We start from the raw sequence: 72,089 nt of genomic DNA, 5'->3' as shown, positions 1-72,089 counted from the left end.
CTTACCACTGAGACCATCAGATAAAATAAAAGTGTAAACCCCAAAAGTTGGCCATCAGAATAATGTTACACGACCCCTTTCGATGAGTCTTCCCTGATCCCCTCCAAATAACGACTTCTAAACACTGAGAACTCTTCATGCATTCTCTAGCAGCTCCAAATTAACCACAATCCTTAACACCCTCTCTCACTCCTGTTATCATAATTTAATATTGACATCCTTCTAGCACTTGAAAAAAGCACATACCTAATCACATACATTCACACACATACACAAACACACAGGCCACAGAGAAAATGAGAGAGAGAGAGAAAGAATGAGGGGCTACCTGGGAGAATGGAAAGAAACAACAGTAAGTAACTGTCGCTACGTCTCAAGCGCATAAACAAGTAACAAAATAGAATCAAGTGAACAACCAGTTACTATAGAAGTCGCTTACAGTTCACATAAGAAAAATATGCTGTCTTTTCTACTTCAATGGTGTTATTCCATAGCAGTTAGGTTACGAAATATGAAAGCTCAAAAAGAAAAAGATCGTGAAGTTAATGTGTTGATGTTTCACAAACCAGGTTACTGTACGAAGTACACTCCTGGAAATGGAAAAAAGAACACATTGACACCGGTGTGTCAGACCCACCATACTTGCTCCGGACACTGCGAGAGGGCTGTACAAGCAATGATCACACGCACGGCACAGCGGACACACCAGGAACCGCGGTGTTGGCCGTCGAATGGCGCTAGCGGCGCAGGATTTGTGCACCGCCGCCGTCAGTGTCAGCCAGTTTGCCGTGGCATACGGAGCTCCATCGCAGTCTTTAACACTAGTAGCATGCCGCGACAGCGTGGACGTGAACCGTATGTGCAGTTGACGGACTTTGAGCGAGGGCGTATAGTGGGCATGCGGGAGGCCGGGTGGACGTACCGCCGAATTGCTCAACACGTGGGGCGTGAGGTCTCCACAGTACATCAATGTTGTCGCCAGTGGTCGGCGGAAGGTGCACGTGCCCGTCGACCTGGGACCGGACCGCAGCGACGCACGGATGCACGCCAAGACCGTAGGATCCTACGCAGTGCCGTAGGGGACCGCACCGCCACTTCCCAGCAAATTAGGGACACTGTTGCTCCTGGGGTATCGGCGAGGACCATTCGCAACCGTCTCCATGAAGCTGGGCTACGGTCCCGCACACCGTTAGGCCGTCTTCCGCTCACGCCCCAACATCGTGCAGCCCGCCTCCAGTGGTGTCGCGACAGGCGTGAATGGAGGGACGAATGGAGACGTGTCGTCTTCAGCGATGAGAGTCGCTTTTGCCTTGGTGCCAATGATGGTCGTATGCGTGTTTGGCGCCGTGCAGGTGAGCGCCACAATCAGGACTGCATACGACCGAGGCACACAGGGCCAACACCCGGCATCATGGTGTGGGGAGCGATCTCCTACACTGGCCGTACACCACTGGTGATCGTCGAGGGGACACTGAATAGTGCACGGTACATCCAAACCGTCATCGAACCCATCGTTCTACCATTCCTAGACCGGCAAGGGAACTTGCTGTTCCAACAGGACAATGCACGTCCGCATGTATCCCGTGCCACCCAACGTGCTCTAGAAGGTGTAAGTCAACTACCCTGGCCAGCAAGATCTCCGGATCTGTCCCCCATTGAGCATGTTTGGGACTGGATGAAGCGTCGTCTCACGCGGTCTGCACGTCCAGCATGATCGCTGGTCCAACTGAGGCGCCAGGTGGAAATGGCATGGCAAGCCGTTCCACAGGACTACATCCAGCATCTCTACGATCGTCTCCATGGGCGAATAGCAGCCTGCATTGCTGCGAAAGGTGGATATACACTGTACTAGTGCCGACATTGTGCATGCTCTGTTGCCTGTGTCTATGTGCCTGTGGTTCTGTCAGTGTGATCATGTGATGTATCTGACCCCAGGAATGTGTCAATAAAGTTTCCCCTTCCTGGGACAATGAATTCACGGTGTTCTTATTTCAATTTCCACGAGTGTATTAATCTATGACGAAATAAGAGGGAAGGCATATTGTGACCACACAAATGAATTTCCGTAAGTAATGGTTTGTGACTGCAAAAGGAATGTCGTGTCCCGTTTTCTAATGAGTAAATGTTGTTCCGTATAAAAACAGAAATTTATTATTGCCGATTACATTCACGGAAGACATCTTAATATAAAGCTGAAACGCGGATGATATAGTAACAGCCTTGGACAACAGTCTGAGACAATCGTTGGAGCACTTAACACTTCACGTTAACGACTTGTACTGCTCTCGTAGAAGCATTGCCCATTTGCTCTCCCGCACTTTTATTCATGAAATGAATGTAGATCTCGGTTGTTAGTTGTCCGAAAACGTGATTGCGGTGTATTGCTCGCGTACCTGTCAGAAGTTGTTGTTTGGTGGAAACAACCACGTTGCAGCGAAGGCCTACATTCCAGCTGTTACACAGCTCAGAGGATCTTGGCTAATGAGGTTTTTCAGAAGTTAGGGAGGTGTGTCGTAGCTTGGAACTCTTCCCAGACCTTTGCCTCCAGTGAGCCTCTCTCAGAGAGAGAGAGAGAGAGAGAGAGAGCGAGAGAGAGAGAGAGAGGAGAGAGAGAGAGACAGAGAGAGACCGCCACGAAGAAATTAACTGAATAGGACTGATATTGGTAGATGTGATGTACATGAGCAGACAAAAAATGACTATAGTTTCAGAAAAATTAAATTATTTGCTGAAAAGAGTGAGCTTCACAAATTGACAAGTCAGTAACGTGTCGGTCCATGTCTGGCCTTTATGGTAACAGTTAATTGACTAGGCACTGATTGATAGAATGATCTCCTGAGGAATATCATGCCAAATTCTGTCCAATTAGGGCCCCAGATCGTCAAAATCCTGAGCTGGTTGGAGAGCCCTGCCCATAATGCTCCAAAAATTCTCAATTGGGGGGACTTGCTGGACAAGGTGGAGAAACTCTTGTCTTGTTCGAGCGGGCGTTACCTTGCTGAAATGTGGGCCCACAACGACTTGTCATTAAGGACAACAAAATGGGGCGTAAATATCTTCTACGTACTGTTGTGCTGTAAGGGTGCAGCGAATGACAACCAAAGGGGTCCTAGTATGAAAGGAAATGGTATCCAAGATCATCATGTGGACATTATCTTACTGAAATGTACGCCGGAGATGGCTTGCCACGGCAGGCAAGGAAACGGGGCGTGGAACGTCGTTGACGAACCGCTGTTCTGCAAGGTACGGCGGATGACAAGCAAAGGGGTCCTGATATGAAAAGAGATGGCACCGGAGATGATCACTTCTGTTTGTCAGCCGTATGGCAGACAACAGTCAGATAGAGCTCTCATCGCTGTCCAGGGCGTGTCCATAACGATGTTCCACGCCCCTTTGCCTTGCTTGCCATGGCTAGCCACCTTCGGCTTGCACCTCAACAAGATAATATCCGCATGCACACAGCGAGAGATTTACTGCTTGTCTTCGTGCTTGTCAAACCATGCATTGAAAAGCAAGGTAGCCGGATCTCTAGGCAATTGAGAACGTTTGGAGAGTTATGGGAAGGACCCTCCAATCAGTCCGGCATTTTGAAGATATGGCGCACCAGTTACACAGAATCTGGGACGATATTCCACAGAATGACATCCAATAACTCTATCAATCAATGTAAATCCGAATAACTGCTTGCATAAGGGCCAGATCTAGACCAATGGATTACTGACTTGGATCATTTATTAAGCTTTTTCTCTTGAATAAATCACCCAGTTTTTCTGAATCTGTAATCACTTGTTTGTCTGTACATGTACATTACAACATTTTTTATTTTTTTATTGAGATCTTCCTCTACATCTACATCTACCTCTATCTTCGTCACGCTTACATGCAATGTATGTTGGCGGTAGTACAATCTTTCGGCAGTCAGATTCAAATACTGGTTCTCTAAATTCTCAGTACCGTTCTTCCAGAAGAACGTCATCTTTCCTCCAGGGATTCTCATTTGTGTTCCCGAAGCATCTCTGTTAACACTTACGTGTTGTTCGATCCTATCGGTAACAAATCTAGAAACCCGCCTGCGGATTTTCCTCGGTGTCTTCCTTCAATCCGATCTGGTACGGATCCCAATCACTTGAGAAGTGCTCAAGAATGGGTCGCAGCAGCGTCCTACATGCGGTTACCCATACAGATGAACAACTCTTTCCTCAAATTCTCTCAATAAACCGAAGCCGATCTTTCACCTTCCCCACAGTTCTCACATGTTCGTTCCACCTGATATCGCTTTGTAACTTGATGTATAGATATTTAAACGACATGACAATCAAGGAGAACGCTAGTAATACTGTATCTGAACATTACAGGTTTGATATTCCTACTCATCAGCATTAACTTACATTTTTCCACATTTAGGGCTATCTGCCATTCATCACAGAAGTTGTAAATTTTGTCTAAGTCGTCTTGTATCTCCCTACAGTCATTCAACTTCATCACCTTACCGTACACCACGGCATCATCAGCAAACAACCGCACATTGCTGTCCACCCTGTCCGCCAAATCATTTGTTATGTGGAGAATAATAGCAGTTGTATCACATTTGCCGGTCGCGGTGGTCTCGCGGTTCTAGGCGCGCAGCCCGGAACCGCGCGACTGCTACGGTCGCAGGTTCGAATCCTCCCTCGGGCATGGATGTGTGTGATGTCCTTAGGTTAGTTAGGTTTAAGTAGTTCTAAGTTCTAGGGGACTGATGACCACAGCTGTTAAGTCCCATAGTGCTCAGAGCCATTTGAACCTTTTTTTGTATCACATTTCCGTGGGGCACAGCCAATTTAGCACTTCCGTTTCACATTTCAGTAGCGTCTGCTCTCAGAGTATGCATAAATCCAAACAGCATCTTTTAAAGTATCTGTACCGCACCAGTGGACCAATTCAGATACTATTGTTCATCGTACTTACTGCAGCTGGGTAATGCGGTCTGTGCTTGATGGAGATGTTGATCCCTAAACGTTGTTTTTATCTCATGAAACCCATCTGCCTTAATCTTGGCTTATAAACATGTAGAACTACGCTTTAGAGACCGCCATAGATAGTGTAGCGTCTGTAAATGTTCTTCCCGAAGCCGCTCCGTCCTACCTTAATTTCTTCTCGGCTGAAATCGGTGCGCTATCGGCCACACTGTCCGAGTAACAACTCGCAATACCGAACCGTGACTTTAGCCAATCTCCAGTAGCTGTGCTGCCTTATTGTGTGTTTCTGTTGCCGCAACGAGGGCCTTCAGTATTTCAAAGACCCTGTAACGATATAGCCCTGGGAAGCCTATTTTAGCATTTTTCTTTATAACATTAGTTGTCAGTTTGACTCGATAAGACGAGACTGTATTTATGAGAGAATGAGAACATGATCCATGTAGGCTGCATTGTGTTTATTATCTATACAATTGGTCAATTATGCTTCACGCTTCATTTCACATTCTAACACATCAGTGGTACACATTGACAGGTATACAGACCGAAGAATCAGTAGGAAACCTTTGTTATAAGAGGTTATGGAAGAGCCGACAATGAATAATGGGTGTTGTCAGTAGGCCACGAGTTCATGGTGAAATCTTGGGATGCTGGTGCTTTACGAATGTCACATGTTGTTGAAAAGGTGAAAACAAATTGTGATCTGGATTATTGTCATTGGCGGGAACATAATGATTAACGCTGAAATAAACTGTGCGCTCTGATATTCAGCTGAATGGTCAAAGACGTTTTTTGCGGGGACTGTGAACTGTGGTCACATACTCGCAATTGGAGCAATGTGTGAGTTACATTTTAACATGAAAAGCACAATGACTGTGTGTAACTCAATAAACTGTTACGTAACTCAGTGGACCCTAGGGTTCCGTGAGTGCTACGGAGCGGAAAAGTGAATGTGCAATTTTTCTCTGTGGCCAACTAATTAATTACTGTATGTTGCGCGTGTACATATACGCCTCCTCAAACGAAGATATTATAAAACTGAACTTTCGATAGTGAAACAAAGATAAAAAGAGTCGGAAAATTGTCTTAAATGGAGGGGTAAATAAACTGGAGGGTTCATTTTCAATGTAAAAGATCGTCAAATGCTTCAGCGCTAGTATTTGTCGATCATTGTCGACAGTTTATTCAGTTTTAATCATAGTCCTCCTGCTATCCGTCATAAGGTAGACACCGGGTAAAATGCATCCAAAAGACTTTTTGTCCAAATTTAGGAAAAGCAAGCTTTTGAACATGCAAGTTGTTTATTTTAAAGTGAAGGTTTTTACTTTTCTAATCAGTCAAAGTTGTGTATCTGAACATTATTGATTTTGCAGTGAACATACTTTCTTCTGTGTATACCTTTACTCAGAAATGGTCGCTATTGAAACTTACTGTAGTCATATTTGAGGAACAAGAGGTGATAATTTAGTCTATCTCATTGGATAGAAAATAGTTTTATTTTTCGTAAAACGCTGACGAATGTATTCATAATTCCGCCAGTTTACCAAATGCTTGTCATTAATATCAATCTATGTCTAAACATTATTTACAATGACTTAGTGTTGGCATTATGACGTAACTGATATTGATAAATTACATCACTCTATTTAAGCGTCCTAATTAGTGCGAGCAGTGAACAACGTCGACCACAAAGTTATATATTTTCTTTAGTTTACTTCTTACAGATTCTCTGGTAATTTCTGTAGAAGTACAGCCATGAAATAATATTCATTGCAGTTTAAAACATCATTATGTTGTAATTGTTTACGTAGTAAGTATATCTTAATCTGGCTACTGTCCATGTGGTAAACATTCGTGAATATGAAACAAATAAACAGGTTGTCCGCAGTTATACGGCAAGCACGTCAACCTAACATTAACTTATGACTTGATATTACTGCCTGACGACTGCAGCAGGCGATGTTATAAAGTTTAGTAGCTGATGAACATGTGTTTTCTTGTTTTTGTTCAATTCTTTAGCGAGCTATTTATGTTTACACACTCAATATTTTCCTATAAGTTACTGTTCCAATTGTGGACCAAAAACAATTCACATTATCCACCAGTACTCGTCCTGTATGTCTCGTAAGTAACTAAATTCTTAAATTTGCAATATAGGGTCAGTATATGAGTTGGTCAATTAATTTATTTAATTTTTTTCGTTACGTCACACGTGGGACTACAACAGTTTGATCACCATATTCAAAGAGAAACAGCTTATACAAAACTAGCTTCGGTCACCGCTTGGATACTCACTGACTTCTGCTATTAAAAGTAGGTCTGATATCCCCGTTTTGTTACAAACCGATAGGAGAGATGTCGAATATCAGAATTAGAGGTACTGCTCTACGCTATCTCCACATGCTGTCAAATCTGCTTAACAGATTGTGGTGTCACCGCCAGACACCACACTTGCTAGGTGGTAGCCTTTAAATCGGCCGCGGTCCGTTAGTATACGTCGGACCCGCGTGTCGCCACTATCAGTGATTGCACACCGAGCGCCGCCACACGGCAGGTCTAGAGAGACTTCCTAGCACTCGCCCAGTTGTACAGCCGACTTTGATAGCGATGGTTCACTGACAAATTACGCTCTCATTTGCCGAGACGATAGTTAGCACAGCCTTCAGCTACGTCATTTGCTACGACCTAGCAAGGCGCCATTACCAGTTACTATTGATGCTGTAAAACATGTACTGTCAAGAGCGATGTTCACCAATTATGGATTAAAGTTAAGTATTCCATCAGCTACGTGCTTTATTTGCTAGTCTCAATTACTTGACCTGTTCCAGACCTCACGCCAACCTACGTGAGCTTAACGCGTGCCTTTCGGCTTCCTCCTAGTGGATTGGCTGTCTTGCCAAGTCACAACACAGATGTTTCCTGTAACTCTGACTGGGACATGTGGCATGATCTGTGAGGCACGAATTTGGTGATCGTGGTATTGAGAAAGGATTACCAACATTGTGAGTCCGTTGGTTAACGATAGGAGTGTGTGCTTGGACACTGTCCTGCTGTAAGAGTGCATCTCCCTTTCCGTTTAGAAAAGACAACGGAATAGAATGAAAGTAACCAACTCCCTACAGTGCCTTCTCAACGCACGGGCACAGTATACAGTCATCAGGCTGCACACTTCGTTCTACTAGTAGCTGCTCTAATGGTTGACACCGCAGGTGCAAGCACAGACATTGTAGTTCAGGCCAAAGAGAATCAGCTCCGTTAAATTCAGGACTCTTTTCCATTCAGCCTCTCAACCTTTGTTTTTTTTTTCTTGCTACGCCTTTGGAGGCATTATATGAATGCGTAGTGTATGTTCTTTCGGACGCGATCGAAAGAGCAGACACCACGCTTTCATATAATAAAATCGCCTAGCTGGGCAATGGATACCCGTTATCCTCTGTGGACGCACAAATACGTCCAACCTCCTGTGGGAATCTCAGAGCAGCGAGCTTGGAGGAAATGGACACGGAATACTGATAGTTTGCACTCTATGGAACTGTGTGTGGGCGTTGAGGCGTGTCGAGATCGTCTGCGCTGCTGCAGTAACGCTGTGTCCCGGATGGCGCATCTGCCTAGTAACCAAGAGATCCCGTGTTTGAATCTCGGTGAGGTACACAATTTGATTCATCGCCGCTGATTCCGCGTAATGTCCGATGCAGATGACTGCAGTGATCCCCTCCCTTCCCTCTCCACCTTCAATTTACTTATAACCTTCGGACTTGCTGGACTTGCTCTAGACTCGAAGCCTGGCGAGTTATAGTTTCTTTTGAAGCCGAACTTTACGAAATCCAGACACAGCATTTACCCTAATGCGCACTGGAATCTCAATGGTTTCAGCTCAGCTGTTCGTGTGATGGCGGTGATACATACGTCAATCTGAATGACAGTACTGTCCGGATCCAGAATCACGAGCATGTTTATCGTGCTGCCAGTATACAGGGTGACCCAGAAAAGTTACGACAAATTCGAGCTGATTTAAGGGTGTCTTGAGAAACAAATCGAGGACAGGATCCCATGTTCAGAAACGTCATCCAACGATACTACAGAGCGTCGGAACTATAGCCGCCGGCGAATGCCCGCAGGCCACCTCTTCGACAGAAAACGTGACTTTGTACGTCGACTGATCGTAGGGGCAACGTCCGCAACGTTGTCTCTTATTCAATGATCGCAACTGATTGGCATGATCACCAGTTGAGGAGATGGAGCTAGCTGTTGCGTAGAAATTCCTTGTCTCCTATGAATGCATTGTTTTTGAAAGTCTCTTCGGGTTTGCTGCTGGTTCCTAAAATCCACTTGACTCTATGTTTCTGCTATCCCGCTGGCCACCATCTTCATGGAGAATGCTGCTTCTGCTGATGAGTCCCGCTGAGAACTGACGCCAGGTTGCAAATCGGCGTCCAATATAGGCCACCGTTCAGAACACGGCGCATGCGCCGCCAATCACGGTTGCTGCCCTCCAAGACAAGGAGGTGGCGCCGCCCTTTGTAGAACACTGGCGGCTACGATATATCGCACTCAGGGCTGCACCGAAGAGCGTTCAATTTTTATGCGAGATAGCACAGGTTTCCACGTCCTGCTAAGAGGAAACCCATTGTCACTCTTGATTAAATTATCCGTCAACCTAATTTCAGTCACCTCATTATAAACACTGTTCCAAAAACCACAAATGTTGGTATCTACCACAGTTTCATAAAATTTCATACCGTGTCACTCATTCAAGCCGTGTTCTGCTACTGCCGATTTTTCCGGCTGTTGTAGCCTCTTATGACGACGATGTTCCACACACCTGTCATGAACTGTACGAATCCTGTCCTATCTCGCATCAAAATTGAACGCTCTTCGGTGAGGCCCTGAGTGCGATATACCGTTCCCGCCAGTGTTCTACCAAGAGCGGCGCCACCTCCGTGTCTTGGAGGGCGGCATCCGTGTACTGAACGGTGGCCTATATTTGACGCCGATTTGTAGCCTGGCGTCAGTTCTCAGCGGGACTCTCCATGAAGATGGCGACTAGTTGGATCGCCGAATTATCGAGTCAACATGATTTTACGATCCGGCAGCAAATCCGAAAAGACTTTCAAGACTTAATATGCCTGGAAAGCCTACGAAGTCACAATGCATTGCTCTGTTGCTTCAGTGATGATGGTTTCAGTCAAGAGCATCAATCCACAGTCTATTTTTCTCACGGATCCGTCTAAAATATCCAGCGCATTTCGGAATAGAGGAGAAAATAAACAAGAGGGGAAACCTTTGTCTGAAACCGTCAGCCACAAAGGGAATAGAGCTTCATATTCATACGAGACAAGGGCTGTCTATGCAGAAGATAGCTCCATCTTCTTCACTGGCTATCGTGGCAACAAGCGGTAATCATTGAATAACAATCAACACTGCAAGGTTTCCGCCTACGGTCGGTCAGTTTACAAAGTCAGGCTTGCTTCCAAAACTTCGCCAGAACCTATAGATTCTACACCCTTTAGAGTCATTGGATGACGTGCCGCACACGGTTTCCTATGCTCAATTTATTCCTCAATCCACCCTATAGAACCTGCCGAAGTATGTCGTAACATTTTTTGGACGCTCAAATGGTTCAAATGGCTCTGAGCACTATGGGACTTAACTTTTGAGGTCATCAGTCCCCTAGAACTTAGAACTGCTTAAACCTAACTAACCTAAGGACATCACCCACATCCATGCCCGAGGCAGGATTCGAACCTGCGACCGTAGCGGTCGCGCGTTTCCAGACTGTAGTGCCTAGAACCGCTCGGCCACCACTTTTGGACGCCCTGTACAGATATTAATAATATTCGAGCAGTTATCACTAAGACTGAATGTAGCTTGAGTAGACGTGACGAGTGCAGGCTTCTTGGTTCATTGCTTCCCGCCATGTAACAAGAATCCTACCAGCCACGGCGTGCGAGGAACAACAAAACATTTCAAAGCACTTTGATTGTGGCGTGTACATGCTGTACAGAAATAATTACCACAATATATACCTTGAACTGGGAACTGGTTAAAAAACAGTTAAACATAATGAAGAACATATATGATCAGTGACTGAAAATAATTGTAGTAAAAGTGCCACTATAGTCGCTGGCTCTCAATATGACGTTATCTTCGTCTTTGAAACTATAACGAAGCATCGCAGCCGGCATAACAAATATAATATTTTGATATCCTCTCTCTCTTTCCACACCTGTAGCTAGCCGGCCGGTGTGGCCGTGCGGTTCTAGGCGCTTCAGCCTGGAACCGCGTGACCGCTACAGAAATAATTCCCACAATATATACCTTGAACTGGGAACTGGTTAAAAAACAGTTAAACATAATGAAGAACGTATATGATCAGTGACTGAAAATAATTGTAGTAAAAGTGCCACTATAGTCGCTGGCTCTCAATATGACGTTATGTTCGTCTTTGAAACTATAACGAAGCATCGCAGCCGGCATAACAAATATAATATTTTGATATCCTCTCTCTCTTTCCACACCTGTAGCTAGCCGGCCGGTGTGGCGGTGCGGTTCTAGGCGCTTCAGCCTGGAACCGCGTGACCGCTACAGAAATAATTCCCACAATATATACCTTGAACTGGGAACTGGTTAAAAAACAGTTAAACATAATGAAGAACGTATATGATCAGTGACTGAAAATAATTGTAGTAAAAGTGCCACTATAGTCGCTGGCTCTCAATATGACGTTATGTTCGTCTTTGAAACTATAACGAAGCATCGCAGCCGGCATAACAAATATAATATTTTGATATCCTCTCTCTCTTTCCACACCTGTAGCTAGCCGGCCGGTGTGGCGGTGCGGTTCTAGGCGCTTCAGCCTGGAACCGCGTGACCGCTACGGTCGCAGGTTCGAATCCTGCCTTGGGCATGGATGTGTGTGATGTCCTTAGGGTAGTTAGGTTTAAGTAGTTCTAAGTTCTAGGGGACTGATGACCACAAATGTTGTCCCATAGTGCTCAGATCCATTCGAACCATTTGAACTTGTAGCTAAACTTATCCATAGACGATGGCACGGCAATGGTAGTCTGAAGAATTTTACACAGCTAACTATACTGCATCGAAAAAAATGCAGGAAAACACCTTCTACATCTACATATACATGATTACTCTGCTATTCACGATAAAGTGCCTGGCAGAGGGTACAACGAACCACCTTCAAGGTGTCTCTCTACCGCTCCACTCTCGAACGGCACGAGGGAAAAACGAGCACTTAAATTTTTCTGTGCGAGCCCTCATTTTTCATATTTTACCGTGATGATAATTTCTCCCAGTGTAGGTGGATGCCAACAGAATGTTTTCGCAATCGGAGGAGAAGACTGGTGATTGACATTTCATGAGAAGATCCCGTCGCAACGAAAAACGACTTTATTTTAATGACTGCCACTCCCATTCTTATGTATCATGTCTGTGGCACTATCTCCCCTATTTCGCGATAATACAAAATGAGCTGCCCTTCTTTGTAGTTTTTTGATGTCATCCCTCAGTTCCACCTGATTCGAAACCCACACCGCACAGCAATACTCCAGAATAGGCCGTACAAGCGTTGTGTAAGCGGTCTCTTTAAGTAGACCTGTTGCTCCTTCTAAGTATTCTGCGAATAAATCACAGTCTTTGGTTTGCTCTAACCACAACATTATCTATGTGATCGTTCCAATTTAGGTTACTTGTAATTGTAATCACTAAGTATTTACATGAATTTACAACCTTCAGATTTGTGTGACTCATCGCGTAATCGTCTTCAGGGTTTTTAAAAGCTATTTTAGTTGTAATGCAGTTATTTTTATCACTGCTTCATTCTTACAGCCATAATGGTCCATTTACCGTTTCACGTAAATTTGCAGGATGAAACTTAGATGTAAATTTCCGTTACTGTAAGAGATTATAATGAATGTTGTTATAGTAGCAACAAATTCAAACATTCATCTTTCGTTTTCTTAAGAAAAAAACTACATTTAGTCGCGCACATACAAGCACAGAAAGTCGTAAAATGGCTTCACAAGTTTCGGTAGGTAACGAGGCTTAAGCATGAAACGAAGGTTTTGCGCTAGGGTTGCTCGAATCCCTGTGATTTACTGTGATTTACTCCGTGGTAAGTGTCAAACGCTGTGTCTGAAAAGGTTTAAACGAATAACGTCGTTGCTGACGTGACTACTCTTTTACAACAACGCATAAATATCATCCTAGAGACTAAGAAATTAATCATACCGCACAGATGCTACCACACCAATTCCTTCTAGGTAAACTTCCTGGTTGTTACACCCTGCCGCAAACCCTAGCAAAACCTGGAAGGAACATTTCGTGGCTTATTACTAACCACTTCCTTTTAGCCGTCAAGATGTCACTGCCAATTCTGCTTAAATAGCGGAGAGAACAAAGCTTTCCGTTGCGCAACGTGACCTTACCGTAGCACCTCAGGCGTTGCGGTAGAGCCAGACATGGCGCTTGGAGCAATTAAATTTTTTCGGGAGACAGCAAAGGACACAAAACCGTGTGAATCGAGCCGCAAGATTCGTACATATAGGAACGCTGTTACGAGATTCGCCACCAGTTGCGATTACAATGATGGCCGTGTTGTACAAGGTAGCAGTTCTTCTTGCCACAGCGTCCGTTTCAATCGGACACCAACACAAGCATCACATGTGTCCGCCGCCGTTTGGGATGAAGTCCTTTGATGCCGACAGGGTGAGGCGTTAGCTGCTATTAGCTAGAGATTCCAAGGTCATAATGTCTATAAGGCGGTGCTAATTTATTCTCTTTTAAGCTTCTACATTAAGCTGACCAATGTGCTATAATTATAGCAACCACTGCGTTTTTCAATGAACTAGCATTCGCAACTGACATAGCACAAATCACTTCCTGGCCATCTAGGATTAGCTTTATCACTGTTTCCCTAGATCATTCCTTCGGACCGCATGAAGCCCGAATCAAGTATTTGTGCGACCCGCGGTACTCTGCCGTATTTTATAATAATATCCATCTAGCAACTACAACGAAAACGGAACACTTCAGTCAACATTTAAAGCTTCTGAAGAGTCTATTTTTTCCACTCGGGGACAAACAACGATACTTACAGAGACAGTTTTATTTTAAGATGTGCTTAATTTAAGGGACTTTGGTAATTTCGTCTATGAGAAAAGTAAAGTCGGCCGCTTGCCTCAAGAAGAGAGAGGTAAGGAGTGCGTAGAGGATTTGAGAGAGGGCATGTTTTATTGGTTGTGTTTCAGTATGGACAATACACCGGCGTGCGTGACTAGTACCGATCAGGAGCTATGGAATAAATTTTGACACTGAAGTAGTATGGATTCGTAAGTAAGCATCACAAAGACGGTCATCTTCAAATGCGGTGATTATATGAAATTCATTTAATGCTGTTATAATACAATACAACGAGCAGAAGAAAAATGACATTGAAAACATTTAGTTGACATACGTCATAGTGTCGTATATTGCATAACGCTTTTAAATGTAAGAGCAGTTACTATGAATAATTAAGAAATCATCCACTCACACAAACATTACAATACTTTGTCAGGTAATGACAATGTCGTAAGTTTAGGGTCATTTACGTGGCAGCAGTCTAACACAAAGAACAGTCGACATGAAGCGGTCTGTATCTAGCAGGACTTATCACCCTTTGCAACAGCAAATCCACTGGAGCTTGTAACTTAATAATCTTTGTACGTCACTAATTAATAATAAGATAAGTATGTATGCGGCCGGAGGTCCCGGCCCATAACGTCAGTGTTTGCACTTGCATAAAAATGTTTGTCGAACGCTGTCCTAGATGGATTAACGCCAGTGTAGCACGGTTTTTATCTACGTTCCTCATCGCTGCCCAATCCAAGCGTTTTCACAATCTAGACGGGAAACACGGTTGATTTGGTTCCCCTGTTTGTACGTTTTATGGCTCGCTATTTTAACGCAAGTTAAGGTATCCAAAGGTCTACGGTACGTTCCCTGTTCATTCCTAGGATTCTTGTGTGTCACCTGTCACCTGTCAATTCTTTCCCACCTGGCAATGTTCGTTAACGTGAGAAACCACTGCCCCGATGCTTTGAGTTCATGTCTAATTCTATGTCCATTATAACTGGCAGAGTAGGTTCGAAGGTCGTAGGAAGCCAAGCACGTGTCACATCCAACAGGATTATGAAAATAAAATAAAAGAGGCACTATGGGGTCTAAAACCAGTCTTTGGGTTGACAGTAGCTCTGCCTATACTATAGCTTCACCAATATGTCGCCGGAAGTACAGAGGGCGGAAAAAAAGATGGAACCCCAGCAAGAAATGATTGCTTGAATATAAATGCAGATGCTAGCTAAGCCCTTAAGTTCCACTGTTGTCTCTGAATACGAACTCCACGCGTACAGTGTTTTCAACACTTTGCAAGTGTCAGGCGTGGGCTTAACAGTATACTTTGAAGTTGTGAGCGTATTATGCCGAAGCTTAGTGCATCGATACGATTGCAAATTGTAGGTTCCCTAATGCTGACTGCTTCCGTAGTTGGGATAGCCGAAGTGATTATTGTTTCAAGAGGCAGCGCAGCAAAGATTCATTCCGCACACATTGAATGCGGAAAAACTTCATCCACTAAATCACAACTCGGGCTAAGGTGTGTGTTGATTGATCGTGATGGACGGTTATTGAGGAGGACAGTGACGAAAAATAAGTGGATGACAGCTGCAAAAGTCAAAGCACACCTCAATGTCACCCTCGTGCACCCTCTCAACACAAAAAAAAGAAAAAAAGAAAGAAAATTAAGGGAAAAAATAAAAAATAAATAAAAACTCGGAGGGAGCTGTAGAAGACGAGTTGCGAATTCCAGGGCTGTCTGGAATGTAGAATTACGGGGCTGTCTGGAATCCAGAAACCACTAATCAACAGTGATGCAAATCTCCGAAACAGGGAAATGTGGTTAAAATGGCTCTGAGCGCTATGCGACTTAACTTCTGAGGTCATCAGTTGCCTATAACTTAGAACTAATAAAACCTAACCAACCTAAGGACATCACACACATCCATGCCCGAGGCAGGATTCGAACCTGCGACGTAGCGGTCGCTCCGTTCCAGACTGTAGCGCCTAGAACCGCACTGCCACTGCGGCCGGCGGGAAATGGGGTACCGAAGCCATAACACGTGGACTAAGGAGCAATGGAATGTTATCATTTGCCTGTATGAGGATTGTTTCACACTGTTTCCAACTTCCTGTCGAGTTTACGTCCTATGAGTCAAAAATGATGGGTCTTTGCTGATAATTTTAGCAGCCATATCGTTGTATTTCATGGGCCATAATATTACTCTTCAAAGTGCTTTTACTACATAGAATTATGTGACCATTTAGGCTGATGAGGTTCATCCAATGGGACAATGTCTGTTCCCCGGTCGTGATGATGGGTTGCAAGACGGAAGGCTTCCTTGTTCACATCGTTTGCATCGTCCCGGACTGGTCTTGTGAGCATTAGGATGAACAGCAGCGTTTCTACTGGCCACCGCAGTCACCAGATCTCAATATTTTGGAGCATTTATGATTTGCTTTGGAGAAAAGGCTGCTTGATCGCTGTCCACATTCATCACCGTTACCTGAACTAATTAATATTTTGCACGAGGGCTCTTGAACACCAACGGTTTACCTGCACCGTAGCAGGTAAACCGTGTTTCCGTATTTTTCCCCACTTCCTGTGTGCCAGCATTAGACTGGAAAACCATTATCTGTTGTTCTGTTCGTGGTGACGTTCTCTTCCTTGAGTTTCTTTGCTGCCTCATTTGGGCGCGAAGACTTCAGTTTCGTAGGCATTTTATTTATTGATGCGCATTTTTAGTGGACTGTATTTATGTTGTGATATTTTTGTTTCATGAATGATGATATGAACAAACGGATAATGTGATTTTGCAAGACCAATTGTTCCATTCTGTAACCGTAGAATTTAGCACACACTAATATAAATTCGTTATCATTAACACTTACCTGTTCCTGTTGGTATATTGACAAATTGTTTCAGCAAGAAGGTAAGTTTCTCTGTCTCTTCAAATACATACTTCTGAACTTATCTGTCTGTGGAATACGAAAAGCAGGGCAACTCCCGTATTAAGATATCTGGTTAAACGTAAAAGTTCGTCTAACACATTGCTTGCAGGACGCCCATCCACACAGGTCCACATGTAAACAAGTGCTGTGCGCTGTGCGCAGGGAGGCTTTCGTCCGAATATATTAAGCTTCCACAAAGAGCTACTACTCATCATTTATTTTGTAGTTTATTTTATTTGGCAAGATTAGACAGTTCAGGCCTTATTTTACCTTTGATCAGACGTAGTGATATCATTTTCTATGTTTATTGAAATAGTAATAACGCTAACACTAACAGTCAAAACTACATTTCTCTCGGGTGTCCAGCTGAGTGCAATCATACACGAATCACGACATTTCGACAGCTTGTCTTGCTACCATTTACAAGAAATACCTACAGAATGAGCCTTTATATGAGAGGTGGGCTGTACAAAAAACCGCTCACCCTACACGTATGGCCTGAAGATGAGGGCAAAGCGCTCTATTGAAATATAGCGTTTCGTCGGCGACTGCTGACTGCAACCGGCTGGACACAGGAGAGCAATGCAAACAGTTTAGTGGCATAAGATCATACAGTAGCAGTGACAGTTCTAAAATTAGTACAGGTTTTACGGTATTATTCACATTGAATTGCATAAATTTGTTATAATCTCATCTACTTTTGGAATGTGAGTAGCAAATATACTAAAAGAAATCCAAGACCGAAATGCATGTGGATTCAAAGCTGGAAGGAAAGTTAAATGCCACGAGGGAAGGGAGGAATAGAATGACAGGTTTAGTAGGTACCATAGGAAAAGGAAGAGAGTTTATAGCAACAAGTAATAGATCTCTCGAGGTTCAAAATGAGGCTTACTAAGAACTGTTACGGACAAGAGAAACAAATGCCGATAGACTTTAGTCAACAATTGCGTTTATGTAGCGACCAACAGAGTCAGTCACACCAGTCGTAAAGTCATCCAAAAGGCCTAAACTCCGTAGCACGGAAATACCCAAGCATGACTATAACCTGTCCAGTATCCACTGGCAAAACAACGAGTAACTTATAGGAGCTGATGACTCACAACATTACGAAGTAATGCTGAATACATGGTCTGACAAACGCCTCGAACTATGTGTTCGACATTCCACACGTCAATGAAATATTCTGGTTACAAATAGACCTTATCCTTAAGAGAGTGTCAACAGTGAGAGAAGGATTAACGACAGTGATTGTATTACGGTACTGGTGGACACCAAAGGCAGAAATGTCGTCAAGAAAGCTAGAAGAGTATTTACATTTCTCCCAACTTATAGTCACCAACACCTTACACGGAAGACTATCAGAACATTTATTGCTGATCCGGCAAACGCAAAGCAGTTGTGACTAAAGCTTAAAGATGTTATAAACACGCGTGTAAATAAGTACGTTAGAAATGAAGATATAAAGACGTCAAAGACGTTGTCTAATGGTACCGCTCAGAGACTCTCCTGAAAACAAAGACCACTACTCTCTCTCTTCAAGAGGTATTGCAGGGAAAGTGATAGAGAAAACTTGTAAATCTGCAGAAAGGGTCATGTGTGAAGTTAACAATAATTTTTCCAGTCATATCATCGAGGAAGATTTATCAAAAATCTTACGAAACTTTCTTAAAGTATAAAGTAAATAAACGGATCCAAACTTTCCGTTCAATCTCTCGTCTACATCAACATCTACTTCTACATCCATACTCCGCAAGCCACCTGACGGTGAGAGGCGGAGGATACCTTCAGTACCTCTATCGGTTCTCCCTTCTATTCCAGCCTCGTATTGTTCGTGGAAAGAAGGATTGTCGGTATGCCTCTGTGTGGGCTCTAATCTCTCTGATTTTATCCTCATGGTCTCTTCGCGAGATATACGTAGGAGGGAGCAATATACTACTTGACTCTTCGGTGAAGGTATGTTCTCGAAACTTTGACAAAAGCCCGTACCGAGCTACCGAGCGTCTCTCTTGCAGAGTCTTCCACTGGAGTTTATCTATCATCTCAGTAACGCTTTCGCGATTACTAAATGATCCTGTAACGAAGCGCGCTGCTCTCCGTTGGATCTTCTCTATATCTTCTATCAACCCTATCTGGTACGAATCCCACACTGCTGAGCAGTATTCAAGCAGTGGGCGAAGAAGCGTACTGTAACCTACTTCCTTTGTTTTCGGATTGCATTTCCTTATGATTCTTCCAATGAATCTCAGTCTGGCATCTGCTTTACCGACGATCAACATTATATGATCATTCCATTTTAAATCACTCCTAATGCGTACTCCCAGATAATTTATGGTATTAACTGCTTCCAGTTGCTGACCTGCTATTTTGTAGCTAAATAATAAAGGATCTATCTTTCTGTGTATTCGCAGCACATTAAACTTGTCTACATTGAGATTCAATTGCCATTCCCTGCACCATGCGTCAATTCGCTGCAGATCCTCCTGCATTTCAGTACAATTTTCCATTGTTACAACCTCTCGATACACCACAGCATCATCTGCAAAAAGCCTCAGTGAACTTCCGATGTCATCCACTAGGTCATTTATGTATATTGTGAATAGCAATGGTCCTATGACACTCCCCTGCGACACACCTGAAATCACTCTTACTTCGGAAGACTTCTCTCCATTGAGAATGACATGCTGCGTCCTGTTATCTAGGAACTCCTCAATCCAATCACTCAATTGGTCTGACAGTCCGTATGCTCTTACTTTGTTCATTAAACGACTGTGGGGAACTGTATCCAACGCCTTGCGGAAGTCAATAAACACGGCATCTACCTGTGAACCCGTGTCTATGGCCCTCTGAGTCTCGTGGACGAATAGCGCGAGCTGGGTTTCACATGACCGTCTTTTTCGTCGATCCGTGTCTTGTTGAAACTGAAGATAGCAGAGAGCAAGCTGAACTACTGAAATTCACTTTAAATAGGATTTATGCATGAAGATAATACCTTAACACTGTTTGCCTGCCCCATAAATTACAAATGAGAAATATTTACATTAGCATCTATCCCGAAGGAATTTCAGTTACTTTTCGCACGGACTAAGCCGCGGAACTAGCTCCTTTCCTATCTCATATTTATCGAGAATAGATTGCGCTGTGAGCAGGCCCGTCTACTGGGAAAGGTCGCTCCTGTGTACAAAAGATTTAGTAAATATTATGCACAGCCTTACAGACCATAATCGCCAAAGGATAAATCTCTGGTGCTGGAGATAATGCGATAGCGAATACCACAATAAGCAACTGTGCTGAAGAGGAATGGACATCTCTGAAAATCACAATCAAATCAAAGAAGCTGGCCAGATGAATATAGCCACAAGGCAAGTGTAAGAAAGCTTTGGGTGACAGAAGAAATACTTCAAGATGTACTTAAAACGTTCAGGAAAAGTCAGAAATACAGCTATGTAAGCCTCTTTGGAATAAAATACGAGTAAATGGGAATTGCATGGAAGCCTAGGCGAAATGGCAGGAAAAATGCGAAGAAATCAAAAAAGAAATGGGCGTTAATATGTCTGATTCAGCACATAAATAGGTTAAAAACGTTTCGGTGCGGAATTCCAATGTTAAATGTAGAGGACGGAGTCGGTAGAAGCGGCAAGCTGAAGTTCTCTAATAGTGGAAGGAAACGTCTGAAACGTGACAGAAAAACAAGACGTGTTTGTTATCAAAAACATGTGTGATCCAGAGCCAGCTAAACCGACCTTTGAAAAACGTGTGACAAAATAAGGGCACAAGTTCCTTTGTAATTTCTAAAATCATCGGTAGATGGCAACCAGGCGATTATTCCTTTTGGTTTGTGGAATCCGTAAGCTCGGAGACATCTCATAATGTCATCATCTACACAGTCACAAGATAGCAAAGGAGGATAAATGCGAGAAGTATCGCACAATCAGCTTAACAGCCCATATATCCAAGTTGCCGGTAACAGTAAGATACAGAGGAATGAAAAAACCTCAGCAGTTCAAGGAATCGTTCCTTTGAGAATTATTATATTGGTAATCCTTCGCTCACTGCTCCGGCTGATGTTTGCTTCAATCATGCAGATTGAGGCTGTTGCCATTGGCCATTACTTTAGTGGGCCAGATGTGGGGATCCGAGGGATGTCCACTACATCATCCCACGTGTCTCCCAATTGGTCCACTAATGAGGGCCAGCCTCGGTATTCCTGGCATTGAGGTTGAATCCGCACCTGCAGTCGAGGGAGAGGTGTGAAAAGTAGCGAGACTTCACCCTGGGGACCAATCCAAAGACCTCCTTGGTTCGTCTGATAAATGGGATTCATGCGGTATGTGTGGCTGATGAAGATCCTGAGCCAGATGCAGTGGCTTCTCTGCTTCGGAAGAAGCCCTGAAAACCTGGAAGTTCAAAGAGAGTTGGAGTGCTGTTAGTTGAAAGTGATAATGTTAGTCGAGAGATGGAACCCCTTAGGCATATGGCTGCCAAGTTGAGAAAGATCGTCAGCGTGCAGTCTGTGAGCACAGCGGGGGGAGACATCCCAGATGGTGAACTGGTCTTTCTGGATGCTATGTTGAGTACATGGTGCAGCCAACTGCAAGTGGTGTGTCATGTCGGTACTAATGATGTGTGTCGCTATGGATTGGAAGGGTTTCTCTGTAGTTTACTGCTGCTGTCTGAAATGATAAGGACTCCCAGTCTTTCTTGTAATATGAAGAAGTTCTCCAAACGCAACATCGTTGACGCGACCCACTGCTGGACGAGGAGAGGGAGGAGTTTAGAATGTAACGTCCTGTCTACAACTGGGTCATTAGAGAGTGCAGAAGCTCGGAGTAATGAAGGATGGGGAAGAAAACAGGCCGTGCCTCTTTCACAGGCATCATACCTGCATTTCCCTGGAATGATGTAGGAAATTCATGCCAAACCTGAATCTGAATGGTAGGACAGGAATTTGAACAGTCGATCACCCGAATGTGACTCCGCGCCACGTCTTCTGTGGGACACAACTAGCTCATTACTCAAACGATTTACTGAGTGCTAGCTGCAGGGTTCTGAAATTGGTTTCACATTTCTAGATTGCCGGAAGACTTTTGAAACTTTTCCTCACAAACGGCTTCTAATCACACCACATGCTATAGAATATTAGATGTGCGACTCGATTCCGGATTTCCAGCGATGAAGGTAACAATTGATAGTAACTGACGAAAAGTTGTCGAGAAAAAGAGAAACGATACCTGGCATTTCCCAAGGAAGTGTTATTGGCCATCTGTTGCTCCTAATCCATATAAGCGAGTCTGCATAGAATATCGTGGAAGGTACAGTCGTGGACAAACCGAGCGAGACCACTCGCCTTTTCGTTATGCGGATCCGCACGGCTTCAAAGTCTGCTACACAGCATAACAAGCAAGGCGACGAAGTGCTACCAACATACTACGCACAGGCGTGAAATTGACAAACTATCTGAACTTTTTTAGACTGTTTTCAATAATTTGTAAGACTATATTAATGCTGATTAGTGTGTTAAATACAACACGCAACTATAAGACAGAACTGAAAGAAGAAACGATAATTGGTATGAACTGTACCAAAAAAAATAAATTTCAACTTATCGAGATAACATAACTGTTTTAGTAAGAATAGAACCCCAGATAGTTACGAATTAGCAAAATATTATTCGCATTCGAGCGAAACGGTAGGTGTCAACGTTGAGACCAGTCATACTGGATTACCTTTGCCGACCTACCACGAAAGTGTGCAAATTTAGCAATGAGTGAAGATTCATAACGAAATTCAGTTAGAAATCATTCAGTGCCACACTTAAGTCCACAGGGCGCCAGTACAGAATAAAGGTAGCGATAATACGAACTGGGGGCGCGAGAATTTCTTAAAATTGCTTTACTGATATTCTACCTGCCTCCAACGAGATTAGAACCGAAAACAAACCAGACCTTCCTTTCACTACGCTAGCAGACAACCCAGGCAAACAGCCCTCTATTATTACCCCAGACATGAATAAGCCAGCAATTTCGCAATGAAAATGGCAAAATGATCTACAGTTTCTGTTGCACAGAGCTTTCTGGACTCAAAAACATGAATTTTCTACCTTTATGTCACCGCTTATGTGACAATCATTCGGGATGTTTATCGAAATAACAAAATACTGTTATTAGAGAGCAAATTTAGTAGGATAATTCTGCACCACCCCAGGAAATAATCGGCTACATAGCTGCTAAACTTATTCCAGAATCCAGAATGAGATTTTCACTCTGTAGCGGAGTGTGCGCTGATATGAAAACTGTGTGCCCGACCGACACTCGAACTCGGGACTTCTGCCTTTCGCGGGCAAGTGCTCTACCATCTGAGCTACCGAATCGCGACACACGCCCGGTCCTCACGGCTTTACTTCTTGCAGTATCTCGTCTCCTACCTTCCAAACTTTACAGAAGTTCTCCTGCGAACCATGCAGAACTAGCGCTCCTGAAAGAAAGGATATTGCGGAGACATGGCTTAGCCACAGCCTGGGGGATGTTTCCAGAATGAGATTTTCACTCTGCAGCGGAGTGTGCGCTGATATGAAACTTCCTGTGTGCCCGACCGATGCTCGAACTCGGGACCTTTGCCTTTCGCGGGCAAGTGCTCTACCATCTTTTTTCTTTTTTCTTTTTTATTTTATTCGTTGTTGATCGTTGTGTTTGGTCGTTGCGGACGTCGCAAGACATCCTGTTCAAGTTCGGTGGTTGATCATTCCACTCAGTTTTTTTCTTACAGAGGCCAATCGGCTCTCTGGCCAAACACGCTGAGCTACCGTGCCGCCTACCATCTGAGCTATCGAAGCATGACTCACGCCCGGTCCTCACAGCTTTACTTCTGCCAGTATCTCGTCTCCTACCTTCCAAACTTTACAGAAGCTCTCCGTCGGGCGCACAGTTTTAATCTGCCAATAGGTGGACAGTTTTATTGATTAGAAGCAGAATACTATTCTTTAACTTTTTTTATTCCTGGAATATTCTTTTACGTTGGTTCTAAAATCAGAACTGTACTAATTTGGCAAAACGCCTCCGGCTCCGAAACTTCTTCCATTTGTTGAAAAATATATGTGTTCCTTACAGACCTCATATGCATCCAGTGCATAATAACTTAAATTGTGAATATATTTCTGAATGAATGTTTGTTATTTGTTTTTCCGTCACCCTGTTCACTGTTATTAGTTATGTTCCACAAGGAACGCACGCCATTGGAAGCGACAATCTGTAATTTATTTTACCGTAATTACTACTTCAATTTTGTTCTACAATTTAAAGGAATATATAAGTGCAAACATGGAATACATGTGAATAATGCAGCTGCTCAGTGACAGGTATGGGCGAGGCATTGTGGCCAGGCCTCGGATTTTCGACCCCTGCCCTCTTTGCCTCTGCCTACCTGGTGCTGAAAGTCTCCTCAAACTTTTCTAAAAAATAATAGTGCAGTGGTCAGCACGTCTGTCTAGTAAGCAGGAGGTCTAAGTTCGAAGCTCAGTCGGTCACAAATTTTCATCTGCCGTCGTTGCTGTATTTCAACGCGCTGTGACAGTGTGGACGTCGGTCCTTCGCCATTTAAGATGCAATTGTTTTTTGAGGCAATAGAAGTGATTTGCGAACATTTGTCTTGCCATCAAAATAACGGGACTCCAACGGCATCCAATCTTTAGTCTTACCTTTGTGCCGGCGCTAACCCATGTCATATACATGCGAATTAGATTGTAGTTCATATTTAGTCAAATAACGAATGATCAGTATACAACTATGCCGGGCAGGGTGGCCGAGCGGTTCTAGGCGCTACAGTCTGGAACCGCGCGACAGCTACGGTCTCAGGTTCGACTCCAGTCTCGATGATGGATGTGTCTGATGTCCTTAGGTTAGTGAGGTTTAAATAGTTCTAAGTTCTAGCGGATTGATGACCTCAGACATTAAGTCCCATAGCGCTCAGACCCAGTTGAACCATTTTTGAAGTATACAAGTATTTACAAACAGTAGTAGCAGGATTGCAGCGAACTGATCACTTAACCAAGTGTAACATAGAGTACCTGTGTAATGAGTCATTCCAGCTGCATAGCTGAGGGTAATATTTTTTAAGCAGTTCTTTGCAGAATTAATGTAATACCCCCACGATGATCTCTGTAGTCATACTGTATCATTAGCAGCCCGCGAATGTAGTACTATGTTAGTTAAATCGGATTACTCAAGCTGAGGCCAAATAAAGACAAGCGACGACGCCACAACCCTATCTTTACTTAAGTAGGTAGTCAGCGCTAAATTTTGTGCGCCACCATTAATGTTGCTGTAAGCAGTTTGACAGCATAACAACACCACAATTACTGACAACCTGAACCATTATCATCACGCAATTGTAACTCGCAGTGATTACAAGTTTCTCATGTTTGTCAAGAATAGCGGAAAGCGCCTCTGAAGTTCCATTTCCATTACGCCTAGGACTGAGAGAATCCTAAATATCAGTAATAGGTCACCTAGCGAAGAGAGAAGTCCACGTATTGTCTCAGGTTCTTGCAGTTTGATGTTAATGCAGTTCGAGATGGTTTCACACTAACGGGTTCATTTGGCTGTCGGAATACTCATATGGTAATTATAGAAGTGTAATTGCTAGAACGTTCAACTACCTTAATAACACCTCATTCTGGATTGAATACGACTCGGAAAGCAACGTTAATTTGACGTTTCCATCCATCTCCTGACGTCTTACTGAATGAAGTCTGAAGAGCACGCACAGTTGTATTGCCTACCGCAACGATTCTGTGAAATGTTGTGGCAGCTGGCAGTCATTACTGAATACAGACATGTGCAAATATCCTCACTGCTTCAAGGCAACTCGCCTTTGTTGCATTTTTTCCATACCGTAATTAGCACAATAACATAAGGCTTGTGCTGCTGAAGAACTTGATGCTCACAAGTCCTTAAATATGAATCTCCTAGCGTGAGTAATGCATGAAAGGAACAGACTTTTGGACAAAAGAATGGATAGCTCCCAGCTTTTTGCGTTTCCGGTAGCGTCTACGATAAGTTTCTGGTGTCATATTACGTTTCAGAACCCTAAACTGTTTATTTTTTTACCTCATACTAAAACAAAAGTTATGATATGAGAAGAGGAAATGACTTATATGCTTCTCAGGAACTTAAATTTTTCGTGTTTATTTTCTCACTTCATTCTAAAACAGGGGCGTTAATATGAGAAGAGGAAATGATATATACGCTTCCAAGACATAATATTTCCTTGTGTGCTACTAAAGCATACTAGAAGTTAATTTTTGTGTGTTGGATAAATTTTGATATCACCTCACATTCCTTTGTGAGAAGGTTCCTATTTTCTTGGGATTCAAATAGAGTGGACATTTCGTCACTGGTTAATATTCTGATGACTAATGACATGATACCTGTTGCAATTGCTCCATGGCACCTGTGAGTAGAGTCTCACGTTGGTTACTACACTCCTGGAAATTGAAATAAGAACACCGTGAATTCATTGTCCCAGGAAGGGGAAACTTTATTGACACATTCCTGGGGTCAGATACATCACATGATCACACTGACAGAACCACAGGCACATAGACACAGGCAACAGAGCATGCACAATGTCGGCACTAGTACAGTGTATATCCACCTTTCGCAGCAATGCAGGCTGCTATTCTCCCATGGAGACGATCGTAGAGATGCTGGATGTAGTCCTGTGGAACGGCTTGCCATGCCATTTCCACCTGGCGCCTCAGTTGGACCAGCGTTCGTGCTGGACGTGCAGACCGCGTGAGACGACGCTTCATCCAGTCCCAAACATGCTCAATGGGGGACAGATCTGGAGATCTTGCTGGCCAGGGTAGTTGACTTACACCTTCTAGAGCACGTTGGGTGGCACGGGATACATGCGGACGTGCATTGTCCTGTTGGAACAGCAAGTTCCCTTGCCGGTCTAGGAACGGTAGAACTATGGGTTCGATGATTTTTTGGATGTACCGTGCACTATTCAGTGTCCCCTCGACGATCACCAGTGGTGTACGGCCAGTGTAGGAGATCGCTCCCCACACCATGATGCCGGGTGTTGGCCCTGTGTGCCTCGGTCGTATGCAGTCCTGATTGTGGCGCTCACCTGCACGGCGCCAAACACGCATACGACCATCATTGGCACCAAGGCAGAAGCGACTCTCATCGCTGAAGACGACACGTCTCCATTCGTCCCTCCATTCACGCCTGTCGCGACACCACTGGAGGCGGGCTGCACGATGTTGGGGCGTGAGCGGAAGACGGCCTAACGGTGTGCGGGACCGTAGCCCAGCTTCATGGAGACGGTTGCGAATGGTCCTCGCCGATACCCCAGGAGCAACAGTGTCCCTAATTTGCTGGGAAGTGGCGGTGCGGTCCCCTACGGCACTGCGTAGGATCCTACGGTCTTGGCGTGCATCCGTGCGTCGCTGCGGTCCGGTCCCAGGTCGACGGGCACGTGCACCTTCCGCCGACCACTGGCGACAACATCGATGTACTGTGGAGACCTCACGCCCCACGTGTTGAGCAATTCGGCGGTACGTCCACCCGGCCTCCCGCATGCCCACTATACGCCCTCGCTCAAAGTCCGTCAACTGCACATACGGTTCACGTCCACGCTGTCGCGGCATGCTACCAGTGTTAAAGACTGCGATGGAGTTCCGTATGCCACGGCAAACTGGCTGACACTGACGGCGACGGTGCACAAATGCTGCGCAGCTAGCGCCATTCGACGGCCAACACCGCGGTTCCTGGTGTGTCCGCTGTGCCGTGCGTGTGATCATTGCTTGTACAGCCCTCTCGCAGTGTCCGGAGCAAGTATGGTGGGTCTGACACACCGGTGTCAATGTGTTCTTTTTTCCATTTCCAGGAGTGTATAAGAACACGCAGGCAGTGATACCCGCTCACTGCAGTCAGAGCCAAGGTGATTTCTTTCTGTTTATGACGAAGCGTCTGCTGCAGTGTCCACGCTCAGCCAACATAAACAAATCGCGGCGGCATTGGGCACTGTTGATCGCTGCGCTTGTCGCGAGCCTCGACAACAAGAGCGCACTGTCTCTGCTAACGATACTATGGAGTTAATACATTTTACTTAACGTAATATGCAGGACGTGGGCTGGGTGAAAATTCAGTTTGTAACTTCCCATCGCATTAAAATACTTTACAGTCATATTTGATTTAATATTTATTGTTGGTTGTCTCTCTAATGTTAATAGTATTGATTCAGCTTGTGCATGAACACGAAAATACACACACACACACACACACACACACACACACACACACACACACACACACGCACGTCATTGATTCCAGTGAGGGTGACAACTACTGTGTGTTGAACAACACATGCACCAGTCAGTTCCTCAGTTGGCGTCGAGTGGAAGAGTTTTTTAAATTACCTCGGATTGCAAGAATTGTAAGGAGGAGACTGAAAGTAAATGGACTTGTATGCTAACGAGCTGCGACAAAGCAAAGCTTGACCGATTATCAGATAATTGTCCACATGGGTTTTGTGAACGAGTATACTTTTAGTAGCCGCGCGGGATTAGCCGAGCGGTTTGCGGCGCTGCAGTCATGGGCTGCGTAGCTGATCCCGGCGGAGGTTCGAGTCCTCCCTCGGGCATGGGTGTGTGTGTTTGTCCTTAGGATAATTTAGGTTAAGTAGTGTGTAAGCTTAGGTACTGATGACCTTAGCAGTCAAGTCCCATAAGATTTCACACACATTTGAACATTTTTTATACTTTTAGTAACCAACGCACCCACGATCATTACGTAAGATTTCTCGAAGGCGTAGGGGAATAGATTTCATTAAGTCGTCGACAGTGTAGCGTGGTGGTTTACTTCCCAACATATGTTGTCTATATTTGTCCAAAGGTCGCTTGCTTTTGTAGATCCACGTGGCAATGGCCTTGTTACCTCTGCCCACATATTCTCTATCTGGTTGATGTTTGGTGATCGTGGAACAAACGGCAACAGCTTTATCCTCTCTTGGCCCTGAAACCAATCTCGCACTGCTCTGCTATGATGGATGGGGCTCTGCTCCTGTAAATAAACTGTTATCTCGTTACTTTATATATTTATATTTAAATCACGTATTTGTAATAAGCACATTGGATTATTATTTTCCATAGTGTTCAAGAATTCAGGCCCTGTCATAGATAAGTGATCTATATTCAACAGTCCGATTAAGAATGTGGTTTACCCAGTCTATCATATGATGCGAGTCGTAGTCGGATATCCACATTAACACTGCCTGGCTGAATCCGATTAGAACGATCTGGTATCGAAATGAAATTACAGAAATCGGATAATTTGAACGTCTGTATTGCAACACTGCTGCGCACATAAATTCCTATGATGGAGTAACAGGTAAGCAACTGTCTAAGAAAAAGTGAGAAATATGTCTACTAGCAGCAATGTAACGTAATTGTAACCCAAATTTACGTGATGGGAATACTGAATCGAACAATACACATCTATTTCAGTGGGGATTTGCTAATGACATAATGACAATAATAGTAATAATAATAATAATAATAATAATCGCGCGTGGCGGATAGGAGAAACCTTCCACCATATGGGTGGTACCGAGGAAATCAAATACTAGGGGTGAACCAAATACTAACACAATCCTCGGCTGAAAATATTTGCTTCCGAAGGCTTCAACACCCTCTGGTCCTGTCCGGTCCTCGTATCACCCAAGCCAAACCAATGAAACACAAGCAAACATGAACTGTGCAAGCAAAGTCAACTTTACCCCAGGTGGTACACAACACGGCTGTCGACCGGCGGCAGTTGGATCTTCGGATTCTGGGGAGTACATGTTAGCACGGCAGAGAATATCGAAGATCTCTGGTAAATTTCCCTACAAGCAAAAAACATACATTTAAAAGTAAACATCGATACATTGATCCAAACACGAAAACTAAATAATCTCACAAAAGAGATCGACCGACAAAAAATTCTCATCCTAGCTCTTGAAGAACAATGAAACCTTGCATTAGGGAAACCATTGCATCTTCAAGAGCAAAATACAACAAAAGGTAGCGAAAGGCGTATCAATCTTCGGCACTGCATTTCTCGAACACAGATCTATCATCAACTCTGTCAAAGAAATCACACCCATCAACACTCAAAAGGTTCAAATGGCTCTGAGCACTATGGGACTTAACAGCGGAGGTCATCAGTCCCCTAGAACTTAGAACCACTTAAACCTAACTAACCTAAGGACATCACACGCATCCATGCCCGAGGCTGGTTTGGAACCAGCGACCGTAGCAGTCGCGCGGTTCCGGACTGAAGCGCCTAGAACAGCTCGGCCACCGCGGCCGGCCCATCAACAAGCGACTTATGACTATGCTCATTCAGAGCCCCACTCAGCAATGCACGTGTCCCCACCAACATCGAAAATAAGAGAAAGACCGAAAATGTCGAAAAATTCTGAAACACACTCGAAAATACTATGAGCAAAATTCACGAAGATGACGTGAAAATACTAATGTGAGCCTTCAACTCTCTATTTGGGACAGAAAAAAACCTGTAGAAAAATCATTCGTACAAATTCAACACACCGTCTGACTGACATTTGCCAACAATTCAACCACAAAAGGATGTCTTCCCACTTTAGGAAAAAACCAGTTCCCAGGTAACATGCTTATCTACCAGGTGCAACCTGCTTTCGTTCGTCTTTCGAGACTCGCTGAAAGCCAGATTTTTAATTCTTTTGCAGCACAGCTACAAGCAGGCAGATAAAAACTCAATAAGGGAATCGTAAGACAACGCTCGAGCAAAATTCGTCTTGCTTCTTTCAGTAACTCTTAGTGTCAGAGCGAAAACCTTACGGTACTGCCAAATTCATAATGCCACTTTTGTTTTCTGCCGACATATTTTTTGTTGTGGTGAATACATAATTTTATCTATGAAATGTCACATTTTCATAATACTTACGAATGGTACAGGAAATGAAATAAATACAGATCTTTTCGAAGTCAAAAGTCGGTAATATCCTACTAATTCGTGTTAAAATAGGCTCAATCGTCTCACAGACACTTAATGCTTTATTAAGATAGAGTGCCGTCGTGATGTTTCTGTAGTTAGCTGAATTTAATTTGTATTAGTACAGTGAATATTTTAATTGCATTTTCCATTAGTTTACTAAACGCAACAGTAATTATCAAAGAGAAATTAATCAGCAGCAGAATTTTCTTTCGCGATATCTAAAACGATCTGACAATGCTAAAGTTGCTTAAAAAATTCTACGCCTGTAGAAAACTACTGGTTCTAACGATGTCATTAAACCAGAGTAGTTTTAATAGCATTTTCGTCTAGAAATGAATTCCCTTGACGGTTGATCGATCAATAGCGGGAAAGGTAATATTTTACAAATAAATGACGAGAGGGACAAGTGCTTGAGAGAAGACTTCCCTATCAATACAAGTGCCTGAGAGACGACTTTCCTATCAATCTCCTGGATAGTTTTGTTTCTCAAATCAACATAGTGCGTTATCATGCAGTAGCACAGGTGATGTAGTTTTGTTGCTCGATTTTCTTACACTGCGACCGAAAGGTGTCTCAGTTGTTGGAAAACAAATGCCAGCTGTGTTGCACACACCCTGGAGGCAGAATTCGTAGCCCAAAACACACTTTTGGATTTATCAGATGTAAAATATTATGTTCACACTACTCTTTCCTCGAGTTTACGTCTTTTCGTGGGGCTCAGCCTTTCATTTCTTCCTAGGAAGTTAACGATAAAGGCATCGTAACACATCATCAGTAACAGTACTGCATAGGAATGCTCGATGAGTGACCTGATGACGTTCAATAATAGTCACTCCGTTGATTTTTGTTGTTTCCAATTAGAGCATGCAGTACTCCTACACCAGACTTCCGAACTTTGCCTGTTCAATGCTAATGTCGCATCATGGTAAACTGGTAATCTATCACATATATCAGTAGTCGAGACTTCGTTAATGTGGAAAATCATTCATGCCACAACGATCTTTGTTGAAACACGAATATCTTTTTCCGGCGTATTTTTCCCAAAAGCACTCGCTCCAAACACAGTTCAAATCTTCCTAGCTGCCTCCTCTGCATTCACCCTTCTGTTATACCAAAAGTAAACGTTGTGTTGCAGATGTTACACCTTTCTCCACTTGCGACTCAATTTTACAGTGCTTAACTGTAGTTCATGATTTTCAAGTATGCAAAATCCAATGCTTAACTGTAGTTCATGATTTTCAAGTATGCAAAATCCAATGCTTAACTGCAAGATGATAACTAGAACTTGAAATTCGAAAATGACAGTTGGTACATACACTGACAGCGTGGCGCCGCGTTCACATGGGCGGCGCCGGATTTCAGGCGGCGGGTGGCGTCTGGCCGGTGGCCGGTAGCCGCTGCAGCGCGAGGAAACGCTCGAGCGTAGTCTGTTATGATCGCGACGCAGCCACGAGCTGTCCTGCGGAGTCGTTTCTGGAATACTTGTTATTGCTGGTGGTACTCAATCAGACTCATAGCTTTAGACCGAAATGTAGTAAAAAAAAAAAAAAAAAAACAGTTGAACGCGAACAGGCGACCACAAGTTTAGAATGCACGAAATTTACCACCAGACCACGGGCACACACAATCCGAGAACATCTCGGAAGTAGACAACACTTCCTCCTAACACTTCCGCATCTTACAGTGTTGCCAGATTGTGCTGAAGCCGCAGCTGCTCACGCTAACCACGGGATCACGGCGCTCCTGCGCTCACCCTATCCTTGATGTTGCCTATCTTGCGCATGGACTACTCAGTTTGTATATTTTGCTTATTTTTTTCATAGTTCGACACAACTTCTTCCTGTTTTCTCGATTCATATGTGTTCAGTTTTTCAAGGCCTATCCACTGTGCCAACTTATAACTAAATCTGAGGGCGATGCGATGGGGATGTTCCCTTGTTAGTGGTATTGTGTGTTGGTGCCGCTGCCAGGTTACATACTGTGCATGTAACACACAATAAATGTGTTGGATGCCTCCTGTGATCAGTTTACTTGAAAAACGTTTGTTGTCATCGTAATTTATGTAACTGGCTCTCCGACTTCCAATTTGACAATTAGTGGAAAAATTGTTTACCTTGCTAGTCCTAGCTTCAAACATTGTCTGACAGAAAACGTAGGCATGAAGGAGTCAGTAAAAGCAATTATTCGCTATTATAGCAAACTTTGGAATCCACTGGACACTTGAATTCTCTATATTGATTCTGAGAGTTTTGTTATTTCTCTTGTTATTTACTGTCTCAATGTCAACCGTGAGAATAAATTTAAAGTCAGTTGGATTAGGTTCCTGATGTATAAACTATGAATTAATATTCTGCGCTGCTAAATAAATTTTGAAGGTTATATTCTTTACGTCCTCACCCCCATGAATCATGGACCTTGCCGTTGATGGGGAGGCTTGCGTGCCTCAGCGATACAGATAGCCGTACCGCAGGTGCAACCACAACGGAGGGGTATCTGTTGAGAGGCCAGACAAACGTGTGGTTCCTGAAGAGGGGCAGCAGCCTTTTCAGTAGTTGCAGGGGCAACAGTCTGGATGATTGATTGATCAGTCCTTGTAACAATAGCCAAAACGGCCTTGCTCTGCAGGTACTGCGAACGGCTGAAAGCAAGGGGAAACTACAGCCGTAATTTTTCCCGAGGGCATGCAGCTTTACTGTATGATTAAATGATGATGGCGTCCTCTCGGGTAAAATATTCCGGAAGTAAAATAGTCCCCCATTCGGATCGCCGGGCGGGGACTACTCAAGAGGATGTCGTTATCAGGAGAAAGAAAACTGGCGTTCTACGGGTCGGAGCGTGGAATGTCAGATCCCTTAATCGGGCAGGTAGGTTAGAAAATTTCAAAAGGGTAATGGATACGTTAAAGTTAGATATAGCGGGAATTAGTGAAGTTCGGTGTCAGGAGGAACAAGACTTCTGGTCAGGTGACTACAGGGTTATAAACACAAAATCAAATAGGGGTAATGCAGGAGTAGGTTTAATAATGAATAGGAAAATAGGAATGCGGGTAAGCTACTACAAACATCACAGCGAACGCATTGTTGTGGCCAAGATAGATACGAAGCCCACACCTACTACAGTAGTACAAGTTTATATGCCCACTAGCTCTGCAGATGACGATGAAATTGAAGAAATGTATGATGAAATAAAAGAAATTATTCAGATAGTGAAGGGAGACGAAAATTTAATAGTCATGGGTGACTGGAATTCGAGTGTAGGAAAAGGGAGAGAAGGAAATGTAGTAGGTGAATATGGATTGGGGCTAAGAAATGAAAGAGGAAGCCGCCTGGTAGAATTTTGCACAGAGCACAACATAATCATAGCTAACACTTGGTTTAAGAATCATGAAAGAAGGTTGTATACATGGAAGAACCCTGGAGATACTAAAAGGTATCAGATAGATTATATAATGGTAAGACAGAGATTTAGGAACCAGATTTTAAATTGTAAGACATTTCCAGGGGCAGATGTGGACTCTGACCACAATCTATTGGTTATGACCTGTAGATTAAAACTGAAGAAACTGCAAAAAGGTGGGAATTTAAGGAGATGGGACTTGGATAAACTGAAAGAACCAGAGGTTGTACAGAGTTTCAGGGAGAGCATAAGGGAGCAATTGACAGGAATGGGGGAAAGAAATACAGTAGAAGAAGAATGGGTAGCTTTGAGGGATGAAGTAGTGAAGGCAGCAGAGGATCAAGTAGGTAAAAAGACGAGGGCTAGTAGAAATCCTTGGGTAACCGAAGAAATATTGAATTTAATTGATGAAACGAGAAAATATAAAAATGCAGTAAAAGAAGCAGGCAAAATGGAATACAAACGTCTCAAAAATAAGATCGATAGAAAGTGCAAAAAGGCTAAGCAGGCATGGCTAGAGGACAAATGTAAGGATGTAGAGGCTTATCTCACTAGGGGTAAGATAGATACTGCCTACAGGAAAATTAAAGAGACCTTAGGAGATAAGAGAACCACTTGTATGAACATCAAGAGCTAAGATGGAAACCCAGTTCTAAGCAAAGAAGGGAAAGCAGAAAGGTGGAAGGAGTATATAGAGGGTCTATACAAGGGCGATGTACTTGAGGACGATATTATGGAAATGGGAGAGGATGTAGATGAAGATGAAATGGGAGATATGATACTGCGTGAAGAGTTTGACAGAGCACTGAAAGACCTGAGTCGGAACAAGGCCCCCGGAGTAGACAACATTCCATTGGAACTACTGACGGCCTTGTGAGAACCAGTCCTGTCAAAACTCTACCATCTGGTGAGCAAGATGTATGAAACAGGCGAAATACCCTCAGACTTCAAGAAGAATATAATAATTCCAATCCCAAAGAAAGCAGGTGTTGAGAGATGTGAAAATTACCGAACAATCAGTTTAATAAGCCACAGCTGCAAAATAATAACACGAATTCTTTACAGACGAATGGAAAAACTAGTAGAAGCCGACCTCGGGGAAGATCAGTTTGGATTCCGTAGAAACACTGGAACACGTGAGGCAATACTGACCTTACGACTTATCTTAGAAGAAAGATTAAGGAAAGGCAAACCTACCTTTCTAGCATTTGTAGACTTAGAGAAAGCTTTTGACAATGTTGACTGGAATACTCTCTTTCAAATTCTAAAGGTGGCAGGGGTAAAATACAGGGAGCGAATGGCTATTTACAATTTGTACAGAAACCAGATGGCAGTTATAAGAGTCGAGGGACATGAAAGGGAAGCAGTGGTTGGGAAGGGAGTAAGACAGGGTTGTAGCCTCTCACCGATGTTAATCAATCTGTATATTGAGTAAAGGAAACAAAAGAAAAATTCGGAGTAGGTATTAAAATCCATCGAGAAGAAATAAAAACTTTGAGGTCCGCCGATGACATTGTAATTCTGTCAGAGACAGCAAAGGACTTGGAAGAGCAGTTGAATGGAATGGACAGTGTCTTGTAAGGAGGATATAAGATGAACATCAACAAAAGCAAAACGAGGATAATGGAATGTAGTCGAATTAAGTCGGGTGATGCCGAAGGAATTAGATTAGGACATGAGAAACTTAAAGTAGTAAAGGAGTTTTGCTATTTGGGGAGCAAAATAACTGATGGTGGTCGAAGTAGAGAGGATATAAAATGTAGACTGGCAATGGCAAGGAAAGCGTTTCTGAAGAAGAGAAATTTGTTAACATCGAGTATAGATTTAAGGGTCAGGAAGTCATTTCTGAAAGTATTTGTATGGAGTGTAGCCATGTATGGAAGTGAAACATGGACGATAAATAGTTTGGACAAGAAGAGAATAGAAGCTTTCGAAATGTGGTGCTACAGAAGAATGCTGAAGATCAGATGGGTAGATGACATAACTAATGAGGAAGTATTGAATAGGATTGGGGAGAAGAGAAGTTTGTGGCACAACTTGACCAGAAGGAGGGATCGGTTGGTAGGACATGTTCTGAGGCATCAAGGGATCACCAATTTAGTATTGGAGGGCGGCGTGGAGGGTAAAAATCGTAGAGGGAGACCAAGAGATGAATACACTAAGCAGATTCAGAAGGATGTACGTTGCAGTAGGTACTGGGAGATGAAGAAGCTTGCACAGGATAGAGTAGCATGGAGAGCTGCATCAAACCAGTCTCAGGACTGAAGACCACAACAACAACAACATTCTTTACGTAAAACAGAGTATCGGTTTGAGTCCTACGATTGACGTAAACTTCAGAAATACAATTACAGAATAGTGGCATATCGATTATGGCTCCTCACCATCAACAGTAGTTGTTACCCATAGTTTCGTATTTGTTATTTTACCGTCGTTATCATTTAGAGACCAACCTGATCTTTCCACAATGCCATTTGTGACTTGCTTCTTAATATGTCCTATAACTACAGATTTGTTGAAAATATTAACTGTTAAATACGCTATTCCACAAATTAAAGACTTCCAGTTATTCTTCATATCTTGAAACTTACTACCGTTGACTTACACTCTAGAAAAGATACATAATAATAAAATTACATCAAAGATTAGAATGTCAAAGCATAGTGTGAATGGTTAAAATGAAATGAATTAAAAATCATTTTCTTGTCTAAAACTCGTTACTCTCCCAGGGAACTTCGGCACCTCTCAAAATTTTTTACACCTCTGATGTTTAGCCACACGTGGACAAATAGTGGGCCTTATGATGCAGCACTGTTTAGCCATCACAAAATAAACCCTCATAAATCAGTAAATAAAACTGTTCTTCTACTGTTGCTCCGAGTGACTGCGTTTTAAGGCCGCACATTAAGAATACGCAACAGGCCAACTGAAAACACTGACTGCACTACGTTTGTCCGTTCACTGCTATATTATCCTTGACAGACATGATTGACTGTGCACGCAAAAACGTCCAAGGAACGGTAGCACGATTTGTAATATCACGAAATAGGGGAGAGGGGTTCCCAGTTTTGATAATCGAGTTGGGGTAACATTCATGAAAACAAAAGCGTTTTTCGTTGCCGCGAGATCTTTTCACGAAATTTCAATCACCAACATCTGTTCTGAATGCCAAAACATTATTTCCTCGGGAACTTACACAGGAAGAAACCATAGTAATAATGTAATTCAAGGCTCACAAGGAAAGATTTATGTGGTCCTTTTTCCCGCACACTGTTAATGAGTGGGACGGTAGAGAAATAGTCCGAACCTTCTGCCAGGCACGTTAGTCTGGACTGCAAAGAAATCCTGTTGATGTAGTCATGTAGATGTAACAACGAAATTATGTTGTAATTGCGACATGTGACTTTCATTTGATTTGAACATCGAAGTTGTTAATTTACTTTTTGTTCATTAGTTTCAGCCATATACCAACACCTAGGCCCGTTAAATTGATATTGAAATAAAGTGTCATGCATGGACCAATAACAATAAATTCTTACTACTTGTTATGGTACTGCAGTATCTGCCAGCGTCTTCAGAAGTGGATATCGCAAACGACGTTCCTAGGGTGTTTATAAATGGATAATGCAGACGACTTCGAACAAAGTTTGAATGTAGCTTCGTAAACGTTCCGTGATCAAACGATCTGAGTTGCTGGCGAACGAATACTGTTTATCCTCACTAGACAGTAGATATTATCATTATACATGAGGTGAATAGGGTTTCGCCGGGTGCGGTGGCCGAGCGGTTCCAAGCGCTTCAGTCACGAACCGCACGGCTGCATCAGTCGCAGGTTGGAATCCTACCTCGGGCACAGATGTCTGTGATGTCCTTAGGCTAAATAGGTGTAAGTAGTTCTAGGTGTAGGGGCTGATGACCTAAGCAGTTTGGTCGCATAGTTCTTGAAGCAATTTTTTGACATTTCGCGTAAATTTTCTTTACATAAACGGCCGTATCTTTAGATTGCGGTGACAGAGAAGCTCACTTATTTATACCACCAAAGGACCGGTTATCGCAAGAAGTGCGATACATTTCCACTTATTACGTCTACCCGTTCTGGAGGTAAAGGGGTTTTAAGGGTTGGGTAGACCGATAGACGGTCAAGAAAGGAGACTAGTAGGGTTCCGTTTTTACCGGTTTAGGTGACGAAATCCTAACAACGAAAACAGCTACGACAGCTACTGAAGATGAGGGCCGCATAAATAACACCCCCTACTCTTTATTCGAAATGTTCTAGTTGCAGTCGATACATCAGCATATTAATCGTAGCTACGCTTTCGGTCCAAATCACGTTTACAGGAATGCAAATAGAATCCATTTGCCTATACACGTGGTAATTCAGATCCCAGTATTAATGCCACCGCGGTTTAGAAGTTCGAACATGCCCATTGCTAGCTAGCTTAAGAAACACTTCGACTAATGAACGTTTTCTGGCTGTGGCGAGTCTAGTGGAGAATTGGAAACAGTGTGGAATACATTTGGCAGCTATGTAGCCGATTATTTCCTGGGATGGTGCAGAATTATCCTACTAAATTTTCTCTCTAATAACAGTATTTTGTTATTTCGATAAACGTCCCGAATGATTGTCACATAAGCGGTGACATAAAGGTAGAAAATTCATGTTTTTGAGTCCAGAAAGCTCTATGCAACAGAAACTGTAGATCATTTTGCCATTTTCATTGCGAAATTGCCGACTTATTCATGTCTGGGGTAATAATAGAGGTCTGTTTGCCTGGGTTGTCTGCTAGCGTAGTGAAAGGAAGATCTGGTTTGTTTTCGGTTCTAATCTCGATGGAGGCAGGTAGAGTATCAGTAAAGCAATTTTAAGAAATTCTCGCGCCCCCAATACGTATTCTCGCTACCTTTATTCTGTACTGGCGCCCAGTGGATGTTAATAGGAAACTCTTGTAGAATTTCATACTTGTTACTGCCTACTTTTTCCTCTTCTGTCAGTAATGGAATTGACTTAAGTGTGTCACTGAATGATTTGTAACTGAATTTCGTCATGAATCTTCACGCATTGCTAAATTTGCATACTTTCGTGGTAGGTCGGCAAAGGTAATCCAGTATGACTGGTCTGAACGTTGACACCGACCGTTTCGCTCGAATACGGATAATATTTTGCTAATTCGTAACGATCTGGGGTTCTTTGTCTTACTAAAACAGTTATGTTATCTCGATAAGTTGAAATTCTTTTTTTTTTTTTTTTTTGTACAGTTCATACCAATTATCGTTTCTTCTTTCAGTTCTGTCTTATATTTGCGTGTTGTATTTAACACAGTAATCACCATTAATATAGTCTTACAAATTATTGAAAACAGTCTAAAAAAGTTCAGATAGTTTGTCAATTTCCCGCCTGTGCATAGTATGTTGGTAGCACTTCGTCGCCTTGCCTGTTATGCTGTGTAGCAGACTTTAAAGCCGTGCGGATCAGCATAACGAAAAGGCGAGGGGTCTCGCTAGTTTTGTCTACGACTGTACATGCAGGCAGGCGTCGTAGGGGAAATACGATGTGATGAAGTGGAAGTGCCATTCTAAAATGCAGCCTACGTTTTTATTTTTTTCTGTATATGAGGTTGGGCCCCTCCACGCCTGCACTTTCATGGTGACCGTTCAAAAAGGTCTGTCACCTCTGATATGGTTAGTATCTAGAAAGAATTCCACCGAAAATCCAGTGATTTATTACCTCCTGGCTGGTTAACCGTTTGTAATTTTCAGAGAAGCATCGAGAGCGGCGAAAAAACTGGAAAGTTTTATTGCGCTGCGTGAAGCTGGAGGTGCTCTGCTCCCCACGACTTTTTCTCGTGTGTGATCTTGCAGGGGTAGTAGGGAATTTTTATCTCACAGCAAGCAAGAGTGGGAAAATCTGTGTAAGAGAACTACAACTATGGTATGAGCACTGCTATTAGCCAATAATAGCGCAAAATAATTTCTTTTCGTTCGATTACTCGTCCGCGTGTAAAAATCATACTTCTTTGCAGCAAACAATTCGTCCTGGAAAGTGTATGACATTGCCGTTCATACAACGTGGAACCACTGGACAAATTCAGCCTCTGGATGTTTGTTTTTCCGTGCCTGTAAAACATATTATCGCACCATCTGCAGGTACGCCTTAAAGAGTATCCATTTTCACGATAAGCTCCACGACAAAGTGTTTCACATTCGGTTGCATGCCATCATATTCCATCAGTTCTCAACACCCCTATCCGAAATATGATTCTATATTCATTCTGTTAGAGTGGATACCTAGCTGAACGTCCTACATTCCTTGTAACTCCAAAGAGGTCGTCTTCGATGTTGATAATGCGAACCTTAGTTATCACTGTGATATTCCATTTTGCATTCGGTGTTCATGGTGCAAGTAAATTGTTTTCAACATTTCTTGAATTACGACGATGCCCATTTTGTGAAGTATAATACGTACATCCCATAGAAGGTTGACTTCTGCACTTCCCGAGCACTTATATTCTATCGCCCTCCTGACACACACGGTGAGTCATTAGCAGCTAATGTTTTTTTCTCACACAACTGTTAACACAACACTTTAAAATGAACCTTACTAAGGAGTGAATATGCGACCTCTCACTCAAGGGGTTCCTTGTTAGATTGTTTGCAGATAATGTGGCTGAAAGTCACGAGAAGAGAAAACCAGTTGCAGTATGATTTAAAAAAGATATCAGTATAGTTTAAAAAGAGGCCAGTAGTTCCAAAGAATTAAAAATATGAAGTCATCCATTAGAATACTGAAAGGAATGGGCAAATTTTTTGTAACTCAATAACTCACACAAATCCTAAGGCAACAATTTCAACAAAACGCCTACGGATTACAATTACGAAAAAGGTAAATTGGAGCTACAACAAAGAAAATGCGAACCAGAGGTGAACCAAAGGCACTTAGAAGATAGAACAAATCTAATGAAGAGACTGCTTACATCGCACTTGTCATCTCTGTTCTGGTGTAATTCCGCACGGTATGAGATCCTTACTAAACAGGATTGATTGAGTTCATCGAGAAAGTTCAAAGAATGCCAGATCGTTGCCTATTGTCGGGAAATATGGGAGAGAGTTTCGCGGGTATGATACGCGAATTAAGGTGGCACTCACTGAAACATAGACGATTTTCGTTGTGACGAGATCTTGTCACAAAATCACCAACTTGCTGCTCCAAAAGTAAAAGCAGTTTGTTGATGCCCTCCTACATACGGAGAAATGATCACGATATTGAAAGAATAGAGATCAGAGCGCGCACGGACTGATTTATGTGTTTGCCTTTCCTGCACGCTGCTCGAGAGTGGAACGTTAGACATATAGTCTGAAGGTGATTCGACGAATATCGTGGCAAGCATTACTCTTCTTTATCTATATACATATTGTGTAAATAAATTCAGTAAATTCATAATCTACGTTTGAGAAACAAGATCGAAAATGTGAATGGAGGACCCTGAAAGAAGTACTTGGATTGCATCAGAAAGAGATGTAGTTATTAGTGCCTACTCTTCAATCTACAGCTCGACGAAAAAATCGCGAAAATAAAAGAAATGTTCAGGAGTGAGATTAAATTTTAGGGTGATAGATGTAGGATTCCCTGATGAAATTTTTGTCCTCTGTTAATATAAGGAAGAATTGCTGAACTTGTGGACTGGAATGAAGAGTTCAATGAGCATACATTACGCGTTGAGAGTATTCCGAAGAGAGAGTATAATAATGAGGAGTATCAGAAATTGATATGCGATAAACGTAACACCAAAACTGGTAACCGAGAAGGAGATGAAGTAAAGGGATTCGCTACCTCGTAAGTAAAAATTACGCACGACGCTAGAAGCAAGGAGGTTACAAGATCGAATTAGCACAGCAAGGAGGCCATTCTTAGCCAATTAACCCCATTGGTGTCAAAAACACCAAGGCTAGTTTAAGAAATAATTCTGGGACTGTACATTAGAAGCAGAATTGGCAAAAGAAGAGTTGCATTTGAGATGTAGTACAAGAGAAGTGTGCCGAAATGTAGGTAAACTGATGAGATAACAAATGGGTAGGTTTTCCAGTCAGAAGACAACGATTAATAACATATTCCGAGGACCGTCGTCACAAGGTCTTACAGCTAATAGTGAAATCAAACGTTATTCCATTCCTGGAGGAAATGGTAATGATCTCAAAGGATCATCAAGGGTTCGGGGAAACAACACTCATCTGAAAATACAGCTAGCTTTATTCATACACGCCACCTTCAAAGTTATAGGTGCAGATGAATACGTAGATAAGATCTTTATTAATTTCTAAAACAATACCTTCGACTACTGTCATTATATGATCGTAAAGAGTACCTTTGCGGATAAGTTATCGCTCTCAAATGGGCTCGATGACTATTTGAGTAATACAATGAGGTGGTAAAAGTCATGGGAAACCCATATGCACGTTTACAGATGGCGGTAGTATCGCGTATACAAGGTAAAAGTGCATTGACGGAACTGTCATTTCTACTCAAGTGATCCATGTGAAAACTTTTCCGGAGTGATCATGGCCGCACGACGAGAATTAACAGACTTTGGACGCAAAATGTTTCTTGGAACTAGACTATTGGAACATTCCATTTCGAAAATCATTAAGGAATTCAATATTCCGAGATCGAGTGTCAAGACTGTGCTGAGAAAACCAAATTTCAGCCATTACCTCACACCACGGGCAACATACTCACCGACAGTCTTCACTTAACGACCGACAGCAGCGGCGTTTGCATAGGGTTCTCAGTGATAACAGATAAGAAGCAACACAGCGTGAAATAACAGCAGAAATCAATGTGATACGTACGACGAACATATCCGTCACGACAGTGCGGCGAAATTTGGCGTTAAGAAACCCCGTCGTGACTTCGTGTTGCAGCTATGTCTCTTTAGGTTGGTTGACGTTTTTGGATTCGGCTGTTAGTTGGTAGATGCATATTAGTATGAAATACGATTGCGAACTCCTGGTCGCACAAATACTTCTACCATATTCGGGCCGCATGATGCATGCGGCTGTAGTTTGACGACCACTCGCCTGTACGATGGTAAAAGACAAATGCTCTGGGAAATTAAATGAGAATCATTTGAAGAAATACGACGGATGTTGTTCTCGCGAAACCCTGTTGGGTAAATTCCGAGAATCTGTGTACGTAGCGTACTGTGCCATCATTGTGCTACTGCCGTCGTATATCTTATCAAAGATTCATGAAAATAAGTGGATAGAGGTTAGGGCGACTTCTAAGGCATTTAGATATTCTTCCCTCGCTCCATACGCGAATGGAAGAGAACAGGTAACCGATTGTAGTGGCGCGATGCCCCCTGCGATATGCATTCTACAGTGACTTATAGATTATACACGCAAATGTTGATGTAGGGGTGAATGTAGGAACACTGAGTGAAATCGAAAGTGTTACACAGTGCATCACCAGTTAAACTTTTTTGAGATGTTCATTACCAATGGCACCCATACCCAGAGGGGAGGGGGAGGAAGGAATGTAGTGAAATCAGCCGTGTTTCATTCAAGAAAATGGTTTAAAAGTCGGCATTACGAAGGTTTCTAACAGGGTCAGAATTGAAAATTTGTAGTGGGTAATTTACTGGAAGTCACCATTCATCTTCGAAATTATTAAAAATACATTAAAAATACTCCATAGCCCAGGTCTTGCTCCCCCCCCCCCCTTACAAACTATACAGGCTCTCTTGTTTATCACATAAAAGATTACACTTTAAATTCATTTGAAACTGGTATCCATCAGTAACATCAGTGTGATGTGTAACTCTAGGCGAGTAGAATACGCTCTTCTATGTTGTTGTTACAAGTAGACTATGTGATCAAAAGCATCCGTATATGTGGCTGAAATTGACTTACAAGTTCGTGGCGCCCTCCATCGATAATGCTGGAATTCTATATGGTGTTGGCCCACCCTTAGCCTTGATGGCAGCTTCCACTCTCGCAGGCATACGTTCAATCAGGTGCTGGAAGGATGTTGGGAAATGGCAGCCCATTCTTCATGGAGTGCTGAACTGAGGAGATATATCGGTGTCGGTCGGTGAGACCTGGCACGAAGTCGGCGTTCCAAAACATCCCAAAGGTGTTCTGTAGGATTCAGGTCAGGAGTCTGTGCAGACCACTCCATTACAGGAATATTACTGCCGTGTAACCACTTCGGCACAGGACGTGCGTTATGAACAGGCCCTCGATTGTGTTGAAAGATACAATAGCCATCCCCAACTACTCGACAGTGAGGAGCAAGAAGGTTCTTAAAACATCAATGTAGGCCTGTGCTGTTATTGTACCACGCTAAACAAGAAGGGGTGCAAGCCCCTCCATGAAAAACACGACCACACCATAACACCACCGCCTCCGAATTTTGCACCTTGGCACATTACGTTCATCGGGTATTCGCCATACCCACACACTGCCATCGGATCGCCACATTTGTACCGCGACTCGTCACTCCACACAACGTTTCTCTACTGTTCAATCGTCCAATGTATACGCTCCTGATACAAAGCTAGGCGTCGTTTGGCATTTACCGGTGTGATATGTGGCTTATGAGCATCCGCTCGACCATGAAATGCAAGTTTTCTCACATCCTGCCTAACTGTCATATTATTTGCAGTGGATTCTGATGCAAATTCCTGTGTGATGGTCTAGATAGATGTCTGTCTATTACACATTACGATCCTCTTCAACTGTCGGCTGATAGAAGACGAGGTCGGCCTCCACGCTTTCGTGCTGCACGTCTCCCTTTACGTTTCCACTTCACTATCATATCGGAAACAGTGGACATAGGGATGTTTATAAGTGTGGAAATCACACGTACAGACGTGTGACACAAGTCACACCCAATCACCTGACTACGTTCGAAATCCGTGAGTTCCGCGGAGCGCCCCGTTCTGCTCTCTCACGATGTCAATGACTACTGAGGTCGCTGATATGGAGTACTGGGCAGCAGGTGTCAGCACAATGCTCCTAATATGAAAAACGTATGTTTTTGTGTGTGTCCGGATACTTTTAATCACATAGTGTATACTCTGATGACACCAAAGGGTTCTGAGCAATGCATAACTCGACACTGAAGGCGACGTGGTGTAATTTCGGGCACGTGACATGGTAAATGAGGTGTATTAGAAGGAGCAGAAATCCATCTAGCGGCGGTATGGGCCGTAACTGGGATACTCTACTGACATAAGGGACTTCGACAAATGGCAGGCTGTGACGGTCCGGCGCCAGAAAACCAGCATTTCAGAAATAGCGAAGCTCGTCGGCTGTTCACGTAGTACTGTCGAGGGCAACTACGGGACTGGTAGTGAAGGACGGTGACACCGTGAGCAGACGACGAGATGACAGATGACTGGTACGAATATTTGAGGTCGTCGGCTTGCCCAGTCTGGAAGGCAAAGTGGTCTTTGGCAGTATGGCGACAGAGTTGAAGTGTTTTGGCACGCACGGTCCAGCACACATTGTGAAACACCGGGTTCCGCAATAGACGACAACTATGTGTTCCCATGTTCACCCAACGATACGTGGGTTTACGATGTCGGTGGACACGTGAGCTTCGATATTAAACCGCGAGTTAGTGGAAAAGTGTCGCTTGTTCAGACGAATCGCGTCTTTTGCTACGCCGGGCCATTCGTGTCCGTATAGTCCGCTGTCCAGGTAAACGGCTGTCCGAAGCACATAATGCGCTCCGGACGCTGGATCTTGGTTGCTGTCGAATGCAGTGAGGACGTTCACCAGGGCCTCGATTCCACATGTGGTAGGAATCGAAGGCAACATGGCCTCTGTACATTATGTGAACACTTTTGCGGAGCACCTGCACCGCTTCATGCTCACAGTTCCCCACGACGGTGGCAGCCTCCAGAGGGACAGCTGTGGGTGTCACAAGGCCACAGTAGTATTACAGTAAAGTCACGGTCTCTAAATTCCCTTGATTTGGAACATACCACCTCTGGGATCCTATCTTGTGCCAGCAGCCAGCTCACAAACCACCGGCGTGTACTTTACAGGAATTACGTGACCTGTGCGTAGACATCTTGTGCTACGTACTTCCGTAAACCTACGAATGACTTGTCGAATCCGTGACAAGCAGAATCGCCGCTGTACTGCGTTCCACAAATACACCAACACTCAATAAAACATACTTGTTTTGCAAATAAAAACGTCTTCTCTTGATGCACTGTATTTTATCCTCCCAGACGCCTTTCGCCTTTTCTTCCAATTTAATGCATAATCAGTGGGATTGATAACGACAAACTTGTGATACACTATTGTTTTTATATGTGTTATTAGTAGATTATAAAACAGTTCTCTTCACGCTGTTTAAGTAAATAAGTTATTACTTACAGTTCTTCGCGTTTTTAGATGGCATCTACGTTTCCTCTCATCTGGTCACATGCTGGAGGTGGCACTTCCGCTGTATTTACGAAACATAAGAATATTTTTATGTTTCGAACAGTTTCTTCCCACTCTTCATTTTCGCTGCCCTTGTAGTTGTGATGCACTATCAGTCTTCCGTCACTGATGTAGACAGTTGATCGAAAACTTTGACTTCAAGGCGTAACTACTTTGAGTTAATTGTGTATCTCATCCTATTTGTTTTCGTGTTTGTATGTACGTAAACAAACCAAACAGGACGAAATATACAATGGAATCAAAGTAGTTAGGTCTTGAAGTGACAGTTTTCGTTCAAATGTCTGTATTAGTGACAAAAGACTGATAGAGCATCACAACAACAAGGACTACCAAAATGAAGAGTGGTAAGAAACTGTTCGAAACATAAAAATATTCTTATGTTTCGTACATAGAGTGGAAGTGCGACCTGCAGCAGGTGACCAAATGAGGGGAAACGCAGGTGCTATCCAAAAACGCGAAGAACTGTAAGTAAGCCGAGCGGTTCTAGGCGCTACAGTCTGGAACCGCGCGATCGAGTCGCAGGTTCGAATCCTGCCTCGGGCATGGATGTGTGCGATGTCCTTAGATTAGTTAGGTTTAAGTTCTAGTCCCATAGTACTCAGAGCCATTTTTTCAGAAAAAGCGAGGAATGAACTGTTTTAAATAGTAGGAATAATACAGGGCTATTACTAATGATTGAAGCGATTTCATAAATTCACTGTAGCTCCATTCATTGACATATGGTCACGACACACTACAGAAACGTAGAAAAACTCATAAAGCTCTGTTCGGCTGAAGCCGCACTTCAGGTTTCTGCCGCCAGAGCGCTCGAGAGCGCAGTGAGACAAAATGGCGACAGGAGCCGAGAAAGCGTATGTCGTGCTCGAAATGCACTCACATCAGTCAGTCATAACAGTGCAACGACACTTCAGGACGAAGTTCAACAAAGATCCATCAACTGCTAACTCCATTCGGCGATGGTATACGCAGTTTAAAGCTTCTGGATGCCTCTGTAAGTGGAAATCAACGGGTCGGCCTGCAGTGAGCGGTTGAACGCGTGCGGGCAAGTTTCACGCGTAGCCCGCGGAAGTCGACGAATAAAGCAAGCAGGGAGCTAAACGTACCACAGCCGACGGTTTGGAAAATCTTACGGAATACGCTAAAGCAGAAGCCTTACCGTTTACAATTGCTACAAGCCCTGGCACCCGATGACATAGTCAAACGCTTTGAATTTTCGGCGCGGTTGCAACAGCTCATGGAAGAGGATGCGTTCAGTGCGAAACTTGTTTTCAGTGAGACCGACAGCGCCGACTTCATCTTTCAACAGGATGGTGCTCCACCGCACTTCCATCATGTTGTTCGGCATTTCTTAAACAGGAGATTGGAAAACCGATGGATCGGTCGTGGTGGAGATCATGATCAGCAATTCATGTCATGGCCTACACGCTCTCCCGACTTAACCCCATGCGATTTCTTTCTGTGGGGTTATGTGAAAGATTCAGTGTTTAAACCTCCTCTATCAAGAAACGTGCTAGAACTGCGAGCTCGCATCAACGATGCTTTCGAACTCATTGATGGGGACATGGTGCGCCGAGTGTGGGAGGAACTTGATTATCGGCTTGATGTCTGCCGAATCACTAAAGGGGCACATATCGAACATTTGTGAATGCCTAAAAAACTTTTTGAGTTTTTGTATGTGTATGCAAAGCATTGTGAAAATACCTAAAATAATAAAGTAATTGTAGAGCTGTGAAATCGCTTCAATCATTTGTAATAACCCTGTACATCTGAGTGGGCATATCACATGTGCATCATTCGAGATCCCACTCATGATGCTTTAAATTGAAAAAAGGTGAAACAGTCTAGGAGAATAAAATATAGCGCAGCACGAGAAGGCGTTTTAACAACAAATATTTCTGTGCTTGCCGGTCGGTGGCCGTGCAAATAATCTCGCTACTCATTAAGGCAATTGGTCATAATGTTTTGGCCCAAAAGTGCCAATTACTTTTGTTTGTTTCCTTTTATCGTGTGTGCATCTGAAGCTTTCATTTGTTTTAATCGTGTCTTACTCCGAATATCTGCCTGTCTTCCAATTCCTGCCATCGATGATACAGCTTTAGCCTTTTTCTCCCCTATAAGTTCACCTTAACGTTTCTCTAACGCCTTTCCAGTTTCCCAATCGCAAGTACCTCCTTCTGGTGAACACAGTAACTCCGTTTCTGCTATGCTCTGTCATTTCGATTATTAGTTTGTTTGTTTTTTGTAGTTCCAGGGTGACTGGTACGTTGTCTCTCAGTATATAAAAGTACCATTCGCACCGGAAGGTAAAATGTGCCTGCAGCTGAACTACATTCCTTCCGGGACCGGAGAAAATCCTGAAGCGGAGATAACGGTGAGAATAAAAAAGGAGACTGAGCTGAAGGACGTGGAGCTGCGGTGTGTTCCAGCAGGACCTTTCCGTCCGCCTGGAAAGGGTAGTGCGGTGTCAGTGTGCGTACTCAAGCTCAACGAGACCAAATGGTACCGTAAGTATCTCGATACACATGTATTCCAATGAAATAATAATAGAAACACAACACTGCAGGGCACAAGCACCTTCACATTGGAGAAACTGTGGTCAGGTCTTATGGGACCAAACTGCTGCGGTCTTTGGTCCCTAAGCCTACACAGTACTTAATCTAACTTAGACTGACTTACGCTAAGGACAACACACACACCCATGCCCGATGGAGGACTCGAACCTCCGACGGGGGTAGCCGCACTGACCATGACAAGACACCTTAGATCACTCGGCTACCCCGGGCGGCACGTTCACATCCCTCCGATCAATACAGGTATACAATATACAATGTACCTAGGGCATTCGGACAGTTTCTTTGAGAACTAATCATAGTATCGTCAGTTTCTAAATCGAAATACTTAAATTTTGAATCTAAAATTTATCCGCCATGGTGGCCAAAGACCTGGTATAAAGATGCGCCCTCATTCTACCCAACAACAACAACAAAGAAGGGGGGCAAAAGTGAGGAAGAATGGAGCGCCTACATAATCAGAATACGTTCTAGGCATTGAGATGTCTGTCAATAAAGGCTGAAAAATCAGCAATGATCAGTGACATGTGCTAGAAGAACCCAATGACAAACACTGCAGTAAGGAAACTATGTTAATGCACAGGGCGTGTTGCTTGTATTTGAAAAAGTGTCGTGATGACCTTTCCATTTCGGATGAGTCCTTCATTCCATCTCTGTGATGGGACTGCCAAATGGGAATGGCCATCAATAAAAAAAAGAGGTGCAAAAACCGACAAAAGCATAAAATTCTATGAATTCGGCCGTGTAACGTCAGAATCTTGAATGTGTTAGAGAAGGTACAGAATCTAAAAAGGGAGATGCGAAGTCTCAGTTTAGACATAGTTGGGACCAACGAAGTGAAATGGAAAGGGTTTTCGGATAGATGAATATGGGTTCATATCAATAGCAGGAGTAAATAGTATAACGGGAACAGGATTCCTTATGGATAGGAAAGCTGGAAAAAGAAAGAGCTACTGTGAACTGTTCAGTCACTGATTCAATAATTTCTAAGTCAACACCAAACAAACGTCAAAAATAGTAATCACAAGTAGAAGATGAAGAGATATGAAGACGTCAAAGCAAACCTTACCTCTTCCCTGCAATAAACGTTCTGGCCCTAGATTTTGGCTATAGATCCGAACAACTAAGTAGCGATAAGTACTAGTAACTTAAAATATCGGTTTATTAAAACAATGACCTGAATACAAATGTCTTAAAATGTCTTGTACCTCAGGGGGCTTGGCTAGCACGATACAGTAACTGGGTTTGCAGGACACTAGAGGCTCTCTCACTGAGCTGGCTTGTCGTTTTTATATATCCCACGTCTTGTATTAGCTGTCGTCGGCGGGGGATCCGGAGTCGGCGGACGTTGACATGCCCTGGCACGCATAATGGGCTGCCATCTTGGTTGCATCTGTACGAGGGTCTGGAGCACGGCGGATGAATGACAGTCGTCGGTAGTTGAAAGATTCGGTCCTTTTCTGCGAGTAAAGCTGTTTAAGACCTTATATCCTCCGGCTGCTACTTGGCAGGGCCTCGTCACAGCTCATGTAGGAACTGAGTGAAATGAAGCATGTGAAACGTCCTCTTAGAAAAATTAGTGAATTACTGTGCTTTGATTTTCTAACAGCTGAGCAGAACTGAACGTACTCAGACATTTCTCTCCATATTTACTCTGATCATCACTAAACTGACACACAATATTTTTAGCGCAACGCAATCTGACTTTCAATAGTCCCTACAAAAGAATGGCCCTGACTAACAATAACCTATAACTTTCATGAATCACTTACCTCACAAAAATTTTCGTGACTCGAACTACTGCAATACATCGAGTGCCAATACTGCCAGCTAAATAAAATATTCTAACTACTGGAGGCACTAACTACTCATAGGCATGAAAGATTTTGATAGAGAACAAACAATGTATTTACCTTAATAGTGTTCAAAAGTCAATATATATATATATATATATATATATATATATATATATATATATATATATATATATATATATCAGTTCATGATATCCAGTCTTACAAATTTACTCTTTCTGGCGGACACACGTCCAGATCATCCGCTCTCAAAACTCCGCCATCTCACTTCCCACATCCACCACTGCTGGGGGCTCACCTCCAACTGCGCAAAGCTACGCGCTGTTCACATCCAACTGCCCAACACTACAATAGTAAATATTCCAACAATGCAAATCAGCCACAGACTGCACACAGCACAGTCAGTGATTTTCATAGAGAGCGCTAAGTGGCGTTACCAACATAAAAACCTAAACAGCCTACTTACACATGGAGCGAAATTGCACAAGCAGTACCAAAGCAATCGGAATCAAGGTGCCCATAAGAATGACTCGCGGGTAGGCAAGTCAAAATTCAAATCAGACTGTAAAAGCAGCATCAGGCTGAAAGACAGAAGAAGGTAGTCCAGAAACGGAAAGACGGTTAAATATCATGAAAATTTTCGTCAGACAGGAATAAAATCCAACAGTGACTCGAATGGGAATCAGTAGAGCACGAAATAAACTGAAGTAAGCGTGGAATCATATCAACGAGTACACAAAATCTCCAATTTGAAGCGTTCCAAGACAAAGTTTAAATACAAAGTCCGCATACAAGGTCAATATAAAACATCCTCTTCCACTCCCGGCTTGTGCTTCCGGAACGCTTTACATTCGACGTCCTATAATTAGTTGCCGATATATCAGTGCCAGACAACAGACACTTCCTGCTGGACGGTTCTTTCCTCTCTTCATTCCTCATTCCAGGGTGCTAACTTTCTCCTGGACTATCTCAAAAGCCCAAACAATACTGTAATTTTTGACAGATTTTGTAGGCTTTCACGTCATCGTGGGTGACGAACGTTCTAATTTTGACGCATTCCCTGAAGGGCTCTGCTTGTAGGCTAGGCCGACGCTCCATGGAGTGCCTGTATAAAGTTTACACATTTGTGTGGTCTCGAGCGGTCACGGGGCAGCTGAAGGAAAGCAGCCTACGCGTTAGGTTTCCAAAGAATCTCGGATTTAAAGTTGTTTTTCTTTTCCTAGCGGATGTACAGTGGCCACTAACTTATACGCCCAGGTCTGCTCTCCTGAGTCGTACAAAGCAGACGTCGCATCCTTCCTGTCAATCTTCAGCCTTCCGTGAAAAGACCGCTTCATTGTGGAGCATGAGCTATCAGCATGTCTACACTGGCCATGACTCGCCTTTTTCTCCAAGAATACCAGTATAAGATTAAGCTGTTCCTTTAGTATGTAGCGTTGATGCACCGAGTCACACATTGTCTATCTTTCTATGAAATTAACTCTAGTATGCCGAGCAAATGTATTAGCAGATTTAAACACAAAAATTAAGGACAAATATACAAATTATTATAAAAATACTGGATATGGAGGATATTTTGGATAGTTCAAAAGACACCTGCAGTGGGGCGTTTCTCTCATTGAAGGGAAATGCTTAACTATGGTAGATCGTGCCTTAGTGATGCAAGGAACCGTATTGGATACTAATATTTATACTGTGAGAACAACCAAACGTTAGTTGGCAGCAGAAACAACGAAAACATACGACCGAGCATGTTGACTTCCATACTAAAAACCAGCTGAGTTCGAGCATATGCAGAGTGCTATCAATCTCTTGGTAAAATTTACAGATCGATGCACAGGAAATGTTGACACCAATATAAAATAATTCCGGTTCTTAAAGTCGTGCACTAACATGGTAGGTCGTTTTGTTCCTAGGCGTAGACACGAGCCCTGAGTTCTGGGGGTTTGTTTGGGGAAGGAGACCAGACAGCGACGTCATCGGTCTCATCGGATTAGGGAAGAATGGGGAAGGAAGTCGGCCGTGCCCTTTCAGAGGAACCATCCCGGCATTTGCCTGGAGTGCTTTAGGGAAATCATGGCCGGACGCGGGATTGAACCGGCGTGCTCCCGAATGCGAGTCCAGTGTCTAACCACTGCGCCACCTCACTCGGTATGCGAGCCCTGAGGAACCTCGTATTTCTTAATCTACACGATAGTTAAACTACCTTATTGAACCATATTGGAAGAGACTTTTTCTTCCATTTCAGTGATCCATTTGGTCTTCACATTCACCTATCGTTGAACTTTTCAAAATATCCCATACAAAGATGCAACGAAAACAAAATCGAGACGTGTGCACTCCACAAAAAATCGTGCAGGATAGTTTTCCCTTATCGTTCTTCGTGTCTTGTCTTGTGACTTTAGCAGCTACGGAAGTGGATTTACAGGTTGTAACCTAGCTAACATGATTGCCAAGCGGCTATCTTTAGCCTCCAACATTACTATCTATAACTAACACACAGCGTATATTTGTGTTTCAGCAACACTGCAGCACCAGATACTGTCCACTGACTACACCAGCTATGCAGTGACACAGACGTGCCTCGTGTATTACGACGCCCACGAGGACGAATTTCGACGAGTGTTCGCCGTCGATGTGCTGTCCCGTCAGCCGTCGATGCCCAAAGAAGAGCTGCAGCTTCTAAAGTCGATTGCCAGCAGTGGTGAGGCAGATATCGAGAAGTTTAGAGATATCGACAATGGCGACTGCTAGACGAGGGAGTCTGTATGAACGTGCCTTCCATCAATAAAACTACTATGAATAATGTGAAAAAAGCATTCACTATGATTTAAAGTTGGTTTTTTAAGTAAACCCCGAAAACTTTCCACAACATGATTCATTGATAAAAATATCTATCACTATTACAACAGTAAGATGCAGGTATACTTACACATAACTTCAATTGTCGCACACAGCCCACATTTTAACCTGGTGAAATGTCTGAAATACATCGATCATGGTGCAACTCGTTTTTGATGCTTGACTCCTTTTTCCTAAATATAACAAGAATGTCACGGGTCCTTCGGAAAAACTTTAGTGGCAGACATTCTCGGCCTTATTTCAGAGTGATCTCCGACTATGGAGCTAGCGATTTCTTTTATTTTACAAAGCACTTATTTTTATTTTGGAATCCAAGAGAAAAGTGTTAAATACGACGACCTAATTTATAGAACGGCAGGGTGTTATTTTATTCTAAACTTGTAGCTAAAATGCTTAAAATTTCCGGTAAGTAAGATCAAACGTAAAAAAATCTTACTGTGAGCCAACGACTGAGGTAAGGAATTTATGCACCTCACGATTTTCTGGTGAAAAGCATTCGTAAAAATGAGGCTGGTAGGAAAAGGAAAACTATACAGGGTGAACATTAATAAAACCGAAAAATAAGGAAGGTGTGCCTGAAACGTCCACAAATCATTTCGGAACATTGCACAGAGCTGCATCGCATCCACGTCACAACGGATGTTCAAAGTGGACTCCGTAGGATGCAATACACGCGTTCAACTGTACCTGTCATGCAGGATAAACGCTGTAGCGCAACTTTACGCTAACACAGGAAAGGTTCAGTTAATGAAAGGACTGGGCCACAATTCTCAGACATGATTCACTTTATTACAATATAACTCTCTGAACAAGTTTCATTCCTTGGTACCTATGGGACTTGATCTCAAGCAATGGTAGACGAACATAGTTCTGTTGTGTCTTGGCAAGACAGCCAAGCCACTATGATTGGTAGCCGAAAGGCACGCGTTAAGCTCACGCAGGCTGGCGTGAGGTCTGGAACAGTTATAGGAGTTGAGTCTAGTAAACAAGGTACGCAGCTTCTGGAATACTTAACTTTAATCCATAATTGGTGAACATCAGTCTGACGGTACAGGCATCACAAGATAAATAGCAAATGATAATGGCGCCTTGCTAGGTCGTAGCAAATGACGTAGCTGAAGGCTATGCTAACTATCGTCTCGGCAAATGAGAGCGTAATTTGTCAGTGAACCATCGCTAGCAAAGTCGGCTGTACAACTGGGGCGAGTGCTAGGACGTCTCTCTAGACCTGCCGTGTGGCGGCGCTCGGTCTGCAGTCACTGATAGTGGCGACACGCGGGTCCGACGTATACTAGCGGACCGCGGCCGATTTAAAGACTACCACCTAGCAAGTGTGGTGTCTGGCGGTGACACCACAAGTTCATTTAGCATTTAACTTTTAGGCAGGCTATTAAAATAATGAAACACTAAAATGTATTTTACCAAGCAGTAATATTTAAACAATACTACAAAAGCAATCAGAATCCAGTAAGCCTGGTACTTCAACTAGAAAAATTTTAAGACTAAGTTTCTCATAAAAACATTACACTAATTAAATATAGAAATCTCTAAAAGAAATTCAAGGTGACAAGTAAATGACTTTAGAGTTAACTTCTGCAGTAGTTCAACACAGGATCATTAAACAACATTAAACAAACTCATGGTTTTAAAATTAAACCACCACTCACGCAACTACAAATGCATCAAGAGATAATGGTTATAATTGGAGGCGTATACTTAAAGCAGTACTACACAGCCTTCCTTTCACTACATACACTCCTGGAAATTGAAATAAGAACACCGTGAATTCATTGTCCCAGGAAGGGGAAACTTTATTGACACATTCCTGGGGTCAGATACATCACATGATCACACTGACAGAACCACAGGCACATAGACACAGGCAACAGAGCATGCACAATGTCGGCACTAGTACAGTGTATATCCACCTTTCGCAGCAATGCAGGCTGCTATTCTCCCATGGAGACGATCGTAGAGATGCTGGATGTAGTCCTGTGGAACGGCTTGCCATGCCATTTCCACCTGGCGCCTCAGTTGGACCAGCGTTCGTGCTGGACGTGCAGACCGCGTGAGACGACGCTTCATCCAGTCCCAAACATGCTCAATGGGGGACAGATCCGGAGATCTTGCTGGCCAGGGTAGTTGACTTACACCTTCTAGAGCACGTTGGGTGGCACGGGATACATGCGGACGTGCATTGTCCTGTTGGAACAGCAAGTTCCCTTGCCGGTCTAGGAATGGTAGAACGATGGGTTCGATGACGGTTTGGATGTACAGTGCACTATTCAGTGTCCCCTCGACGATCACCAGTGGTGTACGGCCAGTGTAGGAGATCGCTCCCCACACCAAGAAGCCGGGTGTTGGCCCTGTGTGCCTCGGTCGTATGCAGTCCTGATTGTGGCGCTCACCTGCACGGCGCCAAACACGCATACGACCATCATTGGCACCAAGGCAGAAGCGACTCTCATCGCTGAAGACGACTCGTCTCCATTCGTCCCTCCATTCACGCCTGTCGCGACACCACTGGAGGCGGGCTGCACGATGTTGGGGCGTGAGCGGAAGACGGCCTAACGGTGTGCGGGACCGTAGCCCAGCTTCATGGAGACGGTTGCGAATGGTCCTCGCCGATACCCCAGGAGCAACAGTGTCCCTAATTTGCTGGGAAGTGGCGGTGCGGTCCCCTACGGCACTGCGTAGGATCCTACGGTCTTGGCGTGCATCCGTGCGTCGCTGTGGTCCGGTCCCAGGTCGACGGGCACGTGCACCTTCCGCCGACCACTGGCGACAACATCGATGTACTGTGGAGACCTCACGCCCCACGTGTTGAGCAATTCGGCGGTACGTCCACCCGGCCTCCCGCATGCCCACTATACGCCCTCGCTCAAAGTCCGTCAACTGCACATACGGTTCACGTCCACGCTGTCGCGGCATGCTACCAGTGTTAAAGACTGCGATGGAGCTCCGTATGCCACGGCAAACTGGCTGACACTGACGGCGGCGGTGCACAAATGCTGCGCAGCTAGCGCCATTCGACGGCCAACACCGCGGTTCCTGGTGTGTCCGCTGTGCCGTGCGTGTGATCATTGCTTGTACAGCCCTCTCGCAGTGTCCAGAGCAAGTATGGTGGGTCTGACACACCGGTGTCAATGTGTTCTTTTTTCCATTTCCAGGAGTGTATATCCTGCCGCTCTTGGTACGAGCCGTTTTACTCTCCAACAATCAACAGGCCCAGCTCGCCCGTCTCCTCAGGCAGGTAGTCCGCAGCTCGTGGTCTCGTGGTAGCGTTCTCGCTTCCCGAGCACGGGGTCCCGGTTTCGATTCCCGGCGGGGTCAGGGATTTTCTCTACCTCGTGATGACTGGGTGTTGTGTGATGTCCTTAGGTTAGTTAGGTTTAAGTAGTTCTAAGTTCTAGGGGACTGATGACCATAGATGTTAAGTCCCAATGTGCTCAGAGCCATCTTATTCCTCAGGCAGGTCGTTGTACACACGGGAGAGAACACAAAGTAACTAAGACAAGATTCTAAAAGAAACAAACAGATGGTGTTAATTCAACAAGCCTCAAAAACATGTTCATACGTGCTTCAGGGAATACATTCCAGACAATAACGACAATTGAAACTATGGCCTGGAAAACTTCAAGCAACCATTTGGTCCGGTAAAAAAAATTAAAAAAAATTAACCACACATCAAAACACGGGCATTTCACTACTAAGGAAATCCTTCAGGACTGGCCGTTGGCAATACCCATAGCACAGATTGAAGTATCTGACGAGAATTTCGAATGAGGCAATAAGAGGCAGCGTTACATTAAATCACATTGTTACCACATTTCACGGGCTGAAATTTTGCTCATTACCAAAAAAACTATCCATGGTGAAATTTTGCTCACCCCCCAAAAAAACTATCCATGATTCTAACGCCGTCGTGAACAGAAACAAGGCTGTCCGCTCAGAGTCCCGTCAACCAATGAATGTCAGAATCAGCAATGCCAGTATCAACTGTCTCAGTTCTCCACGTTGCCAGCTTATACTGCCACCCAGCGTCCTTCTGAACACAGTGCATGCGCGCCTACTAGCGGCTTTGTGTTGACTCTCTCTTTTCGTGCCTCGCCTCAGGCGCGCTATATAGGCAAACTTTACGCCAGACGGGATCGATAACCGCTAGGTCGATGTGCATACATCACGAGCAATCGGGCCACTTGCTCGAAGCTTGTACCAGGGTTCGTCTCAGTATCCTGTAGAAACCGGTCCTCCAAATCTGGTGTACGCATAGTGAGCCACCTAGCTGCGCGTGCGCCTGCCTGAAAGGACCCATTATCACTCAAACGCCCAAACTGGACTTGAAATGTGGTTGATGTCTGTGAGGATAGTTGTTTTGGTATAGTCGTGCTGCCTCTCGACCGGTTTCATCTGCCTGGCCGTACACAAACGCCACATCGGCTTTTTCCTGTCATGAATACCGGACCTTTCAGATGCTTACAGTACGCTGCGTCAGTGACACTGCCTGTAGCACAAAAGGAATACTCAGCATGTGGTCAGAGGAATCAGCGGCACCTACCGTGACGACAATGCATTTCCGGACACATGTTCATGGGACCTCTTTTCCTCCAGTTGCAATCAGAAACCCGTCCCTACCGTTTGTCGATTTAATTAATGTCCGCCCTGTGTTTATGTAGTGCTTTATACTATTTTTAAAATAACAACTACAGTGACTAATAAACCGTGTTACTAGTTCCTGGACGTTGTTAACAATTGTTCTGAAATTCGCACTAGACGGCAGTAGTAGAATACACACAATTACTTCCGCTGTGTTAGGACCTGCTTCAGAAGATGCTTCAAAGAGAATGGAAAACTGTACTGCTTGTCACTAAAATAGCAGCATCATTAAGGGTAGCAAATAACTGCATTTTACTTATTGTGTGTACACAGCGCAGAATGAAAAATATATAATTAAATTCGTAGGAGATTTTAGTGTAGACAGGGTACAGATATTTTTGCCCAAGGTTATCACGTCCTGCATCAGCAAGTGCTCTAATCCGGATGAGCGTCATGTCGAATCGAACTGAGCCTGGATAAGAAACGCAGGTGCGTCATTCCATGCTACTTCGACTCTACGCTAGAGTTAATCATTCGTAGCGGCTGACGAAGGGTAGCGTACCAGACTCTCGGCAAACCATGACGAGATATTTTCAACAGTTGAGAGATACAAAAAACGTGCAGACCAGGGAAATAGTCAAACATGCTCCGTCGGAATACAGCATAGGCAACATGCGGTCTTGGGTTATCTCTCTGAAAGATATTGTCACAGAGTCCTCAAATATAGAACGCAGCCATCGGTCTTAAAGTATCAAAAATGTGACGCTTTCTGTCCTATTTTTATATTGTTAAGGTTTGCGGTTGAAGACATTGTGTCTCTCAGAATTATGTTTTGTCACTTCTTTCATTTTTATTTTTGATTTGGCGACGTGAAAATTGCCAAATCAAACGACGTTTCGCTGTTCACTTCATTTGTCAAGTGCCACAGGAAATGGTTTCGCGAGTAAATACAACAGATGTTGAAGATGCCAACAGTATTGTGAATGGTCAATCCGGCATACAAATGAACTCGAAATGTCAGGCATTTACTAAAAAAATTGACATATGAAACAGCTTATTCTATGATGAACAGTACCACACTAATCGCAGAAATGAGAGAAGCAGACATTCCAGACGATTTCCATTTTTTATCGTTAGACATTAAAAACATTTACCGAGATATCCCTGCTAAAGAATTAATTACGGTTATATAACACAAAAGGCATTCAGAAGCTGAAGCTCTTGAATCTGTTGAGTTACTACAGCTAATTTTTAACTGTGATTACTTTGTAAGCAGTGGTATTTTTTTCAAGAACCATAGGGGCTGGCGCAAGAGCAGATATTTTCATTAACCACTACAACAGAAAACAGTCAGCAGCCACGAACCCTTATAAAAAAACACAGTGTACGACAAACTGTGTGTAGACGAAACATTAATTTTAGCCAAAGCTGACAACAGTGATAACCTATGTTAATTAATTCATCAACAATGTACACAAGAAACAAAATTTCACACTTGAAAACCAATAAAATAGTAACAATTATCTAGATTAACGCACAGAAAACCGCAACAGGTTCAAAATGGTTCAAATGGCTTTGAGCACTATGAGACTTAAATGCTGAGGTCATCAGTCCCCTAGAATTTAGAACTACTTAAACCTAACTAACCTAATGACATCACACACATCCATGCCCGAGGCAGGATTCGAACCTGCGACCGTAGCGGTCACGCGGCTCCAGACTGTAGCGCCTAGAACCGCTCGGCCACTGCGGCCGACAAACCGCAACAGGCACAGTTTCAAGATGCACAGGGAAATGACAGTTTCCAACATCACAGACCCCGACAGCACGCAGGGGAAACAAAATTATTTTCAACAACGAGAACAGAGAGAATGAATTTCATTGTCTAGTGGCTTTTCCCCAACTCAGTGATAGACAACATGCAAAACTAAATAGCCAAATAAAAGTAAATTCCTGTCTCAATGAAAGATACTAAAAATACAAAAAATTGATGACTAGACTTTCTGTAGGAAACATTTCTCAAAAATAGCAACTTATTTGGATCATGTAAAGTAAGAGATCATATAAAGTGAGAAATAAATTAAAATAGAAATCAGTTTACACCTTAAACCATAAAAGAGATGAATTCTTAGTATAAAGAATACATAAAATTAAGTGCAAGACTTGCTCAAGCTACTACTTACTCCAACAGGAATTTCCATATTACACGTAGATACACTGGAAACGCCAACTATCACACCAAGAACCAGCTCACATAAGCAGCCATAACAACACACACAAAAACATTGGGCATCCACTCAAAACACTGAAAAATACATTCAGATGTTTGCCATTTCCAGAAATCACGCAAAATGATTTGGCGAAGGAGTTAAAAATCCTTACAAATCTTAAAAAAACAGCCGGAAAAGAACTCAGTGAGAACGTTCATAGCGAATCGGTTACTTTTCCAAATGTTGCTCTTGTATACAATAATTATGGTTAAGAGATAAATTTGTAAAATCCTCTACGTATTCCTCGAACAAAATAGTACAAAAATTAAAATCTAGAACGTAACTGTTAATTTAAATACTCATTTTTGTTGCTAATAGCAGTTATAAATTACAGTTTACCGTAAATATTATAAACCATTGATATGAAACACCTCGGACTACATTCTAACTCTGTCGGACATAATACTGTCGCAGCACCTTTATACCATCACGTGATTTTACAAAATGAGCAATGAGGGTGATGGTTCAGGTGTGTGTGAATCTCTACACTGTAAGCACAACACCTGAAAGTAGATACACAAGAAATATTATTTTCCAATATCAGCCTACAAAAAAGTTCCAAGTGTTTCAGATATTCCGAATGCAGTAAAAACTTAAACAGATGAATGCATGTCGAGAGAAACTCAACAACACATACATAGGCATCACATACGCTACTAATGTAAATAGCAGCACTTGAAAATGTGAGTGAATTCCTGAAACTTGTCTTGTTATGGATGAAAAGAACATAACTGGTGGCGTTTTTTGTTTCGTAAAGAATTTAACTCAGCAGATTTATGCTGTGCAGTGGGCTTCTCCAATTTTAATTTAATATAGCCTCTTCTTACACTACACTGTGTTCTTACCAATTTCTGTCCTGTCCATAGTTTTTTCCTTGCTTCGTATAGATGTCGAGTCTACTTATTTCCATGATTTTTATTGACTGCATTTGGTCTTAAGAAAACTGTAGCCTTTTATAAAGCTCTACCCACTTTATGTAAAAGAGCAAGCAGCCACTTTTAGCTGTATTTCTTAAAACACAATAATCCACAACCGGGGAACTCCACAACCATTAGGATGGATAAAATAATGAGACTCTATCCGCTTAGCTTGGACTGTTATTTTTAAACTTGTTGCGTGTCTCTCTGACCTCTGTGAGCAGTTAATCCACTCAAATCTGAGAACGCCAGCTGCAATTTGAGATATTAAACGCTTTGTATCGTGTATGGAAACTTTGTAGGATAATGGACTTACTTCAACGTAATACGTGTTGTTTGTGGACTCACAGGTTCTGTTAATTTGTTTTAACAATTCAGTTAGATTTCAGTCGTTCAGAGAAAATCTTTTATTTATTGGTAACTGTATTAACACGACCGATACTTCGCAGCCATTATACGATCGCAGAATAAAATATATAACTTTTGCCTATATTGACTGAATCATGCTACGGTTATCGTCAGGTAGTTTATCATCAATAATAGCATCCGATTCTCTTAACAGTGCGGATCCCGTTATATGCATGTGTTTACAGTAAATAAGGTGAGTCTGACGCTTGAACAACCAGCAGAGACTCTACACGTGGTTCTACGGAAGAGTATATATTCCATATGTCATATTTCACTGTTATGATCAGTAACTGGTGTTACATCATCACTGTACGAATACCGACAAAACGCTTAGTTGCCTAAACACATGATGATAATTGCTTGCGTCTTAGAGAAGATTCTGCATGATAATTTGTGTTCAGCTTTCTGCTGCTACTCCTGCCTGTTACCAACGCGCTCTTAATGGATGTGGGAACTGCTAAGACAACTTTCATTCCTCGTGTTGTAGCCGGATTATGTTCGTTAATTAATTCAAGGGTGATACGAGTAACTTTATATCTCATATAAAATAGCTTTCATAAATGAAGGCATGTTAGATGTTTCATTCAATAGTAATCTTACTCTAAACAGAAAAGTCCCATTATAGCTTTAAGTATAGAGCATGGGGCAAAAACTGATACGTAGATGGTTCATACCGAAACCGGTGACCACAATAAAGTGCATAGGTGCTCAATGACAGGGAGTAGTGATACAATACCACCATGATCGCGTTCTCTCAGTGTAACGTTACGTACATGTTTGAAAGTATAATGAATCCACTCAAGCGACAGGACAATGATAACATTCTGCTAGCCCCATTTCTTTCCCTACCTAGCACTAATACTTGCCCAAAGAAGATGGTGCACTAACGGTAACCCGAAGAATTTTACCCAATAGTTCCACCGCGTCGAAAATGTGCTGGAAATAGCCTTAATTAGTCCACACTACGCTAACTATCGAAAGTGTTCAACCACACGAAGACACCAGAAAATTATTGACGGCGGGATAGAAAGTCAGGTTTGTATTGTTTGAGGAGGAATCTGACGCGACGTAACGCCTCGGAAGATTTGTCTTTCAAAGTTCACCTTCCATCAACCTCAGGTAGCAACACTGAGCGTTTTACAGCTGTCGAAGAACTCGTCGTAAGGAGTTCCAGCTTACCTCATGTCCTCACTATCCGCTTTGTGAAAATCAAAAAAATGAAGATAACTGTGCATGTCCGTTGCTTAGTACATCCACAGAAACAAATGCTGACTCTTCAGCGAGTACAAATTAGTTCTTAAGGGCTCTTGGCTTTCTTTAACACAACAGGTTCACACTGCGATTTAATGCGTAGTGCACAGCACGACACATTATATCACTGCCATTATTTCCTTCTGTCAGACAAACAAGCAAAACAAATGTACAGGATGTCCATAAATGTCTACTGTGATTCCAGATTAAATTGTAATTATAGGTCTATATATGAGCCCATGAAGTTTCTGTACAGCTGTGTCTCATTCAACACTTTCGCCACAAGGAGAGCTGTATGAGTCTATGTAATAAAAATGGCTTCCCCCTAGTAGAAAGCTTAATATGTTGTGTGGCTAGCAGAAGCAAAATCACCGATTACAGTCTTCGAAAGTTTTTGTCCCATTATGGAAAGAAAGCACCTGATATGAAGATATAGATGGAAACTTTTTAGCAGCCGGGTCAGTTCAGAAACGGACAAGCAGCGGCAGACCGTCTGTTTGGGAGGACACTCTGCAGGCAGTTCAAACTACATTCGCGAGGTCGACACAGAGATCGATCAGACAGGCTTCGCGGGAGCTTCAAGTACCAAAGAGTATAGTACATAAAGTGGTTCGCAAATGGCTTCATTTGTATGCGTGCAAGATCCAATTTGTTGAAGCGTTAGAATCAGATGATCGTTAAAAACGGGAACAATTTGCAGTGGACATGCTAAACCGTTTTGAAGGTCAGAATGATTTCTGTTGAGGCTACATTTCATATTGCCCGGATCTGGGGATCAGAGTAGCCTCATGTCTTACGAGAATACATTTGGGATAGTCCAAAGGTTAATGTGTGGTGTGGATTAAAGTGTGATAGAGAGGCTGGCCCAATTTTCACCCTTGAAAGCAATGTAAGTGGATATGTTTATCTAGCTATGTTGATGAATTATGCCGTTTCCGAGCTACAGGATACCAAGAGACTTTCAAATTTCAGCAAGATCGCCCTCCCTCTCATTGGGCACCGAAGTTCGGGCTTTTGTTAATGAAACCTTCCCCAAGGGATGGATTGGCAGAGTCGGCCCAACTCCATGGGCACCGCGATCACCTGACGTCACATCCTTAGAATTCTTTCTTTGCCGATATGTGAAAGATACTGCGCACAACACCGCAGTTTCTCATACTGTGACATTATAAAAGCGTCTAAGAGATGCCACTGGCACTACTACACTAAAATTGTTGCACAGTGTGGGGCAAGATACTGAACAGTGGCTTGATGTTTTGGGTGTTACCAGGGTTGCACGTGTTAAAGTGATTTGAATGTTGATGGGTGTTACCGGTATGAAATGTTTATGTGAGGCTCAAAACTAACGAGTAGAGGCATATATAGCATAACGCATGTTTCATTTACTGTATCCAAAAAAAAGTTACGTTGTGTTGTCATCAGGGTGAACACTTACGTACACCTCGTAGTCTCATCACGTCTTTAGAAGATTGCATTTTCCACTAGAGGTAACGGCGCAGCCGATTTACTCTCAGTTTCGCTGCCCAGATGGTCACTGGGACAATATATATATATCATTTTCTTCCTTTTACTGTGTTCACATGACACAGAAAATTTTTTGGATTTTTGATCAAATTTTTTTCCAAACATTCCTTTGAATATCAGTAGTCATTGATACTGCAAAATCCTCTCGCCACTGCTTTCTTACATGATTTTAACTAAATCTAGAAGCTTATTCTATTAGTTAGTAGTAGCTGCCTTCAGGAGTCGGTTCTCCAACTACCCACTGTAATTTTCAGAAAAGAATTTCGTAACAATCCCACGCGAGTCCTAGCTCCACGCATCTTCTTTAGTGGTGTGTTCTCATATGCTATTCGTGTTAAGTTGAAATTTTTCCTGATGCATTTGTATAATTAGAAAACGTACCCGTAATATTTTACAAGTTTTGGGTCTGTTGGTTGGTCTGGGCGAGGGGATCAAACAGCGAGGTCATCGGCCCGATCGTATCAGGGAAGGATGGGGAAGGCACCACCTCTCGAAGTTCCCTCTCAAGCTTTCTGCCACTACAGGTACACAGGATGGCCCCTCCCATGCTCGATTAAACTTACCTTAATATTTTTTTCTGTTGCAAGACCCTCCAATTTAACCTGATTGGAAAGAAAATGAGTTCCACTTTCTCCCATATCTTAACAAATACCTAGTAGAAAACTCTTTTGAGTCTATGAAGATTTTATGGCAGTAAAACATGTTTACTATCCATTTTTTTCAGAAATGCAACTTGGAATAGAATCTATTGAAGTGATGGACAATGACTATTGATTTAACAGGAGATGGCTGTAAAAGAGGATTTCTGCCACAGCCAGTCTCAGAAATTACCTCGATTACCATTACTTTTGATAGCAAGCCCTATATGTGGCCACATCTCCCACTGATGTAGCAAATGTGAGAGAGAAAATGTGTGGAATACAAACGTTTTTATATTTTGTCCAGCGTACTGATCATAATGTTCAAGGTTACCCGCAACTGGAGTAGTTACTGGCAAACAAATTACAAATTTATGTTTTAACTTGGTGATCGGTTTCAGTCGCCAAGGCAGTTTTCAAGTGATTATGAGCTTTGATTAGCGGATGTACATCAGTGGCTGACCTTTTCTTTTAACACATTTTAGTGCCTCTATGGACTTAGTAATTCCACATCACGCTTCCGATTTGCGAATGATTCCGCGCAAAGTCCCAATGCAGCTGATAACGTTAGTTCCTTCGCTTTTCTCTCCTTTCTCCCCCGTGCCGTTTCAGTTTACATAATATATACAAGTGTCCGGAAGGAGACACCACGCATTCATATAATGAATCATTTAATGCAACTTTCCTGTGAATGCCTGGAAAAATATTAACATTTTTTTTTAAGTTTGCGCCGCTACAACTAAGGAAAACTTGCTTAGATCAATAAATAACAATTTTTATTTGCGGGCCATACTTCGAAATTCGTGTGCTGACTTACTATCTCTCTTAGACGCTTGAAAGTTTAAATACACGTTAACAACATGCCTATCTAAAAAGTAGACTACAGTCATGTCATTTCAGTAACAAGTTTTTATTTTACACTCTCCAGTCACATTAATGTGAGCACCTGTCAAAAGCCTGAACAACTACCTTTTGTACGCTGACTACTGCGAGACGTGCACGTAGAATGTCAATGAGTTTCTGGAATGTACCGACAGGGATGTGGTGCCATGCCGCCTCAACTGCCATGGCCATTTGCGAGAGGTTTCTCGGTTGAGGTTCCATGGTACGAACAGCCCAATCGAGGTGGTCCCACGGAACCTCCAATTGGTTTATAGCTGGAGAATATATTTGTCAGGATATTACGGTCAACGGTAGGTTGTATCGTGACGAGAAGAAACAAGCTACATTTAGGGCTACAAGGACCATGTGGTCCCCAAAGGGTAGATGCATACATGTTCTGATGCACTGTGTCTTACAGAATGACGAGATCGCCGGGGCAGTGCTATGAAAATATTCCGCAGACCGTAACAATCCCTCTTCCAGTCTGGACTTTTTCGACGATTGTTGCAGGGTGATTGCCCTCAAATGTTTAAGGTCAATGGAGCATAAAACGATGTCATTTGAAAAGGCCTCCTGTCGTCACGCAGTGGACATCCAACTGCGGCATTAGCGTGCAAATTCCAGCTTTCGTCGGCGATAAACAGCAGTCAAGCTGTTCAAATGGCTCTGAGCACTATGGTACTTAACGTCTGAGGTCATCAGTCCCCTAGAATTAGAACTACTTAAACCTAACTAACCTAAGGACATCACACACATCTATGCCAGAGGCAGGATTCGAACCTGCGACTGTAGCGGTAGCGCGGTTCCAGACTGTAGCGCCTAGAACCGCTCGACACAGCAGCAGCGTTCTCTGAACGGTTGTTGAGGAGCGCTGTTGTAACCCATTGTCTCATCTGGGCATTCAGTTGCTTAACAGTTGCCCGTCTATTTACCCGTACACGCTTCTCCAGCCGTCGCCTACGGCCCCTGGTGCACGACAGTTGCCCCGGCACCGGTTTTGGATAGTGCCATTTTGCCACGCACAGCACGCTTTAATTACGGAGGTACACGCACAGTTTACAAACTTAGACAATAATCATGCCCTTTTGGACGTCAGATATACCGCTCCGCTTCCGCATGCAACGACTGCACTGTTTCCCGCGTAGTGTAGACATGCTTTATGTACGTTCCACTGCTGGTGCTGCCAACTGTCGTCTATGAATGGTTGATGTCGTTGATGTCGTTGATGTCGAACATAGGCGGTGGTCACATTGATGTGAATGGACCATGCAGAAATAATCACATCTAGATAGTCAAAATTAATGTGGATTCACAGTACCCCATATGCGCCAGTTTTGCTTATTAAGGAACCCATCCAAATGAAAGTGGCCTTTGTCGCTAAGCCAAACCATACTAACTCCCATCATGCCCACAGCCAACAGTGCAATTTGAAATCCCTGACGCAAACCGTTCATAAGTCATGACGATTTTATTTCATATAGTTCACTAACTGTCACCTTGTAAGTATTTGCACAACCACAGCGTAAATATAGACCACGTTGAGTAATGGATCTGTGGCTATATTCCCCCTGCACCAAAGTCAGTGTCGAACCTGTAAAGTCGTTAGATCCTGAATTTAAGAACATTATTCCAATATATGTGTTTGCACATGTTGGACTCAATGCCTTAAAGGCTGAATTTGAAGGCGTAAAGAAGATAGCTGTTTGCGGTATACTACTATATAACGTGACGACTGTAAATAAATGTGTAGATGTAAATAAATGTATAAATGTAAATAAACTATAAACGTGTTCTCGTTATTTCCCCCATGTCGTATACACACACCTTACATGTGGCATACAAACACAGTACATGCACCACTGTACATACACTGTGGTTAATATCTTTGACAATATAAAGATAATGAGTTCATAGCACTTCACGTGGATGTGGAGGTGTGTGTGTGTGTGTGTGTGTGTGTGTGTGTGTGTGTTTCATGTTTGTATCAGTATACCAGCAATCGAGTAATATCACAGTGCAGTCTTTACTCAAAAGTTTCTTAAAGCTCTGAATTATTTATCAGTCATGTGCTGTTCGTCTCTCAGCCAACAGCTGTATGGTTCCACTCCTCTAAGGAAATTTTCTGTGTATTCTAAGTCTGTGCTCTGCGTTGCGGTTTGAGATGTTTGTATTCGCTATAAGGAATTCACTCTAGGTATGCACCGAAAATGTCGTTAATATGTCCACAAATTGTGTGTGATGCATACAACCAGCTGAAAAAATGGTGGAGTGCACCAAAAACCAAGCGTTAAATAATTGGTTGTGTTATATGCCTGACATTAAGACAACGTATCTCTATTTCAGTGTTTGCATGATTTTAACCCTATTAGGGACACTGCCATCATTATAAAAAATTATAATCTTTTACCACCACCAAAGTGCCAATGTGTTATATATAAGCATGACAAAAGGTGACCACCGCCTCTCTTTACGTCCACACATAGAAAAATAAATAAATAAAATGTAAAAAATCCGATCCACACTTTCGAATTAACTTTGCTCCTGCATAATGAAACGTGTTGAGGACACAGTGCAACCTTCGCTGGACATGGTTAGTGGTATGTTAAACGCCTAGGGAACTTGCTACTACGAAAACCATACAACAGATATTTTAGACGTTCCGATCGGTGAAGAGCTGTATGGCACATGTGGAATAAGGAGCATGTTGTAGCAAGCATGTTACTATAACCGTATGCAAACGATTAATTCTGCATGTTTGCCCACCAACATACGTCATAAGCAATACTGACAGTGTACGGGGATTCTAATTATGAGTGAGTGAGAGAGAGAGAGAGAGAGAGAGAAATAATAGAAATTGAAAGAGAGAGAGAGAGATAGAGATTGTCAGCTACTGGTGGTTAATACAGAGCAAACAATTTATGTTTTTGTTTCGGAAAATCCCTAACCCAGTGGGATAAAAAATTGTTGCAATATGTTACAGTAATAATAATAATAATAATAGCAATAATAAACCTATTGCTCATAGTGTTGATTCCATGGCAGCATCCAATCACAATAACGTAGTTGATGAATCGAGTTCTGCTCCCTCCCGCAATCAATAAATGTTCTGTGAAATGAAATACAGTATTCATCAAATACATCACATTCCGATTAATACGTGATGAATAGAGACTTATCCATGCCAGTATTGGTGTCTGATAGTCTGTGAAACCAGATACCGGTTCCAATGGCCTGGAAGATTCTGGATTCGGTCCCACATCAGTCTGTCTTAGCATTTGTATAAATGAAAGCATCAACTATATCTCATCTTTACCCAGTAAAGCAAGCCCTAATCTACACTGCAGCGTTTTTGATGTTGTGATGTGCAGTCAGAGGCCTTTAAGCATTTGTGTCTAACGTCTGTTTGTATCTATACTGCTCTTCTATGACAGATACTTTGACACTAAAATGCGTGTATAAGTTAATGGTAAGTTGCGCAAATTCATGGAGAAAAAGTGTTAATCCTCTAGGCGCAATGTGTGTGACAGAGTGCCAAATCGCAATTCAAAGACTGTGCCACTAGCGTCCTTATTTTGGAGATGCATGCTTGGAATTTGTAGAGTATTTGTCCATCAGACAGTAGCAAGCCTGAACTAAGTATTTTTTCCGCAGATACATTTCTGCCTAGTCGGTGAATGTGAGCTAACTAAGTATTTTTGCAAGCCCCCGTTAGGACTTTCTTGAGTGGTTCACGGGTGTTGCGTAAGGTAATGTGAAAGCTTCACCATACTTCAACGAGACAGCTGCTCGCATAGAAGCTAATTTTTTTTTTATGGAAGTCTTCGAGGAAAATGTACTTCAGGTTGCGGTTTTGAACGTAAATGATTCCAGAGATATGTGGACGACGCCTTTATAGTGTCGCCAAATAGGACAGCAAGGTTTTCTGCTTTTCTGGAACACCTTAATTCCCTTCATCCGAGCATTTGCTTCACCGTTGAATTGGAGAAAAATGGAGATCCCCCGTTTTTATATGTTTTGGTCCGCAGAAAAGAAGGTGGTTCCATGAACCGCAGTATGTTCCCTAAACCAACTCACAAAGATCTATAAATTTGAGCTACAAGCTGCCAACATCCATCCTAACGCAGTTGTGTGTTAATGACTTCCGTTCATAGTGTTGGAGTTAGGTCACATTCAGGGAGCTTATCAGCAGAGATTAGCCATTTTCGCTCTTTGTTTGTAAGCAGGTTCGAAATACTTTCCAACCAGGACGCACTAAACCTCAAGAACAGCCAGAAGGAACGGAGATCTCAACGAGGATGGCTTTTCTACCCTATGTTGGTGGCGTTTCCTTTAAGAGTGACAGGCAGTTCGAGAAACATCAAATAAAATGTGTCGTCCACCCCAAGGGGTTTTGTTAGACATTCTAGATCTAAGGAGACCTCGTATCAATGTGGGAAGTAATGCGTTGGCCAGACGTTTCCCACTCTTACAGATAGATGCACTGAACACAGACGTAGCAACAGATAAAGTCAGCCAGAAAACTATGCTGTTGCAGAACAATGTCACATACTGACATCACACACATCCATGGCCGAGGCAGGATTCGAACCTACCACCGTAGCAGCAGCGCGGTTCCTGACTGAAGCGCCTAGAAACGCTGGGCCACAACGGCCCGCCAGCACACAGAACAGCATTTTTTTTTTTCAGACAATCTGTATGATGCACTAAGGCAGAACACATAGAATTGTTTTCCAGACATTGAGTTTCTACTATCCCCAAAGTCAATGCCATAAGTATCCGACTACATCACTCGATACACTGCATCAAACAGATGTCTTCATAATGTTGCCGATAAAGAGAAATAAACAGCAAGTGCCCTGGGCCCTGTTGCATGGCTACCAAATCGTGGTATGATAGTTGTTTACAAGTAATAGATTAGTGAACGTCTTCTTTGCCCAACGGAGCGTCTCCTCAATTGAACACATGAGACCAAGATATACATGCAGACAGCAAAGAAATGACGGTGCTCCTGAGATCTGAGTTTTTTTCCTTCTTCTTGTTCTTCTTCTTCTCCTTCGTGTATTGTGACATTAACGCGTGATTTTTAAGTTGTGTGTGAGCTGCTGTATTATTTTCCAAACACTAACGACTGTTATTTCATTGTTAACAGTATGTAAAAATCTATAACGCTGTTGTTACTGTACGTTTCTGTAGAGCATCCTGGCTGGCTCCATACACTGCGCTAGAGCTATGACAGTCATTACGTGTGTCACAGGATTTGATCTCACATTAATTCCTGATCATTCAGTGTTTTTATGGTTTGGGTTTCACTGTGGTGGTGAAAGTAAAACTGCACCAAATGGAAATTAATTAGAGCAGTCTTCTATTGTACGGTCGGAGTGAGGAGTGTAGTTACCAGTATGGCTTCATATTAATATCTGGGCAGTTTTGAGCACAGTGCAGAATACGTGAAAGCAAATGACGTGGCTT

At 43.0% G+C, this 72,089-nt stretch overlaps 1 protein-coding gene across 1 annotated transcript; it reads left to right on the top strand.

The window, feature by feature from the left end:
* Positions 1-13,521: 13,521 nt before the first annotated feature.
* LOC126144864 (apolipoprotein D-like) lies at positions 13,522-54,096 on the top strand. The gene is made up of 3 exons (XM_049915517.1): positions 13,522-13,676; positions 49,134-49,392; positions 53,794-54,096. Exons 1-3 carry the CDS (start codon positions 13,554-13,556, stop codon positions 54,024-54,026), a joined length of 615 nt encoding a protein of 204 aa, XP_049771474.1. The 5' UTR covers positions 13,522-13,553; the 3' UTR covers positions 54,027-54,096.
* Positions 54,097-72,089: the final 17,993 nt, after the last annotated feature.

Source organism: Schistocerca cancellata, chromosome 2, assembly GCF_023864275.1.
Source record: "Schistocerca cancellata isolate TAMUIC-IGC-003103 chromosome 2, iqSchCanc2.1, whole genome shotgun sequence".
NCBI classification, from domain to species: Eukaryota; Metazoa; Arthropoda; class Insecta; order Orthoptera; family Acrididae; genus Schistocerca; species Schistocerca cancellata.
This window is presented reverse-complemented; position numbering and strand designations above follow the sequence as displayed.

Bases quoted from the DNA above. Each gene is read 5' to 3' on its own strand.
- LOC126144864 (XM_049915517.1), top strand. From the start codon at position 13,554: ATGATGGCCGTGTTGTACAAGGTAGCAGTTCTTCTTGCCACAGCGTCC. The intron at 13,677-49,133 runs GTGAGGCGTTAG...TGTTTTTTGTAG, and splicing joins AGTCCTTTGATGCCGACAGG to TTCCAGGGTGACTGGTACGT. The intron at 49,393-53,793 runs GTAAGTATCTCG...TTTGTGTTTCAG, and splicing joins CAACGAGACCAAATGGTACC to CAACACTGCAGCACCAGATA.